The sequence below is a fragment of the Bombyx mandarina genome, chromosome 12 (assembly GCF_030267445.1).
Source record: "Bombyx mandarina strain Sakado chromosome 12, ASM3026744v2".
Taxonomy (NCBI): Eukaryota; Metazoa; Arthropoda; class Insecta; order Lepidoptera; family Bombycidae; genus Bombyx; species Bombyx mandarina.
Genome location: NC_143219.1, coordinates 11,945,965 through 12,018,053, shown reverse-complemented (window position 1 = coordinate 12,018,053; position 72,089 = coordinate 11,945,965). Strand labels below are relative to the sequence as shown.

General features: G+C 36.1%; 5 protein-coding genes across 6 annotated transcripts in view; 2 read left to right on the top strand and 3 right to left on the bottom strand.

Annotated features, from left to right (window-relative positions):
• Nucleotides 1-2,565, bottom strand: part of LOC114246131 (retinoid-inducible serine carboxypeptidase) — a 5,485-nt gene extending 2,920 nt beyond the window's left edge. Inside the window, exons 1-4 of the mRNA XM_089732016.1 lie at nucleotides 2,306-2,565; nucleotides 1,222-1,451; nucleotides 403-502; nucleotides 192-322 (exon numbers count right to left, since the gene is read on the bottom strand). Of these exons, the coding sequence (XP_089588142.1) occupies nucleotides 192-322; nucleotides 403-502; nucleotides 1,222-1,451; nucleotides 2,306-2,423 (579 nt within the window). The 5' untranslated portion in view covers nucleotides 2,424-2,565. The remainder of the gene's footprint in view (nucleotides 1-191; nucleotides 323-402; nucleotides 503-1,221; nucleotides 1,452-2,305) is intronic.
• Nucleotides 2,566-3,594: 1,029 nt separating this feature from the next.
• Nucleotides 3,595-7,777, bottom strand: LOC114246080 (retinoid-inducible serine carboxypeptidase). 2 transcript variants are annotated; one of them, XM_089732018.1, is made up of 9 exons: nucleotides 7,648-7,777; nucleotides 5,954-6,177; nucleotides 5,748-5,847; nucleotides 5,313-5,443; nucleotides 4,911-5,232; nucleotides 4,549-4,746; nucleotides 4,144-4,221; nucleotides 3,891-4,045; nucleotides 3,595-3,755 (listed from the first exon to the last, which is right to left on the bottom strand). In XM_089732018.1, exons 2-9 carry the CDS (start codon nucleotides 6,116-6,118, stop codon nucleotides 3,693-3,695), a joined length of 1,212 nt encoding a protein of 403 aa, XP_089588144.1. In that variant the 5' UTR covers nucleotides 6,119-6,177; nucleotides 7,648-7,777; the 3' UTR covers nucleotides 3,595-3,692. The 2 variants fall into 2 exon arrangements, with proteins under 2 accessions (XP_089588144.1, XP_028034257.2); XM_028178456.2 differs by lacking the exon at nucleotides 7,648-7,777 and adding an exon at nucleotides 6,928-7,068.
• Nucleotides 7,778-19,957: 12,180 nt separating this feature from the next.
• Nucleotides 19,958-48,626, top strand: LOC114246119 (facilitated trehalose transporter Tret1). Its single transcript, XM_028178515.2, has 9 exons — nucleotides 19,958-20,156; nucleotides 40,693-40,828; nucleotides 42,552-42,766; nucleotides 43,119-43,263; nucleotides 44,651-44,789; nucleotides 45,312-45,478; nucleotides 45,743-45,938; nucleotides 46,190-46,373; nucleotides 46,971-48,626. The coding sequence occupies exons 1-9, from the start codon at nucleotides 20,127-20,129 to the stop codon at nucleotides 47,151-47,153; spliced, it is 1,395 nt and encodes a 464-aa protein (XP_028034316.2). The 5' UTR covers nucleotides 19,958-20,126; the 3' UTR covers nucleotides 47,154-48,626.
• Nucleotides 48,627-54,050: 5,424 nt separating this feature from the next.
• Nucleotides 54,051-56,944, top strand: resilin. Its single transcript, XM_028178522.2, is given in 6 exon segments — nucleotides 54,051-54,833; nucleotides 54,983-55,172; nucleotides 55,991-56,005; nucleotides 56,008-56,031; nucleotides 56,453-56,507; nucleotides 56,509-56,944. Coding segments are annotated over 6 exon segments (1,452 nt in total). The 3' UTR covers nucleotides 56,894-56,944.
• Nucleotides 56,945-56,982: 38 nt separating this feature from the next.
• Nucleotides 56,983-62,166, bottom strand: LOC114246111 (uncharacterized). The gene is given in 9 exon segments (XM_028178502.2): nucleotides 56,983-57,547; nucleotides 58,174-58,281; nucleotides 58,623-58,649; nucleotides 58,651-58,874; nucleotides 58,877-58,888; nucleotides 59,440-59,575; nucleotides 60,468-60,611; nucleotides 60,613-60,677; nucleotides 61,891-62,166. Coding segments are annotated over 9 exon segments (813 nt in total). The 5' UTR covers nucleotides 61,955-62,166; the 3' UTR covers nucleotides 56,983-57,514.
• Between the last annotated feature and the right edge of the window lie 9,923 nt (nucleotides 62,167-72,089).

The window sequence follows — 72,089 nt, the reverse complement described above, 5'->3', positions numbered from 1 at the left end:
AGATGCTACATTTCCGGTACAGTGTGCTTAGTACGAGTTTTTTAACGACTTGGAATAGCGCCCCTAGCGGCAAACGTAGGGAAACGTTCCAAGTCCATACAAATTCGAGTTAACTTTTACGCTATCGAGAACGTTAAAAAACTCGCACTAAGCTCACAGAACGCAAAATGCCATTAGAATAGGCTACTTACTGAGGCAAGCCTCCTGGCGAGTGCCAACGCTATTTGCGCACCATGCCCTTCACCGAAAATATAGAGTGGGGTATCTGCGTAGTCTTCATGAAGACGGTAAAATGATTCCAAGGTAAACAACAGATGGTCAGCTGTAATAAACAATCCAAACATTGCAATATATCACTAATCTATTGATAATACATTTTCACAAGTGTTTTTCTCTACTTACTAGTCGCGTCAAGGTTCCCTGGAATCTGACTGTCGCTCTGGGCTGTACTAAATCCTGTACCAAGCGGTGCATCCACGAATAGTAAATTATAATTATTAATCTGAAATCGGTGTAAGAAAAATTAAATGCCATACATGCCAGTAACGATGTCTTGTCTATTTATGTAGCTGAATAATTGCACAAGTTTATTTTGATGATAGCGTAAACGTCAAGTAAAATTCAGGTTGTAGTATTTTCGTTCTGGGTCCACGGAGTGAGTCGTCTCGTCGGGGTGACAACTAAATTTGTAAAGTATTTGAAACGTCGCAAAGAATAAAATGATATTAATAAACGCGAGAAATCTAGTTACAATTTTGAAATTGAGATTTATTCTAAGGCGGCAACAATATTTGGACGTCGTATGAGTCCCGGTAGTAACTGGTTATCACCGAGTGAGACGTAAATACTTATCTGCATAAATTTGGATTTAGATGGAAGAAGCGATGAATCGAAAAAACCTTTCAATAAATTCTAGAATTTTAATTTTTATTATTATTTATTTCTTTATTATTAACATAGAAGTAGAAACACAATCATAATTTGCATCTGTGCTTGAACTAGGTGATAATACCTGTATCTCAAGCAGCAGTGCTCCTCGTACAAAGAATACAACAGCTTTACTTCAGATACACAAAAATAGAAAGTTAATAGACCAGAATTAAACTAAAATTCATGGATTGCATAAAAGTGACTATATGTGAGCTTAAAAATGTAAAAATTAACAAAAAAATATTGAAATTTAAATGTATTAATGAAGAATATCGTGAGAATACTGAATACCCAAGAATCGTTCCGTTGGTTCAAGTTGAAGTCGTACGGTCCGAACATGCCGAAGTTTGCCAGTAGACTAGGCGGTACACCAGTGACGCCATCCACCCACAATATAATAGGTTTTATGATTTTGACAGCAGGGAGAGTGGGATAGAACCACCAAAATATATCGCCGCTCCCCCTTATTCTCGTAAATGCTGCTGTGTATTCAATATCACCAATGCCTTCACCTTCGAGTTCTAGAAGTAAAGATTTACATTATGACGTCACTCCGGATAATGAGTTCGGAAGATCATAAAAAAAAACAAGAAACTTAAAGGAAGGAGAAGTTTTTGAAGGAGAAACGGGGAAAAGTGAAATGTTAATTTTGATTGTTACATGGGTATTTTCAGTGGCCCATTTCGTGTTCTATTCCGGCAGATATCAAGAGACAATGGAGTTATAAGTGTTAGTGAGTTAAAATATGTATGAATATGTATGTATTCACGTTTTATTCATCATAATATATTACTCATTGGTGGTGGGGCTTGTGAGCTTACACGGGTTGATATCACCGCCCTGACTATTCTCTTTCGCTATAATTGCACGGTTTAACAAGGATGTGAGTCCGTTGTTGTACTACAATTGAGACATACTTTTCATGTCTCAAGTTGGATAGCAGAATTCGGGTTGTAGTCTATTAGCTCCAATAACAACTTAACACAAGACGGGCCGTGAGTTTGTTCATTTATTCATCAGTTATACAGATATCCGTTTTCGAGTTATAGTAAAAGTATATAGGTACTTTTCAACGAAAACTAATATTCTAAAATTCGCTCTTCTACTGAATCAGTAAAAGACCTGAAAGACGATATGTGTACGAGGGGAGTGAGCGTGGAAATGGTATATGATTATGGATTATATTATATTATTATTATAGGAGTATGGAAAGAGAAAACATGTTGCGCCGACCCCGGGTGACTGGGAGAAGGGCAGGAGAATGATGATGACCGAATCAGTAAGACTTTTTAATCAAAAAACAAAATTACCTCCGACTTGGAGATGTTTCGTTTTTGAACGATAAATAAAATTACGAAATTTAAAAGTGACTCACTGATTATGGTAAATTCCTCTGTATCAGTTACCAGCCACCATATTAGAAATCCAATCACAGCTGCTGCCACAAAACCTAATATAACTGACACTATTATTATGTTAGTCTTCCTCGACATTTTGCTATTTTTTTAAAATTATACTCGTAATTACGCACGATACGCGTGCACTTTATTTATCACGAAAATATTCGATTACAATACGTTAATTTTTATTATCAATTTGAAGAAAGATTAAATATCGACAGTGAAGTACTTTATCCTAATTTCTGTGATAACAACCCTGTCTTGTGTTATCCATATATTATGTAGTTCAAATGTACCTATAATTGAATTGTTTTTCAAGGTCAAAGTATTAAAAATAAGCGGTCAAATTAAACTGAAGACTTAAAATAAAATAAAAAAACAGTAATGGACATCAATTTTGCTTATTTTTTGGGTGGATTTTCAATTAAAACGTATCAAAAAACGTATAAATTGCAAGAATTAATCTATGGCAAAAAAAAAAAAATGGCAATACTCACTACAAGAATATTCTAGTCAGTGTACAATAAAAATTTTTTTTTTAAATTGCTTTTGTAGAATTACAGAACGTGATTGTTTAATTGTAAACTTTTTTTATCTTTGATTTTAAGAAGTTTGAAAGTTCAGCTATGAATCTTGTCTAGTTGTAATATTGATAGTTTTCATAATGCAAAGTAGATAAGCATAGATAGTACTTTACCTAAATCTCGGTTTTTGTAACAGAATAAAATAAAATACACAGATAATATGTATATGTTTTTAATACTGTACTGTTTGAAGTCGTTGTGAGCGTGTGAGCGTGAGCGATTCGAATTCATTCGTGTTGAGCGATGCACCGGTGTTCGAATCTCAGGCGGGTACCAATTTTTGTAATGAAATACGTACTCAACAAATGTTCACGATTGACTTCCACAGTGAAGGAATAGCACCGTGTAATAAAATCAAACCCGCAAAATTATAATTTGCGTAATTACTGCTGGTATTACGCAAATTATAGAGGCCTCTTGAGAGTCCGCGCGGGTAGGTACCACCACCCTGCCTATTTGTGCCGTGAAGCAGTAATGCGTTTCGGTTTGAAGGGTGGGGCTGCCGTTGTAACTATACTTGAGAGCTTAGAACTTATATCTCAAGGTGGGTGGCGCATTTACGTTGTAGATGTCTATGGGCTTCATTAACCACTTAACATCAGGTGGTCTATGAGCTCATCCACCCATCTAAGCAATAAAAAAAAAAAAATGTTTCATATTTTCAAAAACAAAAAGAAGCATTAATGTATAAAATAATCATTCCTTTAATTAACAAAATTTTCAGTTACATTTGTCTTATTATTATTTAGAATGCGCATTAGCGATATGAAATGTAGTTTTAACCAAACGAAGTCATATCGCGTAGAAAAGCGTTGGTTCCTTCTGGGTTTTCCCTTGGTACCTGTGAAATCAGAGAAAATTGGTTGAGATTGTGATTTTGAAAACTTTAAACACTTTAATTAATTTAATTAAAACACTAAAGTAAGAATACTCCAAAATGTATTTTCATTAAAATTTTATTTAATTTTGAACTTACGCTATGTCCTGCCACATTGATCCAGAAGAATCTAAAATTCTCGAAGGCTTTATAATAGCCTTCTAGTTTATTGTTTTCCCAAATAGGAAGACGAGGAGCATTTTTGTAAGCTTCCGATCCAGGCCACCGAAGCCTGTCTACCCATAAAATTTGACCTAGAAAAGTTATCAGAAAAACATAAGTTTGTACAATACAAAAATCTTACTACCTTAAAATATTTTCATTTTTCATAGTCTATCAATTTAAAACGTACCAGGTGTATCACAAATCAAATCGAGATTTCCGTTATATTTGGTCAAAATAATATCTGTTTCATTCAGGAGTTTTTCGACTGTAATAAAAAAAGGTTAATTTTATTATTAATCAAACACTAATCCTGAGTTCCATAGTACTTTATAAATTTATATTACTTGTGGTAGGACCTCTTGTGAGTCCGCACGGGTAGGTACCACCATCCTGCCTATTTCAGCCGTGAAGCAGTGATACGTTTCGATTTGAAGGGCGAGGCAGCCGTTGTAGCTATACTGACACCTTAGAACTCATGTCTCAAGGTGGGTGGCGCATTTACGTTGTAGATGTCTGTGGGCTTCAGTAATCACTTAACATCAGGTGGTCTATGAGCTCGTCCACCCATCTAAGCAATAAAAAAAAAACGTACTCCCTTCTGTGACTGGTTTCATGAAATCTTCCCTCAGCATATTAAAAACATTACCAGACTGTGAGCCCCATGTCACATGGTCTGGAATGTTTAGAGCTTCCTTGACCCGAGTGTTCATTAAAGTGTTCAGGTCTAATTCATCCTGTCTCACAGGAGACATATATGGTCGATCGCGGATCAACATGTCCCGCGATAGTTCTAAAAATCCAGAAAATGTAATTAGTAGTAGGTGCAATCCAAGGCGTAGTCAAGCCACGAACTACCGCAAAGGAGAACAATTTCTCAGAGCATTCCTCTGTAGATAGATAGACATTCGAGATGATATCAGAATACAAATATGAAAATTAATTTAGTTTTTTTACCAATAGGTGATCTAGTGTCTGGGACAGAAGCGGAAACTTCCATTTTAGTGAGAATGTTGTAGAAATCCACTCTTGTAGTTCTTCTGAATACGACCTGCTGTGTGTTTGCCCACTGAGTCGTGGACTGAAGATACTGTCCTTCATTGAATAATCGCTCGGATTCCCTAGCGGCAGCTTGAATATCCTCATATCCTTCTTGGTCTACTAAGCCAGCAGCTAACAGTAGTGGACCCCAAGTGAGAGTAGAATCTACTGGAGATATCCAAGCGTTACCCATCGCTATTCCTTTTAAGTTTGAGCGTATTGTACCTGCTTTTTCGGCCTAATCCGGAAAAAAGTAAGAAGGAGGTCAGATGTGTGAAAAGTTATTTAATTGTGAAATTAGCCACATTTTTGTTTTACCTCATGCATGCGGAGACCCATATCGATAGCCATTTTACCACCGTACGACTGACCGTAAATGTAGAGAGGAACATCGTTGAACTCAGGACGTCTATTGTAGAATCCACGCATTAGCTCAACGAAATCTAGAGCTGAAAATTATATTAATTACATCAGATTTACTTTTTCTTTGTTATCCATTGGTTGGATTGGAGGATCCAAGATTGGATCAGTGGTCGACGCTGTCACGCATTTAGTGGTAAATCTTAGTACCAAACGCGATTCCTCTCTTTCAGCTGTCCATTTTTAATTTACGTAGAGGCGGAAAAATCTTTGTAGCCTTGTCCTGGTTGGTCCTACTTACGGGAAATCTGCTACACGGTGCCCTCTACTTTCAACCATTCGATCGAAATTCAAATTGTATCCCTCAAAATTTAGTTAGGTTAGCTTTCTTACCGATTTCATCATTCGTCTTAGTTAATTGCATCACATTGTCAACATAACTAAAGCCAGTGCCTACCGGATTATCAACGAACAAAACATTGAAATTCTTCACCTGCACATAAAAAAAATAATTATGCTTTAATACATTAAAAATGTATTGCAAAGATTTGAAAAATAAGCAGACCTAATAATTCATTCTTGTCTAGTTTAATTCTTACCCAACTGTGATTTCTCTCTTGTAAAGACAAGTCGAGTGCACCTAAAATTTCGAAGTTTCCAATTCCTGTGGAGGAGCCCCCAGGGCCTCCTTGTAACCAAACGATGAGTGGACGTTCAGTATATTTCTCTACTGGAGCTGTTGTGTAGAATAACCACCAAAACATGTGAGCTCCCTCTCTTACCGTCACATAGCCGAAGTCTTGTTCAAACGGACCGAATTGACCTGCACGTCAAAAGCTGATTTAAGATAAACCTACAGACTGATACATTAATTTCTCTAGTTGTAATAGACCATGAGGCTAGATGACGTATTCGAAGACACCTTTAGCAGAAAGGATTTCTCTGTAATACGTTGATACTAATTTTACTATACTCGCCTAATAGTTTACAAACTTAATCTTCTCCCTGACCCTGGTCATCGTTTGCCAACCCTAAGTCTATGACTCCCTAGCAGGGTTGATAGCAAACTGCCGGATGACTAAAATTATGTTGTGCCGACCTTACTCGGCGAAGAAACGGGAACGAGGGAATTGTTGTCCTGCCTTATTTTAATTTACCTTGAGCCTTTTAGCACAAAGAGTAGGAAAGCTATTATTCGCTATATTAAGTCAGGCGTCTGTTGTGGTATGTATCATGGGTTTCGTAAGCAATCTAACATCAGTTGAGTAGACTGGTCAGAACTAGCCCTGCTTAATTACGCTACTTAAAAACAAGGTTAATTTACATATTATTTATAACACTTAAAGAAATATCTTTTTTATTTTTGAACAGTCTTGTCAAACTATTAGAGATCTAATTTTGGGGCTCATGTATTTCAAATCCAAAGTTATGAATACTTAAATACGTATTGTTACGAATGCTGAGTAATTCTGTGGTTTCGAAATTAGATTGAAAAACATCTTTTTAGACCAATCACGTGTAACTATTAAAATGTTTTAAAAATAAATCCAAACTGATTCGTAATTTGTCTCACCTGACACACTTTTACTGAACAATACCGCTAAAAAGAAATAGAGAAGCGACATTTTTTTATGAATACTCGTCATACAACGCAGAATAACGTACTGAAAGTAATTATCTAAAGATTATTCGTTATCATCGAATTATTATCGTTAATTTTGTAAATGATTATTATTTTCATGAGACGATTGGCCTACTAGAATATGCTTAAAAGATGGAAGTGTAATGTAATGGTTAAATTTGTGTATCAAATATATATATTCAGTAGTAATAAACATAATGTGAGTCGTCTATTATCAAAGGTGGCAATCTGTGCATTTGAACGAAAAAATGTTATTGATATGTCAATACAGATTGATTTGAATATAATCGTCTCCTTCAAAGAATACGGTTCAAAACCTGCATTAAATAAAGGTTAATACTTAATCTGTTCTTTATCTAAGATGTCGTTCAGAAGAGTTTTGTGACTGCCAATGGAATACAAAGTCAATAATTCGTTTTTCTGGCTTACCAATAATTGTCCAAAAGTCACATTGCCGGCTTTGATAATAGTCGACTCATGTAGTCGTCCATAACTTGCGGCATTTGCGGTAGGCAGCGACTTGGCTCTGCCCCTGGCATTGCTAAAGTCCATGGGCGACGGTAACCACTCACCACCAGGTGGGCCGTATGCTCGTCTGCCTACAAGGGCAATAAAAAAAAAAAAACGTAATTGTTATTTATTATTTCTTACTTTTACTACATATTTCATTTAGATCAACTTCATTTCGACCCGCTCCATTTTATATGTATGCATTTAATTAATAATTGAAGGTTTTTATAGAGTCGATACCGGTAGAAATGACATCGAAGCCGTTGCCATGCTGAAAAAATAATAAAAAACTCCAGTCGTGCGTCGAAACTGCAAATTTATTTCATTTGCTTAATATGTTTATTATGATTTTATGAATACGTTCAACAAATAAATGTTGATCTTGGAATATCGATACTGTACAGTAACTGTGTCCTTATAAATTTGCGATAGTCAATTTAAGAAGCAACCAGCAAAAGGTTTCCTCAAATAAAAATTAGTACAATTAAACTTTACCATGACCTACATGATAATACTAAGCCAAAGTTTACCTGCGAAATATCGTTAATAGTATCAGTACATAGATCATTTACACACGTGATTTTTATATTTATGACATTGAAATAGACATACGTCATTGAAATAATGCACCCAGCACCATAGACCTATATAGTAACTTCAGTGCCCAGCACAGAGTGATTAGTTATTGATACCACTAGGGTTCGTGCTATGATTGCGCTCGGTAGGTCGATACTCTATATCGATTTCTTAATCAATGTTCCTTGGTCTGAGTACTCGGGTATTACTGTCCTTGTTGTCTTTCTTTTGTTTTTAATTTTTAATTATTATTAATAGTATTGTTAAATATCTATTGATATATTAATGTAATGCATGCTGTGATTGCCTCTAATTAGAGTTGCAGTTATCAATTGCTCTATACATGTCAATGTTATTTTATGTCTTACTGTAAACCCTGTCGGTAATCCTTAAATAAATAAATAAAGAAATGTGAATAATAACCTGTTTATTGAATTAGCTTTCAATTTCAATGAAATTAATAATTTTAATAATTACTAATCATAATAATTACCAAGCGCTGGATTGCAAAGAATGTCGAGACTATTTACGGGTTACTTGCCTACGATGACGACAAAAAATCACGTGCACAGACACGTTTATCGTTGCTTACTGACTTTTTGGTTTTGGTGGACATTGCTAATGTTTTGTTTTAAAATGAATTTTAATGATTTCAGCAATAAGTTTTAGTGAATTTTGCTTTTGCCATTATTTGATCCAGTCAGTTATGTGTCCACGAATGAAGTTTGTTTTCAATGAAACAAACGATCTTAGAAATCAGCTGACACAAAAAAGAAGAACATTCATAAACATAGCTTTTTAAATTTTTTACATTGTCATTCAAATATTTTAAGCGAAGCTGTCGTTCACTTTTTAACACTTAAAAAGTATAATAATTGAAATAAAATTTATGGGTAAATATCTAATTATAAATAAAATAAAATATTTAAATATAAATTAATAAGAAAATATTTTCGAACCGTTAACTGGGCCATTAGAGCTATGGAAGGTAGAGGTAAAGAGCACCATATTGGTCGCGAGTAAGCTCTAGAGCGTAGCCGTAGCCCCCGGAGAGTGGTTCCGGAAATGGCGCCTCGATATTAACCTAGCGAAAAGCATAGCAGTGGTCTTTCAAAGGCGGAACTCAACTCATATCTCCTCCCCCATTAGGCGCAGAAATCTAACACCCCTGATTACCCTCTTAAGCCAATCCATGTCTTGGGACAGGAAGGTTATGTAACTGGGAGTTATCCTGGATGCATCCATGACAATCCGTCCACACATAAAGTTTGTCCGCGACCGTACTGCGTTTATCCTCGGCAAGTTTTACCCCTTAATTTGTAAGCTTAATTTGTGTTCACGCACGCGGCTCACACGCACATAGACACCCTCGAAACCCTCTAATCACGTTTTTGCAGGTTAGCCGTCGGAGCACCGTGGTTCGTCAGGAACGTCAACTTACACGATGATCTGGGCCTTGAATCGACTGACTCCGTTTCGTGCAGTAATCGCCCTAGATATGTCCTTACGGATCCTTCCGGTCCACTAACACTATTATTAGACGCCTACAGCTCTAGCACTAGGAGTAGACTTCAGGACCTCAGTAACCGTACTCGTCGAACTCGGCAAAGAGTTCGACATGCAACCTAATCCATACATCAGCTCGCTGAGTTTCTTGCGTTTTTTTCTCAGCGGGTCGCAATTCCAACCCGGTAGTAGATTCATTCGTCAAGCAGCTACTCTTGAGTTGCCACGTCTCCTTTGGAGGCGCTCGGGTAGTTGTTAACAAATCCCACCCCTCCTGGCTGAGCCTTTGTTCGCCTACCTGTTCTGGTGAAGCTGGAAAGGCCTCCGACCCACCAGTAATCTTATTATAATAAAAAAATATGGGGTCACCGTACACTGTTTTTTTTAATTTCTTTTTTTTGCTTATGGAGTTGCTATTTTGTTCTGGACATCTGAAAAGTAATTTATATGTGGTTGGTAATAAATTATAAATTCCAATTTTGTTCTAAAAATATGAAATTCTACCATATTTTCAAATTCATTTATTTATTCATTAGTCTTTTGTTTTCTCTACATTTGTATCTTTTTCATCAATATTGACACGATAAATACACAAATAATTATGGAGTACGAGTTCCGTCGCTGTAGTAATGGCGCATAAATGGCGTACATTAATAACGTGTGCGAAGTGAACACAACAAACAAGCGAACGCACGACTCGTTATTGGCGTAAACGCTTCCGATATGGCAATTTTGATCTAAAAATGAACGCCGTGGTCGCTGGAAAGCTAATAACGACGAATTAAAGGCGATAGTCACAACACGAAGTTGACGAAACACAATCTACTTTTTTTTTATGATTGAAAGATTACTGTTGGCCCGGAGGCCTTTCCAGCTTCACCAGGACAGGTGGGCGAGCAAAGGCTCAGCCAGGAGGGGTGGGATTTGCTAACAACTGCCCGAGCGCCTCCGAAGGAGACCTAACAACTCAAAAGCAATTGCTTCGCGAATGAATCTACTACCGGATCGGAATCGCGACCCACTGAGAAGATCCGGCGAGAAACTCAGCGGGCTGATGCATGGGTTAGGCTGCACGTCGACCTCTTTGTCGAGTTCGACGAGTACGGCTACCAACTCAATCTACTGTTGAGTTAGCAGCAGCTTTCAATGTTAGCATCAAAACAATTTTGGTTCATTTGCGTCATATTAGGTAAAATATAAAAGGTAGAAATGATCGCCAGTGCGACGAACGCGTTAAGGTATGTTTGGTGTTGCTTAACAGACATAAAGACAAAGGGATTTGAGCCGCAATGTCACTTGCGATGGAAAATTGATTCTTTATTTATTTATTTTTCCTACCTAATCGTTGGTAGTTTAAGGGATTATTCCAAATATGCGCGGACAAGTAGGTGGGCTCACGGGTTCAACCTAAGTGAATTGCTAACCTAGCAAGAGCAGTGCTTCGTTGAATCTACCAGATCAGAAACGCTGAGAAGCTAACCCATTGGGTTATTTATTCTTTTTGATAATCGTAAGCGGTCATTATGTTAGTTATACTCTGGTTCAGCACCTACGTAATACGAGGGCGGCACTGAAAATTTCGGGAATTAACGAAGTGACACAACACTATTTAAAAATGTATTTATTGCTTTTCGAAGTATTCTCCGCGAAATTTGACACATTTTTCCATACGATGGAACCAATCATTGAAGCAACCATTCCATTCGGAAGTTGGGGTCTCCAAAATGGCCGTTTTGTAGGCGTCCACAGCTTCTTCAGGTGATGAAAATCTCTGTCCACGCATTTTATTCTTTATTTTAGGGAAAGTATAGAAATCATTAGGGCTTAGGTCGGGGCTGTACGGCGGATGGTCTAATAATTCTATGTTTTCTTGCTCTAAAAACTCTTTTGTTCTGTGTGCGGTGTGAGAACTCGCATTGTCGTGATGGAGGATGATGCGGCGGTTGTAGTTCTCTTTACGGAGTTCAGGAACGACCTGTGGCAAACAAATGCTAGCATACCATTCTGCATTAACCGTTCTTTGTCCCTCAAGAGGAATAGTCTTAACATGGCCGGTTTTGGAGACAAACGTGGCCACCATTTTTTTTGCAACACTCCGTGAACGAACAATTTTTGTTGGCTTTAACTCATTTTCGAACACTCAAACTCGTGACTGGTTTTTTGTTTCGGGTTCGTACGCGTATATCCAGGATTCGTCACCTGATACAATGTTGTATACAGCATTTGAGGATCCTGCATGGAATCTTTCGAGAGTTCTGACGCACCAAGTAACGCGAGCCGCTTTTTGCTCTTCACAGAACGAATGCGGTATCCATCGGGAAAACAACTTTTTTACTCCTAATTGTTCATGCAAGATTATTTGTATTTGACTCATGCCAATGTCTAAAGTTGCCTGAATTTCGCGGTATGTCACATGTCGATCTTCCTCAATCAGCTTACGCACAGCATCAACGTTTTCTTGGGTGACTGCAGTTTTTGGACGACCTTGACGGGGATCATCACTGAGCTTGACACGTCCACGTTGAAACTCAGCGATAAATTGTGGTTTTGGATGGGGCTTCATCACCAAATGTAGAAATCATCCGGTCAACACACTGTTTTTGTGTTAAACCACTTCGAAAGTCATAATAAATCATCGCTCTTGAATTTTCTCGAGTCAATTCCATTTTCTCAACGACTAAACAAGTTTGACAAAACCTCGTGACAAGACCGAGAATCTTTTTTTAAATAAATAAATGGTATTCGATTTTTAAAACCAAGGAGTTTTCAATTAAAAAGATTTTGATATGACAGGAACAGTGGAAATATTCCATTCCCGATACTTTTAGTGCAGCCTAGTATCCGAAACGAAAACTTAGTCCTATAAAGACAAGGTCACTGTTTAGTGGTCTGACGCTGGTATAATTTACCACAGCTTCTTACCAAACGACACTAGCTAACTCATTGCGTTAGTGTACTGTGAGGAACTGGACACAATGATGGAGAGCCTCGCGAATCTCCACCAAGACTTGGTTAATCGTTCGGCTCCGCTCATCCTACACGGTAACGCTTAATCTTATAGGGTGCATTAGACGTTCTTTAAGTTACAAGGGCTACGGCTGGAAGTTGTGCATCATCCACTGTAATCACCAGATCTTAAGAGACTTTATTCCTCATCTCCCAAGGTGTTGTCTATGGGCTTTGTCAACCATTTAGCACGAGAAGGATCGTTAATTATTCTTTATTAAGCTAATTAAAAAATATGTCTTTTATTTATTTTTAATTATGAATAATTTGTTAAAACAATTAGGTGAAAACATTGTATTGTATGGTTCAGTTGTTGTTGAGATTTCACATAAGTTTTCTGGCATCAATCGCAAACATAAATTTTTATTTTATTAAAATTAAAAAATATATGTATTTTTAATATAAATACTCTTTAGCTATTCATTTTGGTGAAATAATTTCGACAAGAACAAAAACAAAACTGAATTTGAAAAAATAAATACGTCACAATTTAAGTTTGTCAAGGAAAATTATCAAAAAAATCAAATTGTAAAATCGTGATCAAATTTTAAACGTGAAGTTTTACTAAAGAATGATAGATGCTCTTAACCTATACAAATTAATGGTAATAGAATGAGACAAAAAAAATGCCCCACGTATTGTGACAATCTTAACAGAGTTACAAAGCATAGCCTTGATCGGCACTGGCAAAAAGTAGTTAATTGAGAAATTCAATGCGGGCGGTTATAGCTTCCTTAGTAGGTAACTGTTTACAATTGGAATTTGCAATCAATGGTGGCCGTTTCGCTGTTTTGATGATCACATTTCCTATCGCTAGACTTTGGTTCGGAAAGTGATTCATACTATCGATACGAGTGATTGGTACTTTTCATCCATTTGGCATTAGCACAGTGCCAGAATGTTGCACGTTTGCCGTCCAAAATATTGTTTTACGTGAAGGTATTTTACGACTAAATCAGATGTCACTTGTAACACTCAAGACCTGAAGACGATTCGATATAATAAACTAATAAATTGTGTATTGTCTTAAACAGTGTTTTGAAATAAAAAATACATACGTAGAACATAAATATAATAATAATAATAAGCCTTTATTGCTGTTTTCCATACTAATTACTAACTTAATACATTACTTAATAATAAATTAAATTTAAGTGCAACTTATAATCAATATCAATTATTCCGTTGGGCATTCGGTGTGGTTTTAATAACAGCTTGTCTCTCGACAAAGGCCTCCTCTAAAGAACATAAATATAGTATAAATCAAATGTATAAATCAAATTATACTTAAGTTCTCATAGTCGCAGTGATTTTCACGGCAAAATTGATTTTGGTCTAGATTTTTGTCTCTATTGTAACCGTGCTATTATCATTTATTATCAGCTGATAGTGTGGCTTCAAGATGCGTCACCAGGTCTAGTGATTAGTGACGAGCGTCGTATATCTCCGCCAAAAATCCGTTCGAATTGAGAATTGTCTACAAAATAGTGGTATTTATTATACATATTATACATTTTTATATAAGTCACGAAATTGGTAATATGAAATTTTTGGATGCTTTTCCGATAGAGGTTTTTCGAAAATCTCATACAAGACTAAAACAAAAATATGATGACGTGATTGAAGACGTCAAACAGAATATGTTAATATATTATTCATATTTTAACATGCACGATGTTTATTGCTTTAGAGTGATAGCTGTATTATCCAAGGGCGGATCCAGCTTTGGCGCCAGGAGGGGGTCACATACTCGTGGGCAAGTTAAGAACTTATAATTTAATTTTGATAACAATAGATAATAAATAAATCATGATGTTCTTCAATTAGTCCAAGTTAGTTTAAGTCCTGGAACTACCTCAGGGGGGGGGGGGTCATGACCCCCATGACCCCCCCCTGGATCCGCCGTTGGTATTATCGTGGATTTAGTCGTATTCACTAGTAGTGCGGGTTTACAATACGGTTTACAACCTGTAATTACTGGCGGTAGAGCTTCTGCTGCAAAGTAATAATGCTTGCCGATTTGAAGGGTAGGGCAGCTGTTGTACTGTATAACTGAAACTTAGAACATGTCTCATGTCTCTAGGTAGATGGTGGCATTTATAATAATACATTGTTGATGTATATGGTGTTTCTTTTTACTGTATGTTCTTAATCCTTCATTGTGGAAGTTTGTTATTATGTTATTCATCAGCGGTAGGCATCAGCTTGGCATGATTCCGGCAGAAATAAGCAGGGTGCCTCAATTCCTGAGAGATGGCAAAATGAAAAAAATACCGTCCTAGGAATAAGGGACAGATCTCTTTGGCACTGACAGTACAGTGTCATCTGAAATTCAGTTAAATATTTTGCAAAAATATTTGCATGGAATTCATCATCACTATTCTCCTGCCCTTCTCCCAGTCACCTGGGGTCGGTGTAACATGTTTTCTCTATCCATACTCCTCTATCATATAACATTTCTTAGCTCACTCCCCTCTTACAAATATCGTCTTTCACGCAATGCATAGATACGGAATAGTTACATCGAATTATTTACTAAAATAAATTTGCATCCTTTTAGGTTATGGTCAAAGTTCCCAATCCAGTAATGAAGCATCAACCATCGAACCAGTTTTTATTAAAATTTTCCTGCATCATTTGTGTACGAGCTTAGACGTAATGTAAATAATATACCAATTTATTATCTGTTCACGTGATAATTAACATCACTCCGGGCACGTGTTTCGGATTTGAACGTTAAAGTGTCCATTTTATTAGAGCAACCGTGCGAATGGGCGTAAAGTTGCATATGACTGTAGATTTTAAAGTTGTTTGTTTGCTTTATTTATTTGGTACGATATTTGAAAAAATATATGTTTTTCGTGAAAAGTATCGGAACGAGCTTTTTACGCTTTATATTAGCCAGATGTTTATCTATATAATGGAATCTTTCAAATGGAATTTAAACAACTTCTAGAAATACGATTAATTTTAAAATTTTGCAAGCTTATCATGATTACACAATCATTTCATTATTTACATCTAATATATTGATCATGACAGTTAGAGTAAAATTTTAATTAATTTTACTTTTAAACTGATTTTTTTGAATAAATTAAAATGTTAAATCTGTGATTCATTTGTCCCTTGATTTTCTTATTCGGTACATTAGTTAATAGCTATGTACTTTGTTTAATAATTATCATTACTAATCAGCGCATTAATAGTTACATCTTTGCTCAGCTTTAAGCTTCGCTGGGTACACACTGGTGTACAATACGTCTTTGCTGGTGGTAGGAACTCTTGAGTCCGCACGCGTAGGTACCACCACCCCGCCTATTTCTGCCATGAAGCAGTAATGCGTTTCGGTTTGGAGGCTGGGGCAGCCGTTCTAACTATACTGAGACCTTAGAACTTATATATCAAGGTGGGTGGCGCATTTACGTTGTAGATGTCTATGGGCTCCAGAAAGCACTTATAACCTATGCAATAAAAAAACAAGAGGGATTTCATGAAATTGACGACATTTGAAATATGTTTTGCATTTTCAAATCAGGACACGAATGTTTGGAAAATGAAATGAGGATGTTACCACTGCAAACGGATGAGGGGGAATGTATAGGCCGGACAGAGCCCAATCACGTAAGAACTGCTCTGACCATTACGTTCTTTGAGAGTTCGTGTCTAGTTAACTGATTTATCGAAAAGAATAAACAAATCAGAACGATTCACCGTCCGCTGAATTATAATAAACCTACAATAACAGTGCTAAAAAGAAACTTCCTACAACTTTTAATGGAAACAATAATAATACTTGTTTCAAATAGAAAAACGTCTACCGCAGAAATAAATTTAAATAATAATACTGCATTTATGAATAATATTCAAAACGAGAAGTTAATTTATTTAGATTTTTCAATGTTTTTTTTTGTATGATCACCGTCCAGCTTGGAACATGAGTAATTAAATTTATTTATTATTTTACTGAGTCTAATAATGGTTATTACTTATTATATTAATTACTGCGTGCATATTACCATCTGTAGTGGTGGCAATGGTCACAAAGCGTTTGAAAACGTTTTGATACCAACCCGAAATAATAATGAAGGTAATATTGCGCTAAAATAATAAAACGAATATGTTGTATTAGGCGATACGTGAACAAATTTATAAATTAATGTGAAATCTTGAAGTTTGCGAAAGTTACGTTAAAATAATATTTTATATAAATATATACTATATCTATACTAATATACAAATCTACAGTGGTTTTTACGGATGTTCCGTTATAACTACTGAACCATGCATCCGATTGACTTGAAACTTGGTATCCATGTAGAAAATACACGTACTTAATGGATAGGCTAATATTTATATGAGTGTTGGGACTCCCTAATAATAATGACAATAAATAATAATGTTAATTTTAAATATCCAGCGAAGCGGCCGAGTATGGCTAGTGATATATAATAATACAGGTCAAACTAATAGAAGATTTAAAAATATATATATATCGACTGACTTTTTTGAGTAAAACTGAAATGAAACAAATTGTACAAAACAAAAAAAACTGAAATTAAATTATGTTGTTAGACCATCGAACCATCGTTATTAAGCGGATGTGGTGTAAACAGACCACTCTAAAACTCGTTCAGATTTTTTTGTAGAAATTTTTTGAACACTTAAATCGAATAAATAATTCATAGCTGTAGTTGAGTAGAGCAACATTTCGATAGCCTTGAACAAATTCGAGATTGTACTACGTATTTTGTCCTTCATGCAAAATTTAAATAACGCGTATTATTTGATCCAGGTCGATTGTTATTGCAAGTTTTAAAAAAATCGATTGACGCCTTTGACGTCATTACAAAAAATACATATTCTAAAATTTAAATTAGTTGTCCGCGATAATTTGCGAAATTTATAAAACGTGTTAAACATGTTATATACGAATTTGATTCGAAATCTTTTGTGCATATTATAAATTTTATTTGTCATGATTTATTTGTCAATATTTGTAGGTATAATTTTTTTTTTTTTTTAAGGTTGAAAGATTACTGGTGGCCCGGAGGCCTTTCCAGCTTCACCAGGACAGGTGGGCGAGCAAAGGCTCAGCCAGGAGGGGTGGGATTTGCTAACAACTGCCCGAGCGCCTCCGAAGGAGACCTAACAACTCAAGAGCAATTGCTTCGCGAATGAATCTACTAAGGTATCATTTACAATAGCCTAGCGTCAGTATATTAAATTAGTTCGTTACATTGTATGTGCATGAAGGTATACAAATATGGATTATAATATATTTATAGCTTAGATGGGTGGACGAGCTCACGGCCCATCTGGTATTAAGTGGTTAGGAGCTCAGATACATCTACCACGTAAATGCCGCCACCTTGAGATATAAGTTCCAAAATGTCCGATTTTACAGTAAGTACAATAGCTGCCCTATCCTTCAAACTGAATTACATTACTAGTTCACCGTGGAAGTCTATTGTGAACATGTGTTAAGTACATATTTCATTAGAAAAATTGGGACCCGCCTGCGTGATTCGAACACTGGTACAGTCGCATCGCTAGATACGAATGCACCGGACGTCTTATCCTTTAGGCCGCGACGACTTCAAACGAATGTTTTGTTTTGAAGTTGGTTTTGAAGAAAGTTTGATTAGTTTTGAAGTATTTTTGCCCTAAAGAATAAAATGGTCGGTGTGCACTTATTGAACGATACGATAGTGTCGGCATTCAAATTAGGCAGGCACGTACTAATTTTTCGGTCAAACCAAAACAAAAGCCGCTATGGATTTTAGTCATCACCAACATGTTCGGTCTACCGCTGTCAACGCGAAGCCGGAAGTACAAGCTCAGTTTCCTCCTTAACAAAAAAAACAACAATTCAAAATCTAATATATAGAAGAAAAGTAAAGGTTGTACAGTTGGACGAGCTCATGACCTAGTGTTAACTATCGACGACCATGGACATCACAACGTGAATGCAATTACCCTTGAGACATTAAGTTTTTTATTAGTGGTAGTACATACATCTTGTGAGTCCGCGCGGGTAGGTAGCACCACCGTGCCTATTTCCGCCGTGAAGCAGTAATGCGTTTCGGTTTGAAAGATAGAGAAACCGCTGTGCTATAAAAATTGAGACTTAGAACTCAGGTCTCAAGGTGGATGGTGGAATTTACGTTGTTGATGCCTATGGGATCCTGTAACCACTTATCACCAGATGGGCCGTGAGCTCGTCCATCCACCTAAGCAATAAAAAAGGCCGAAGTCTTAATTGTATGATATAACATCGTGCAACCCGTCAAACCGTAATTCATGACTGCGTCGCGGTAGAAATGGGCAGGGTTGTGGTATCTACCCGTGCGGGCTCAGAAGACGCTCTACCATCAATAATTACGCGTAATAGAATTTTTAATTTTGCAGGCTTTATTTTTACTACGCGATGGCTTAGCTCCATCGTGGGAGTTTTTTGCGAAATCCTGTTAAGTATGGATTTTCTTAGAAAAAATGATTTGAAACGGGATTTGTACACCGGAATAATCGCCGGCAGTACACACAAATAAGTACACCGCGTGACTTTTTCTTTAGGCCACTATGACTTCTTTGACGATAGTACAGTAATGCAGCAGCGTAGCAAGCGGGTAGTTCTGCGAGAGCTTGTTCAATGATAAATTATGGAATAGTTCTAGGAGCTTTGGAACGAGCGATTTTTAATACGCTTTTATTAGCTTCAGACATATGTATGTAACGGAATTTTTGAACATGATTTCGACCCCCTTCAAAACGTCGGATTAACTCGAAATTTGGACTTGGACTAACTTATTAAGGACCGATGACGCTTTTTTACAATAAAATCATTTTTTCTTACACTATTTTTTATTTCAAATTTATTAAAATTTATTTTCTATTTTTTAGTTGGGTTTTCTATAAAAGCGTATTTTGTTAGTTTTTTTAAATATTTTTTTTTGTGCAAAGTTTACTAGACCTATCAGCGTAAGCATCACTTAACGTACACATTATAGTTATAAGGACGAAAAAACAAAAGATAAAAAATCTAATAATGTCTTACCGGGTTGCATATAAATTTTTACCTACCCCCAAGTGTAAATTAATACCGTTTGTGACTTGTTAATAGTTCTTGAACGTAAATTAATAAAATCAGCAGTATTTAGTTAACATTTTCGACAATGTGTTGCTCAAATAGAATTAAATGAGTATAAAAATCTACAAAGCAATGTTTGTTGACACGGTTAATCTGCGAGCGTTATTCATTATCGAGTTATCGTCTCCTAGTGCGCTAGCCCGGTATAGGCTTAGCTCACATGACTGCGCTGACAATGCCTCGCTTCCATCACTCAATAACAAATATCTTCCTCAAAACAGATGTTTGGGAGCTGATCGTGAGGCAGTCAGTCTCGGCGGCCAGTACGAACGGTCGCACAGAAGATAATATTATTTAATATCGCGTGATTGTTGAACGCGTAAAGTACTAAGTGACACTTATAGATCAGTACTGCAAATAAATTTGCAATATTCATATTGTCATCATGAAATTGCCACCGGCTTTACTGAAACAGGTTAGTTTTGTTTTATGTGAGTTTTTTTTTTTTTAATTCAATTTCAAAAACAATCTTCGAAAGGTTTTTCATCATAGGTCATCAGGAGTTATTTGAAAATAGATAACGATATTAGCTACTGATGCTGGTCACTTAACTGTATTTAACTTATTGATTAATCAGTGTAGGGTCACAAAGGCTCTATTAAATAAATTTATACTAAATGCGAAGTAAAACTTATTTTCGTTAAAATGTTTTAAGCTGTTTTGGCCTAGAGTATAAAACGCCCGATATACTCGCGTAGGAGCTATGTGACAGTGCCGGTGGTGAAATCCCGCAGACAAGCACAACATTTTTTTCTATTTAAGTTCCTAATCGATGCATGTACATATCGAATGACTTTCACTAAGGACTAATGTGGTGAAATCAAAATCAAACTTGCAAAAATTTCGATTTGCATATTTACTGATATGTAGAGCGTCTTGTGAACCCGCATAGGGACCACCGCTCTGCCGGCGGATTCTCGCCGGATCTTCTCAGCGGGTCGCGATTCCGATCCGGTAGTAGATTCATTCGCGAAGCAACTGCGCTTGAGTTGTTAGGTCTCCTTCGGAGGCGCTCGGGCAGCTGTTAACAAATCCCACCCCTCCTTGCTGAGCCTTTGCCCGCCCACCTGTCCTGGTGAAACTGGAAAAGCCTCAAGGCCGCCAGTAATCCTTCAATAAAAAAAAAACGTGTTGTGCTTTGAACGGGGTGGGAATAGCCATCATAAATAAAATTACTTATCGTTAGAGTTCATATCTCAAAGTGGCGTTTTTGTGTCTATGGGCTCCGGTAACCACTTACACCAGGTGGGCCGTGAGCCCGATCAATCTTCTAAGTAACAAAAAATATATAAATAAATATATAGAAAGTAATATATAATTTCATCAATCTCATCATTTTGTAGGCAGCGGCTTGGCTCTTCCCCTGGCATTGCTGAAGTCCATGGGCGACGGTAACCACTCACCATCAGGTGGGCCGTATGCCTGTCTGCCTACAAAGGCAATAAAAAAAAAAAAATTATAGCCATGGTAGGGCTAACATTTTTCTGCTGCGCTGCAACAACTTGTACAAGCAAGAAATGCTGTGGTCGTAAATCTTCTTACACATAAATATATAATACAAATGGAGGGGTGAAAGCCTATTTGGCTTAAGCGAAATTTTTGCAACTTTACAAGAGAGTCATTTAAAATTTAAAATTTGGCAAAAATATAATAACAAAAAACTGCTTCATCTATTTCAATGGGGTAAACTTAATTGAAGTTCAATTGAAAACATTGAATTGTTGATGGTAATACCAAATAAAGCGGACCTTTAATTACAAAGATAAATGTCGCGTTTTAAAACTGAAATAACCACCCTCGAACTACGATGCTTTTATACAAATAATAAATTCATAGCTAATTTTGTATTTGATACAACTAACAAAAAACTTTAATGAAATACGAATACTACAAATATACAAATGAATTTTCTTCGGTTTACGCGAGTCGTAGACTTATTTAAAGTTACTGTTATGGTTTTAATCTCGTGTTTTAATCATCATTATCTATACTATAATAATAATAATAATATTATTAGAGGCGACTCCCTCTTAAGTCAAAGTCGATGGGCGGAGCCATTGACGACGAGCACTCACGTGGACTCGTGACGTCATCTGGAGGGGCAACCGACCGACCAGCGGGGACATCACGCCACCTCGGATCACTTTTGCTGGAAGCGCGCGCAGCGTTCACTTGTCTTAGATTTAATATTCTGTGTCGATCGTTCCTACCCACTTTTGTATTTTTTTTATTTATTTAAATTATTAAGCCGTTGCTAAAATCAGAAGTGGGATAGGGCTTGTGCCCTATCCGCTTTTGGGTTATCCTGGCGTACAGTTTATTTTTAAAATTTGCATTAAATTAACAAAGTAATGACCGATATACGTGTAACTGGAAGCAGGGTAGGAGGACGCTCGCATTCGCCGAATGTTCGAGACCAATATTGGAGAATAATATTGGCGCGTTTAATTGCTTAAAACTCAAATGTGAACGTTGCGCGTGAGTCGAGCCCGCTAGGGTCGCAGATAGAAGACGCACGTCCCTCGACCGCGGACGGTGGTGGCGCCGGACCCGTGGTGGCGTTGGGAATCACATCACCGCCGCCGTCAGAGTCCCGCGCGTACGACGCTACAGACAGGATCATCGGAGCATTAAGTGCACTGTCCAAAGTAAGGTCGAACCATTTTTATATTTCTAATTTTGACCCCAGCATTAATGATATCGATCCTTGGTGCGAAGTAGATTTTTTTGTCGGATACCCTCTTATGAAATGTAATAAATCACCAAGTAACTAGCTCAACGACTTTATCACAACCGACCTTACGGTCTATTTTTATTGACGCGATAGAACATGCTCGAGACTGAATGCTCAGTTTCGGTGGGTGGAAATAGCATTCGAAGGGTTCAAAATGTTACTAGTCGGCAAACTCCATCAATACGTCAATTAGACAACAGTCCGACTGTCCAGGTCGGTGATCATGCAAACGGGACGCCGTGTTGTTCCATCGCCGTGTCGATTGTACCCGCGTTTGAGAATAGATGTAAAATAGTTCCACCACGCGTTGTGACAATAAAAAGGCAACTACCACATCAGCACGGAAGTTAACCGAATCCATTAGATTCGTAAATTCAGATCGAGCTCATGGTTACCTTATTTCTAAGTTTTACCCTGCCGTGCAATACATAGACACAATGTGTAAGGAAGTAGAATGGGCTAGATCCTTAACTGGGAAGGCACTGAGTATTTGTCACGAGTTTTGGGCTGTCTTAAGAGTGATGAGCGTACTTGGTTACACGTGTGATTGTCTAGTGACCGGACGTGGGGTAACTTCGTAAAAGACTTTAAGCCGTTGTGTCCGCGAAAGTTAGAGTATGCCAATATTCTTTATAATGCTATGCAATTAGCATCAGATTGCTTTGCCTCATACGTCGAGTGCGCCAGGAGATCGTTGCTCTGTCTTAAGATGGTCAGAGTTCTGACTGACAAACTCGGAACTTTAATAATGATACGGGGCATAATGGGCCCTCTGGTTGACTCGCGAACGCTAGTCTACAGATTCACGATTTGATTTAATTTTTGGTGGAGGTCAGGTTAGGCCGAGCCCTCGTAGGGTTCAGGCACTAGTTGAGTCACCAGTGACGCGTAATGTCAAACATTCTTGGGGTTGACTGCATGCTTCCAGAGATTTACGTGGTAACATAGTTCATGTAGATGTTGTAACGTGGTAACATAGTTCACGCAGAGATTTACGTGGTAACATAGTTCACGTAGATGTTGTAACGTGGTAACATAGTTCACGCAGAGATTTACGTGGTAACATAGTTCACGTAGATGTTGTAACGTGGTAACATAGTTCACGCAGAGATTTACGTGGTAACATAGTTCACGTAGATGTTGTAACGTGGTAACATAGTTCACGCAGAGATTTACGTGGTAACATAGTTCACGTAGATGTTGTAACGTGGTAACATAGTTCACGCAGAGATTTACGTGGTAACATAGTTCACGTAGATGTTGTAACGTGGTAACATAGTTCACGCAGAGATTTACGTGGTAACATAGTTCACGTAGATGTTGTAACGTGGTAACATAGTTCACGCAGAGATTTACGTGGTAACATAGTTCACGTAGATGTTGTACCGTGGTAACATAGTTCACGTATATGTTGTGACGTGGTAACAAAGTTCACGTAAAGGTGTGACGTGGTAACGCAGTTCACGTTACGAGTATATTAGCTTGACATGTTAACTTGGCCATGTCAACCAGACTTTACTCTCACAGTATATTATACACCCGATATGGTAACAGTGCCGTGTCGTCAGTACATCTAACGTAACTCAACAAGAGCCTACTATACATGAACACACTGAAATGTGATGTAAAATGCTCACAAAAACTACTAACTTTTACTAATGGTTCATGGTACCAAAATCATGATTGTAATGCAAACAATCTATTTCTATGACGATATCATAGAACACCCCGATAGCAACGCTGTGCACAGAGTGAGTCCTGCATCGTCAGAGATTGAAGACGGTCATGACATCGAGGTGAACGTGGACGTCCACCAGTCAGGAGAGGCCGTATTAGAGGCGACTCCCTCTTAAGTCAAAGTCGATGGGCGGAGCCATTGACGACGAGCACTCACGTGGACTCGTGACGTCATCTGGAGGGGCAACCGACCGACCAGCGGGGACATCACGCCACCTCGGATCACTTTTGCTGGAAGCGCGCGCAGCGTTCACTTGTCTTAGATTTAATATTCTGTGTCGATCGTTCCTACCCACTTTTGTATTTTTTTTATTTATTTAAATTATTAAGCCGTTGCTAAAAATATAATAATAATATTATAAAGAGGAAAGATTTGTTTGTTTGTTTGTTTGTTTCGAATAGGCTTCCAAACTACTGAACCGATTTGAAAAATTCTTTCACTGTTTAGGAGCTACAGTATTTCCGAGTGACATAAGCTGTATTCTTTTTTTTTAAATTAGGGATCCTTACTAAAACTCCAATAATGTAACCCAAGGTGTAAAAAAATCACCTAAAATATTCTTTACATCGCATGCCTTGCGAAAACTATTGACGATAGAGTAAAGTAATCTATACTTCTATACTAATATTATAAAGAGGAATGATTTGTTTGTTTGTTTGTTTTTTTTGAATAGGCTTTGAAACTACTGAACCGATTTGAAAAATTCTTTCACTGTTTAGGAGCTACAGTATTTCCGAAGCGAAGCGAGGACGGGTCGCTAGTATTATTATATTTTCGAAGTTTCAGAATAATTCACAGTTTTCTTTGTCACGAACGATGACGAATTTTAATGAAATCCAAAAGGACCTTTCTTTATATATTAGGGGGAGTAAATGGTATTTTGTAGAATGCGACGTTACAACATCAAACTCACTAAGGTTTCCAACTTCGCACAACATTTCGATCACAAATTTGATATGGTTTTTGAGCCTCTTAATTGCCTGCTTGTTGCTAATGAAATCTCCGTCACCATGGACCAAAAACTTTAAATAAAAAAATGTGTGGTGTCGTGGGACATCGGATAGGAACGAAGTTCCTTATTATAAAAATATTAATTTTAAGTTCTAATCGAGGTATAAAGAAAATAATTATTCGGGTATACATTTTTCATTATGATTTTTTTATTGATAAAAAAAATACTTTACAAAGTTATCAACTTTATTTTATTCACAATTATTTATAAAAAATATATAATAATAATATACAAAGAAACATCTATTTATATGAATAATAATAACCATCATCACGTAGACTATACATTAGACACTATCTAGCCATTATACTAAGACTACAGATAAATAGTAAAAATCTTACGTTACGGACGTTTTTTCCCGGTTAGGGCACCCCTCCGCATCGTCCCATAAGGAACTTCGTTCCAAAACCTTAACGCAACTGAAGTGACATTTTGCGTAACCATACTTTTGTTTTACATACAAGTGCGTTTTTGTACAATTTAAAGTATATAATGTCGTTATTGATAAGACCAACTTGCAATTTCACGTCTCAAAAACATGTCAAATTGCGAATTGGCACTATTAATTATTGAAAATAAGTGTAGGTATGTAGTTTGCAGCCCTATTATAATTTATGACGCGCGGTATTGTGTTTACAAAGATAATGTTAGTTACGAAACAAGAATCAATTGTAATAAGCAGAAAGAGATAATTTACAAGAATCAATTGTAATAAGCAGAAAGAGATAATTTATGTAACTGTAACAAAAATTACTACTCTTGGATTTATTTTTAGAGGTATTTACTTGTAATTTCACTACGTGTATATTTTGTAAACACGCCATGTAACGCAAAGGCAGCGAACGCTTCCCGCGTTCCATTGACCCCAAGTGTCAGTAAATTTTTAATGCAACTGTATTATAGTCGGGAACAATTCAAAGACACCATGCATTATATATAATATACGTAAGTGATAATTAAATTTTTTTATACTGCGTACTGTTTTGAACGGTAGGTTAATATTTTTCCAGTGTAAGTTTGGCTGAGTGTAGGTGTTACGGCGAGCGATGATATTTATGCTGTGATAACAGCTTCTGGATCTTTAATAACGTGTATGTACGATTCAATTTTTTTCTCGAAATGTAGCGCCAATTATTATGGTAAAGAAGAAATCAGGAAAATACATAAATCGCGCTAACGACATTTACATGCTAGATTTGCATAAGTAGAGGCTCGATGTAATATCACTCGCTCATTCCCGATCCTGCGGACAGAATGGAAAGCAGTCGACGTCGCCCCAAACACGTCATTTCGGATCCTCCCGATCCACTAACGGTGCTTTTAGGTACTCCAAGCACCGGTCATCGTTCTCGTCGAACCCGTCGCTTACGACGAAGGGTAAATTAGCCTTCAGACACAGCCCACTGAGTTTCTCGCCGGATCATCTCAGTGGGTCGTGGTAGATTCTGCGAAGCACGGCTCTTGCTAGGGTTCGTGTTAGCAACGTCGTCAGGTTTGAGCCCCGTGAGCTCACCTACTAGTTAAGGTTACGCTGAAATAGCCTCTCAAGGCTATCAGCTTAGGTAGGAACAAAAAAAAATATCACTCGGCGGAAGGTCCTTTGTCTTTGTCGACACCTGCAGCACCCAGAAGATTTTTAAAATTTGATAGTAATCAGTAGAATAAAAAAAATGTAGTGAACGATAAAAAAATGACTGAATTTCGATGATTGATTACGATTTTTCAGAGATTGCGTTTTACTGATAACGTAACGTTTGAGGAAGATCATAATATTTAGGGAAGACGTCAGTGCGTTTTGTTATAATCTAATATACTCGTAATATGACAAAGTAAAATTTAATGAACAGGTATCCTTTAACAAAATAATATAATATGTGTGTATACTTTTAATACGATAACCGTGGCAATGGCTGCCATTATGAAGGTTACCATAGTGACGTCTATCATTGTGACCTACAGTGTTGCAACTATTGCTTAGCGTAGCTGTAGGTGACTGTGAATAGGTTGGATGTGAAATGTTATATTGATGGGTGTGAATTATATAAATAATAGGAATAAAAGGATTAATTAGGATTAGGATTTCTGACGTGAAGCAGTAATGCGTTTCGGTTCGAAGGGTGGGGTAGCCGTTGTAACTATACTGATACCTTAGAACTTATATCTCGAGGTGGGTGGCGCATTTACGTTGTAGATGTCTATGGGTTCCAGTAACCACTTAACATCAGGTGGGCCGTGAGCTCGTCCATCCGTCTAAGCTATAAAAAAAAAAAGAAGGATAATTTAACTTGTTTTTTTTTAAGTTTTGAAAGTTCATTTCCTATATATCGCTTGCGTACTCGCTATAAAATGTATTTAAGTTTGACTGTGTCGATTATTTTTAATGAAAGGTGTGGGCTTAACATTCAAATTTTAATGATCTTTAAGTTATATTAATTATCATAATGTGACGTCATATTGAACCATTGAAATAAGTTATAATATGATATTATGGAGAATTGACTTGTATTAAAGAGTAGTAGGAATATCTTGCTGTTTTATCGAAAGTTACCGTACCGACGAGGCGATGACGTCACACGTGCGCAACATTTTTTTTATTTCACAACTACTCCCACTAAGAAATTTAAAACATTCCACATAGAAACAGGGAGACTACGACATGGAGCTCACTGAGTTTCTCGCCGGATCTTCTCAGTGGGTCGCGTTTCCGATCCGGTGGTAGATTCTGTGAAGCACTGCTCTTGCTAGGGCCAGTGTTAGCAACACTCCCGGCTTGAGCCCCGTGAGCTCACCTACTCGACCGGTTACGCTGATATAGCCTCTCAACGTTATCAGTATAGTAAGGAAAAAAAAAGAAAAAAAAAGACATGGTGTCCTCATTACCAAATACACAACCTAACACAGATAGGTTAATGAAATAGACTCGCTTGTTTTTATTTATAACGAGAAAGACACGAGATCTTACAAACCCATATACTTTGTGAAATGAATTTATTCTATTGTATGGTTTTTGAAGTCTGCTTTGGCATATTAGCTGACAATTCGACGTTCACATACTATTAATGTCAAACGTATTGTTCACAGACTGTCAAACTTTGACAACAGGTTTAACATGATTTTAAATAACAAGCCAGAATCTTTCAGATTCCAAAGTCACGTGCTTAGGGAAGATTAATTCATTTCTCATTAGTCTACTTTTTTTATGGCCCTTGTATGCAGACGAGCATACGGCCCACCTGATAGTGAGTAGTTACCGTCGCCCATGGACTTCAGCAATGCCAGGGGCAAAGCCCAGCCGCTGCCTACCGCTTTATATTCTCTCCATAGTCTCCTTCGTTCTTTAATAAACTTTGCTGTAACCGCCGCCAATGATGGCTTACATTGTATTGCTCTTCGTATTGTAACATTATTAAATAACATTCGCGTCGTATTGTAACTTAGAATGATACCGCGATTTCTTCTTTTGGTTTTGTATAAAACGACTTATAGAGTTATCGGAGTAGGAGTGACAGCATTATATTATCATGTTATTCTACAAATATTTCGATCGCTGTTTACAATTCAAACTTCAACCTCATGGGTGGGTCTTAAGATACATATCTAATGCCAAAATTTAATTTAAAATAAAAAAAATGAAACCGGTCAGGAACCGATAAAAATCGATTTCGTTCGATAAAATTATTAATGAAAAAAAAAATGGCGTTTACGATAATTTATAATCAATCATCCATTTCAAAAAAAATAGTTTACGTGAATATAAAAAAAAAACCAAAACTGCGGTGATTTGAAATATAATATTTTATAATTAAATTAGCGACATTGACATTGAATTAGCATCTTAACTTCACAGGCACCTAATGTAGTAAACCTAATTGACATACAAATTCAGTCATCGTTGATGAGATAGAGCAATGTTTTTATTTCCTTAAACTCGTTTCACCTATTGTGTTTTGACGAGGTCGCCGTGAGGTATCCATGCGTAAAGTATTTTATACGACTCAGATGCGCTCAATTAGCTATGCTCTGATATCTACTTAATTCTTAATACGCCGCGCGGGTAGAGCGTTTTTTAAATTTCGAATTCACTTGGGTAGTCATCATATCATCATATATGTGTACTAGCGACCCGCCCTCTCTACGATTCGGAAACATTAAATTTTATTATTAATATCTGAGTCCCGCGATGTTACTTTTATTGTCGTATCGCGGGTGTAACCGTTGGGCGAAGCTACTCTAAAAGAGTAGCTTAAGTTACTCCTTACATCATCAGCTACTTATCAGTGAAAGTCTCGTCAAAATCGGTCCAGCCGTTCCAGAGATTAGCTGGAACAAACAGACAGACAAAAATTGTAAAAAATGTTATTTTGGTGTTGTACCGTATATTTATTCATATGCATGTAGTAAAAAGCGGCTATTTCAATGTTAGAAACAGACACACCAATTTTATTTCTATGCATAGATATATTAGATAGTATCACAATTCTGCTTATTTCGTGATATGTGATATCGCAATGCTAAGACTCTAAGACGTCTTCAAATGCCAGTTGTGTTGAGATAAAAATAATCTACTTGCTGACCAAAAAGTCCAGTAAGTTCATTATGTTAAAAATCAACATTTATCTAAATCCAGACGGTCTTATTAAAAAAAAAAACAGATAACATTGTAGTGTTCGTTATCTTTCAAGTTTTGATAACGTTATTGATAGGTGAAAGTGGATCTATTATATCATCTGGAGTGTTAGTCTTCTTCAATCAAATGAAGTTATGCGATACGTACATAGATTAACCTTGAACCGGATAACGAATTTTATATAGTTGGTTTAGAGATGAAATAAGAATTAATCTGAATTGAAATTAATATTTGCGAAAATATAATAAACAAAATTCCTCAAAAGCCTCCATGATCTTCAGTGTAGACGTGAAACTTGTCATAGAATTTAAAATTGATCTCTACCAATCAAATTTGTTAAAAAATGTTAAGTAAATTGTAGACCTAAGCTGCCGACCAACTACTACTAATTTAATGTTAATGGAATGTATTATTCATTTACTAACTATTTAGAAGTTTTATATGTTTTTTTTATTGCTTAGATATGTGGATGAGCTCACAGCCCACCTGGTGTTAAGTGGTTACTGGAGCCCATAGACATCTACAACGTAAATGCGCCACACACCTTGAGATATAGTTCTAAGGTCTCAGTAGAAGTATTTGATGTCTAGCCAGTTCAAATTTCGTGAAACACCAACATAGGGCGGTGATTACTGAGACGCTATTACGCTCCTAACGCTCCCTCAAGACCGTACATTCCACGCGTCCTTTAACTACTCTTCTAGATCAGTGACTCCAACTGGATCTTTGTTTCCGAAACGAAATTCCTCCATAACATCCTGCATCTTCCCGTGCTTGATATACCTCGAGTCAATTAAGATCAGCTTTCACTGCAACATACCGGTATTTGCTTATTATCTATTAATATATTTATAACGACCCCGCACCCGGGTGTTTGCGCAACTATGATTTTCTAATGATCCCCTCTTCATGGTGTTTTTGTCTTGGCGAGCCTACCCCGCATTTTGTCGCGCTAATTGTAATGTAAGTCTCACCCCTATAAGTATTTTTTAACAAAAACAAGATCGTTTAGGTTTACTCAGGAATAATCAGCTCTCCTGTCTATCTTCGTTTACGGGAACTGTGAGAGCATACTGTTTATTCTTAAAATCAATAACAAAGCATATGCCTTCATACCAATGCCGTCGGTAGCGTGTTTTTTTTTATGAAGCAAGCATCACTGCTGGCCCGGAAGCCTTTCCAGTTTCACCAGGGCAGGCGAGCACGGGCTCATTCTGGATGGATAGGATTTGCTAACAGCTGCTCGAGTGCCTCCAATGGAGACCTAACAGCTCAAGGGCAGCTACTTCACGAATACACCTACTTCCGTGGCTTTAATCTTTTTAAGTAACAATTGTCATTGAATTACTTGAAACAACGTTGAGGTCAATATTGTTATTTCGAGTAACAACAATCTTAAATTTAAAAAGCGTGTTCTCGAAGGAGGAAAACGTACTAAATCAGTAAAATAAATAAATAAAGTGACATTTCCGTTCGAAAGTTATCCAGCAGTTTTTGTGTAATTTTAAAGTTAAACATTTTTACACAAGATAAAAAGTCGTTTGATGTATAATATTAGGTAAATATCAATGAGTGTGAATCTGTGTAACTACATACATATAAAATAGCACATGATCAGTGTAAAAACCTCTATTATTTTCCTCCATTGAATAGAGATGGGACTGAATAAATTCATCAAATTGCGTCCGTCGGTTACGACTTTAATCTGCTTTTTTTGAATATATTTTTTATTTAATTTAATTAGCAAACCAGCCGCAGAATTGCGTTTGTCTTATAAACGTGCCTTTAAAAAACGTGTTTCTAGACGAGGAAAAGAGATAATTAAAAAAAAAAGTGACGTTCGTTTCGTTGCCAAAAGCAGTCGACGGACGTTTTGTATTTTATTAAAAACTTTTATGGTTTTTAGTGACGCACATGGGCTAACGAGGTCGCACTGAATTAAGCGGTTTCGAATATTTGAATCCTCTTTATGGCTTAAGACTGGCCGTAGAAATATTCATAGTAGTTTTGATGTTTTGTCTTAGGTATTTTTTTTTTGTATTGTATTAAATTTCTCCAAGAGATAAATATTTAATGGTGACTAATCTTTAGAAAAAAATCAGTTTACGACAGTTTTATATCCTGTCTACTTATTAGTCGAAAAGTTTTAATAAAATTTCAAAGTAGTTTAGTTTAAAATATCAGAACTTAATTTAATGTTTTCATTTTATTTCTTCATTAAATTAATTGGTTAATTGTGAATTTCATTTGATTGTAATTTTTTTATTAATTTTTGGATAATAAAGTAGTAAAAAAAAATACTAATATACAAATTTGTCCGTTGTGAGGCTAAAAAACACTTTATGGAAGTAAAACAAATTAAACAAGCAATTATTCGATAAAACTTTTACTTTTTTAATTGCTTCAAAAATAGTACGAAATATTTTTAGAAGTTCTGCACACCACATGAAAACTAGCATCGGGTCTTTACTCTTACTCTGACTTATTCACTCTCATTTACGATTTCGAAGCCTTTGAACTTGTTGTGGCCTCATGGATAAGAGGCGTGGGGTGCGCGTATCGGGCGAAGTGTCTGTGCCAAAGTTCGAATCCCGCAGGTAGCTACCAATTTTTTTAATTAAACACAGAAATCACGCTCACCAGTCATTTCCACGATGAAGGAATAGCATCGTATAATAACAATGAAACTACCAAAAAAATAATTTGCATAACTACCACACGATTGAGATATAATCCTCAATTGCCTGAAGGTGGGGGGCGTGATTCACATTGTTATGTCCTTGAGCTCAGGTAACCACGTAACACCAGTTAAGCAGCGAGCTCGTTTACCTGTCTAAGCAACAAAAACTAGAGGTCATAGTCGCCATTCCATAATTTTAATTCTAATCTTCAAACCATGTTTTTTTTTTTTTTAAATATTTACTGACAATCACGCCACGTTAACCGGCCCCGTGATAAGTTCGTAAAGAACTTGTGTTACAGGTACCAGATAACGGATATAAATGTAAGATTTTTATTATACACATACATATATTTAATATACATCCATAACCCTGGAAAAGACATTTATATTTATCAAACAAATATCTTCCCTTGGCGGGATTCGAACCCGCGACCCCCTTGTGTAGTGACCATGTCACTTACCACTACACCAGACGGAATTATGATTGATTCGCGGCAGAAATTGGCACGATAGTGTTTAGAAGGGGCGCACCAGTACCTTCTTCTTTTTTCTACCTAAGCTGGTCGCCAACGAGTAGGTGAGCTTACGGGGCTCTACCCTGAGGACGTTGCTAACACTAGCCCTAGCAGAGCAGTGCTTCGCAGAATCTACTCTGAGCCTTTGCTCGTCCTGGTGAAACTGGAAAGGTCTCCGGGCCACCAGTAATCCTACAATCACAAAAAAAAAAGAATCTACCACCGGATCGGAAACGCGACCCACTGAGAGGATTCGGCGAGAAACTCAGTGAGCTGTGTCTGTGAGTTAATTTACTCGCAAACCAATAGCTTTTCATGATTGAAACTAGTTACAAAAAACTTCTCAATTCAACAAACATTCTCAATACTACTATTACGGAAAGTGATATGGAAGTAGTGTAGTAATCGTAGTACGAGATGTCTGATTCTTTTGTCTGTATCTTTTGAGTGATAGCTGCACAGACTACGATCCTTTGGCCTTGTTGCATATCTTTTTGCGTCTGTCACCCAATTTTTAATATCGATACAATAATAATAAAACAGATAAACAGTACAGATATAATAGAAAGCAAAATTTAGGTACTAGGAACGAAATATATTATCATGATTTGTAAATAAATAATTATGTATTATTATTATATATAAGAAAGTGATGGTAATTGTTGTTTTTGTAACATCGGTGGACTAAAACATTACCCGGCGATGTGATCTATTACTGGTGGTAGGACCTCTTGTGAGTCCGCACGGGTAGGTACCACCACCCCGCCTATTTCTGCCGTGAAGCAGTAATGCGTTTCGGTTTGAAGGGTGGGGTAGCCGTTGTAACTATACTGAGGCCTTAGAACTTATATCTCAAGGTGGGTGGCACATTTATGTTGTAGATGTCTATGGGCTCCAGTAACCACTTAACACCAAGTGGGTTGTGAGCTCGTCCACCCATCTAAGCAATAAAAAAACAAAAACAAATGATTTTGCCGGTGTTGGAATCCTGTAGGCGCATTTATTTAATAAAAATATGTCGGAATACGCCCATAGGCACAGTCCACTGAGTTTCTCGCCGGATCTTCTCAGTGGGTCGCGATTCCGATCCCGTGGTAGATTCTGTGAAGCACCGCATCTTCTAGGGCTAGTGTTAGGAAATTATTGCAGGTGAGCCCGTGAGCTCCCCTACCCGTTCGCGAGAAGGTGGATCTATCTACTTATTCGTCGGTAGCCTAAGAGGCTTCCGGTGAATAGGTAGGAAAAAATTAATTAAACACATTTTCATGAAAAACTTTACGTTGTGATGTCTAAGAACTCCAGTAACTATTTACCACCAGTTGGGCCGTGAATTGGTCTACTCATTTAAGCAATAAAAAAGACTTCCACGATGAACAAAGAGAAAAGTGTAATAAAAAAGTGTAATAAGAGAAAAGTAAAAAGTGTAAAAAAAATTGCGCAAATACTGGTAGTAGGACGTCTTCTGAGCCCGCACGGGTACATACCACCACCCTGCCTATTTATACCACGAAACAATAGCCGTTTTACTGTAAAGTTACACAATTGAGATTTAGACCTCATGTCCCAAGGTGTGCGGTGGGATTCGGAAACCACTTAAAATGAGGTGGGCCGTGACCTCGTTCACCTGTTTCTGAAATAAATAAATAAAAAACAAGCGACAAAAATTATATTTTCAATTTTTATCTTGTTAACATAATCTAATATATAAAATGAACGTCGGTTGATTTGTTTATTTACATTTATTACATTTTTAAATAGATACCAGCGGTCCATAGATATCGCAACGGGATTGCCGATACCGACCATGAGACACAAGGTCGAAATTTCAATTTTCATATTTAAATTATGTATATCCCAGCTTTCGGATCGAAAACCATGGTTGCTTCATAACAGAGACAGGTAGTAGGTGCCTATTAGCGTGAACCCAGAGATTTCTCTACAAGTATTAGTATAGTATGTATTTATTTTTGTGTACATATATTTGTTGGTATATTTAATTTATATTTAATTGCATATTATATTATGTACTCTGCACTACCTTTGGTTGAGTAATATAGAATGGCTTATAAATACACGAAATGTTAATAAATAATAATATGTTTTTGCTTTCAATCGCGGACGTAGTTTACCTGACTTATCATAGTTGGTTGTGGCACTTCCGTTAAAGTTTCTGGCAATTACAACACATAATATTAGGCTATAATACCATTGAAGTCGGATTTCGTTAATAAGAAACAAAATCTTATTATTTCTTTTTTATTAATTTGTTTGTTTTCGGACGATTCACGATAATCAAAAGGTACGGCCCAAAATTACGGTAATTTTGACAGAGCCATATAAATGTTGCTATAATATATCGTTTAGATTTCTGTAGTTTAACCTTACGACAAGGCCGGCGGTACTATGTATCTTTGCTTATCTAAAATAGCAGCTGTCGTGACGATTCAATTTTCAATGTTTATAAGGTAAAATTGTTTTGCGAATGTCGCATTACTGAATTTGTATACTGTTCATGCGCTAAGGTAACCATGAAACTTAATATATTTTTTTAAATGCCATTTTACAAAGACATATTTTTTCAAATCAGTACTCCAAATATCTCCTGTTCGGTAATGGGGAGAACAGATCTCCGCGTTAATTGCAATAGGATGAATTTTCCCCTCACATCCCAAAGCTAGTGGAATTTCTAGTGGCATTCCTATACGATGTTTTTTTGTTTATTGTTTAGATGGGTGGACGAGCTCACAGCCCACCTGGTGTTAAGTGGTTACTGGAACCCATAGACATCTACGACGTAAATGCGCCACCCACCTTGAGATATCAGCTCTAAGATCTCAGTATAGTTACAACGGCTGCCCCGCCCTTCAAACCGAAACGCATTACTGGTTCACGACAGAAATAGGCAGGGTGGTGGTACCTACCCGCGCGGACTCACAAGAGGTCTATAAGCCCATGTAACCACTTGACAGATGGGCTATAGTACGATTGTTTACAAATCGACGCCACAGACAAAAAAATCGAGGCTCCACTCAAAGGAATTGACAATAATGGACTCTATGCAGATCTGTAATAAGGAAATATTAACATTAGATAGGTGATATACGACGTTTAATATCCCATGAAACATAGGTTCCATTCAAACGATTTGACGATAGTGGATTGTATGCAGAGCTGTAATAAGGAAGCATTAATATTAGACAAGAGATATACGACATTTAGTATCCCTTGAAACATTTTAGTAAAGTTACAGGAAATCCGAGATTCCCTATCGAGGAAAACTGTTTGTATTCCGTGCACAGCGGGCTTGCCATAAACGTTGTAATTACATTTTTTTCTCAAAGTGCCCACTTATTTTGCGGTGCCATTGGATCAAGTTGCAAAGGTCGCCCAGATGATTCTCACTGACTTACTTTGTTTTAATGGAGCATTGAGGCTAACAACATTGTAGTCGTTATGTTTACGGCGAATTTTTAGGAAATACTTGTCTTAAATTTAAAGCGATTATCTTTATACTATTTATAGACCACTCATGTATGTAATATAAAATATTAAATCATATTAATAAAATTTTCAGAAAATATTTCTGCATAAATAGTGTAGATATTAATTTATTTTAAATAATGTATTTTTATTTCTTTAAGGTCCTTTAAGGTTTGGTTATTTTATAGATCACTTTGAAATTATTGAAATGCTACATTCAAACATACCTGCCGTATAATTTTCAGAATTTCCCTATACGAAAACGATTGTCTGAAAAAGATCGCCTTTAGCGATAAGACCACCTATTGTACAAATTATACCTGCCTGTGGACTGACTTCAATGTTTTTCTCACTCTTTTTGTAGATAAAATATGTTCATATTGTTGACTTGGCTTAGAAAAAAGAAAGTTAATAACCTTGAATGAATTAGAATATATAATATATTATGGTATGGTATGTATATTATAGTATGGTATGGTGTATTAAGAAACCTCGCATGGGTAGGCACTGGAAGGTTCAGGTGCAGCCGTTGATTTAGCCTCTGTAGATATACCTATAATAGGTGCCATAGTGCTATATGTAGACCTCACATTTCAAGTAAGGATACCTTAAATTCACATTGTCATGCCGAGGGTTCCGGTAAACATTTAAAATCCGGTTGGCCGAGAGTTCTTTAGCCCGTCTACCCAATCTATATCTAGACTTAATATATTACGCTAGTAAATAATAAATAAATACAAAATTAGTTTAAGATATGTTAATCGACTGGATAATGTAAAGCAATGAGGCAACACTAAAACGGGACACGCTTAACTTTTTGTATAATACTGTTTGTTCATGATACAAAACGTTTTCAATTCAAAAAGATATTTCACTAACTTCGCCGCACATATTTCTAGTCTTAACAAATCATCCATTATTATTTTAATAGTTGTCGGAACAATTAGTCATGCATTCATAAATGTTTAACATACTATAATACACCTGGAAGCGTATTGTCTGACTTTTAAATCGACACAAATCTCCTGCAAAATTCATTTATTGGATAATTACTTGGGTACTTTCGCTATAACGGCAGATGACCGATTTCGCTTATGAAAATTTGCTAATGCTATTCAAAAATTTAGTTTTTAGGGAAAGTAAACACAAGTCAAGTAAGATTAGGGAAATCAGAATAAAAAAATGATGAATATCATTGTCAAAATGTAATAATGTAATAACGAAACATAAGACAAAACATAACAATGTCTGTTATGAATGTTATGATATTAAAAAAGGTATGCTAATTCTGAGTATTTCTGAGCGTTCTTATGAAGACATTAGATTTGAGTCTTCATGAATATCTAAGATCAGATATTCTCCGATGAGAGACGTCTTAAATCCACTAACGGTTAGTCTGAATTAATTTTGAGGCATAGTCTTATATACCGACTGTCTTTTACATACAGTGTCGCTGGAGATAATACATAAAAGTCTCTCGGGAACAATAATTTTAGCTGTACCTCTTTTCATTGTTTTTGTAAAATGTCATGTCACTGGTTAAGATGTAAGAAGCGGAACAAATACTCTTAGTTTCACATATATACAATTACGAGCGTTGATTGGAGATGCAATTACGGTCATAAGTAATATCTACAATATTGTATTTTTGATTTAAATAGACATTGACTTGAATAGTTAAGAAAACATTTTGATAAGACTTTGTTAACTAGTAGTTTTCTAGATCAGTTTCTTTGTTATTAGCAGGCACCGCTTACGAATTTCATTCAATTGATTTAAAAATATTGAATTTGATGTGTCATTTGACTGTCGCCCACAGCGTGTACACCTTGATATCTCAACGGAAGACAGCTATCATATGCTCCGTCTTACAGGATACGACAACTAAATTGACTTTTTAACAATAGTCCTCGACAATATGAATTCATAGCTATTTCTGTACCACTCACGAGAAAATTGGAATATTTCGCACGATTGACATTCATTTTTATGTGCATGATCTCGTGATTGTTAAATAGATAATCATTTTGTAGTCATTGGATAAGCCATCAAGCAAATTGGTATTTGAACCTATGAAGTGTCCTTGAGCTGACATTGGAATAGGATTTGATTATATGAGAAAAGTAGTTCGTTGAAAAGTATTATGAATGTTTGTAATGAGTAAGATTTTGTGTAATATACTTTGAAATATGTTTTATAATATCATATGAAACATCTTCCAGTTATAGCCTTTGCTAGTAAATATAATATTATAATTTAGGTTTTTTTAAATACGGAGCTCACTCAAAGTGATGCCCATTTTCTTTAATCCAGAGTTTAAGCTTTATGGCTAGGTACCGACAGAAAAATGCACTTTTTCCATGCGAAAATTCAGTACAGCCAATCTTCTGGAATGGTTTAGGGTCTCTAAACAATCATGCATTTTAGATCATGTTGTTCTCTACAATTTCCCATGAAGATCAATAACGCGGGCGTTATTCTGTTTTCAGTCTTATGAAGCCAGAAACGTTCGAATAAGTTCCGTTGGTAAAAACCGTTCTTGATTATGGAACTTATTCATTTTAAAGGACTTAACCATATTTCCATAGATCGTACCTTGGTACATCTAGAATGATGTTTTTGCACCTTTTTCACACTAGTCTTATGGCTTGTGAAATTCATTCGCCCCGAAGTCTCGGTTCGCGCTATGTTTTGATTTCATTTATTCATTCAGTATTGTTTTCATTCGCCCGAGATCTTGCGTTTCATTTCAATTTCAAAACAATGTAAATATTTACCGAAACAGAGCAAAGGTTAAGGAATGGCAGCGTCTGCTTATTGTGTATATATAAAAAAAAAATCTAATTATTTTTTTGTGGACGATAGTGCCGCCAGCTTAATAAAAGAAATTTGGTTCAATTGTCAATCTGCGTGATCTTTCGAATACCTCGCACAAATCAAGCGCACTGAATTAAAACTTGAAGCCTAAGCTAATAGTTCTGATCATAGATAGGTATTAATACGTGAAGCAAAAACTTTGTATCCGTTTTTACGAAAATTGCACGGACGGAGGAATATGAAATTTTGAACACTTATAGAGAATATAGAGAAGAAGTGCACAATGCTAACATTTTTTAAAATAATGCATAAAAGATACATTAAATCAATAAAGAAAACATTACACACACTACATACCCTGTATTTGATGCACACACGCATGCATACTATTTAGGTATTGTCAAACTTTTGTTCTTGACATCTGTGGTCAAATTGAGAATAGATTAAATATTGTTTGTCTGTATTAATATTTTTTTATAGTGTAGCCTTGGCGAAATTTGTGATTATAGAAGTATAAAATACAATCATAATAGTGTACAAACTTACAATTCCAATTAATTATAGTGGAATTTCGACTACTGCGGGACCTCTAGTTTTTATGTAAATCATGATTTATTTTGAATTCAGTCAAGCTTTGCCTACGGGCTTGGTAGGTTATGAACCAGCGCGGAGTATGTCGGAGTACATGCTGGAGGCGGTTTCTGGGCGGGCTTCAGAAAGCCCGTCAGCCCATCAAGGTTTGGTGGTCATGGCATCACGGCGCCTGTTGCTATATGACAAGGCGGCGCCGACGATTTCCTCCTGAATCAAATAAAGTCTTGCCACCAGACGCAGCGTGAATTTTTTAAACGTTAATTTGTAATTGTGACATTCAAAATAATTTTGAAGTCGTCGTGGCCTAAAGGATAAGACGTCCGGTGCATTCGTATCGAGCGATGCACCGGTGTTCGAATCTCGCTGGCGGGTACCAATTTTTCTAATGAAATACGTACTCAACAAATGTTCACGATTGACTTCCACGGTGAAGGAATAACATCGTGCAGTAAAAATCAAACCCGCTAAATTATAATTTGCGTAATTACTGGTGGTAGGACCTCTTGTGAGTCCGCACGGGTAGGTACCACCGCCCCGCCTATTTCTGCCGTGAAGCAGTAATGCGTTTCGGTTTGAAGGGTGGGGCAGCCGTTGTGACTATACTGAGACCTTAGAACTATATCTCAAGGTGTGTGGCGCATTTACGTTGTAGATGTATATGGGCTCCAGTAACCACTTAACACCAGGTGGGCTGTGAGCTCGTCCACACATCTAAGCAATAAAAAAAAAAAAAAAATACATTTTGTTCCAGCTATGGCTGACTTTGGGTGCGTCACTATCTTTCCTTATAATCGGCCTGGTGCGAGGATACTCTGCATCAGCCATACCCTCAATAGAAAGCGAGGACTCACATATCATACAGAGTAGCGAGCAGAAATCATGGATCGGTAATTAATTTGATTTGATTAAGGTGCTTTTCCAGAGATCTTTTTTGCCACGCACTATAGAGCTTTGGAATGAATTTCCCTCTACGGTATTTTTTGAGTTCTATAACATGTCTTTCTTCAAACAAGGTTTGCAGATACGATTCAGCAGTAGGCAGTGACTTGGCTATTAGCGATCGGGTAGGCCATATCTTATCATAGACCAAAAACTTATCAACCGGATCACGAAAGGAATGAAATTCGTTGCGTAAATTTCTACGAAGCGATTAGAATACGTATGAATGTCTGTGACGTCGTAAAATTCGCAGCTAATGACGTATATTTTAAGCTAGCCTATTCATACTGTGAAGCATTTGCGCATTCCCTTTCCCTCCCTCCCAAGCGCGAGACAACAATTATTAAATTCAACCTCAAATCTCACGGTAATTGGCGGTATTGTTATCTACGGACTCCGGTAAACCCTTGACGGTAGATAAACTGTCCGTCCGTCTGCTCATTTGTGGTGATAAATAAATTAGAAAATTCTAGGCCGTTAATGACCCGAGTATTACGTGACTATTGATTAGATGAACATTCATAAACACGGTAAAATTTGAACAGTTCTAGGTACAAAAAGAACGAATAAGCACCTTTTCTTTACTTTAAGGCATATTATTTAGATGTTTTCGTCAAAAACAATATGTGTTTTGCTTCAAAAGAAAACTTTGTGTACATGCTAATGATGGCGAAAAACGAATTAGCGATGCCTGTACTTATTTTTCATGTTTTATCAATCGTTAGCATGTTCAGTGTCAACGACACCATTTTTTTAATAATTATTTATTAGAGGCTACTGCCCAGTTGAGTTACTACAAAATGTGAACGATCCACGAAAGCACGGTGCACAAACAAGTCCGTTAAATTTAGAACTGCTGTTCAAATTTTATTTATTTTATTTATGTACACATAAAAAAGAAGACATAGTACAGAGTAATAGGAAAATTATGTACAAAGGCACTGCTTATTTCTTTAAGAAATCTCTTCCAGCAGACCTGCGTAAGGATTATGAGAATAATAATTAAAAGTGATGACTGTGTGCAGAACAGCTAAAATAACAAATACAACATGAGAATTATAGTAATGCACATACACATAGCAAATATTGTTAAATTTTAGTTCATGTTCATCGAATTATTTGCGATAATTTAATGGTTGATTTTCGTTCCATTAGTCATTTTTATAATGTTTCTCTGTCTAGTATTATTATTGCTTTCAGAAATATAAAGAAATTACTTTTTTAATTATATACTACGATTGTACTTTTGTTTGGTCACAGATACGTGTATCGATATCAATTCAGCATATTAATTAATGAGAAACTTTATTGAATAGAATAGAAATACAAGCGGTCATTACTGACTTAATGTTTTGAAAACATGTTTTACTGTCCATCTTGATACCCATTTGTTTCGGATTTCAAATACCGAATGAATTATTAAGCGGAAAAAAATCGTTTGATTAAAATAAAAGTTCCTAATGATTTTTAATCTATATTATGTATATTTATCAGGCACTGGTGGTAGGACCTTTTGCGAGTCCGCACGAGTAGGTACCACCACCCTGCCTATTTCTGCCGAGAAGCAGTAATGCGGTTCGGTTTGAAGGTAACCCAGTAACCACTTAACACCAGGTGGGCTGTGAGCTCGTCCATCCATCTAAGCAATAAAAAAAAAATTGTTGTTTTCAGGTGCGATTCCTCCACTAGGAGCATTTGTTGGGAGCTTGTTATCTGGGGTCTTAATGCAGAGGGTCGGTCGTCGGCGGACTCTTCAACTCACTGCACCTCTTTGGGTTGCGGGCTGGTTAATTCTCGGTCTGGCCAAATACTTCCCCTTGATACTGCTGGGAAGAATGATCTCCGGTTTATGCGTCGGATTCGCTCTTGCTCCTGCTCAAGTTTATGTAAATACTAAATTTTGTTGATTCGTTTTATAGCCATACTAGCTGTACCCATCCGCTTCGCTGGGTATTTAAAATTAACATTATTATTTCTCACCCCCACAAAGGGAGGTGTAGGGAGTCCAACACTCATATAAATATTCGCCTATCCATTAAGTACACGTATTTTCTACATGGGTATCATCGGATGCATACAATCGGATGCATGGTTCAGTAGTTATAACGGAACATCCACAAAAATCACTGTAGATTTATATATTAGTATAGATATGGTTTTGGATTTACGGAATATTCCGTTGGGAATGGTGAGAAGGATCACGATACTTCTGACTGACGGCTTATTTTTTTATTACAGGTGAGCGAATGCTGTGACCCTGAGATCCGTGGCCGATTGGGTTCTCTACCGACTCTATCCATGTCTTTGGGCATTTTGCTATCCTACGTTGCTGGAAACTGGCTTTATTGGAGATATCTAGCTTTCTTCTCAGCGCTCTTTTGTGGTAAGATATTTTCATCTTGGTTCAAAAATGCTTTTTAATTTACAAATTAACTAACGTGACTTTACGTGTTATAATAGTAAGATAACAAGTGCGTGCAGTGTGAGTCAAGAAATTGTATTTTTTTTTTTATTAGGCTCACAATACACATCACAAGCTAAAGATACATAAAAAACACAAATAAAAAGAAACAAAATCTGGCTTGCAACATAAGTTATGTGCGCACGACACAACAAGACATATAGTGCTGAATTTGTATAACAATGTTCCTTACAATTATGACAAAACAACACAATAACAAAACTAATCTAACGAATAATGTAAGGAAAAAAAAAATATTCACAATATAATACATTAAACAATTACATTATAACCTACCTATTAATAAAGTGGAGGATGCCCTTGAACATTTTTCTAAACGTAACCAACCTACAAGTAAAAATATCTAACTCAGGTGACGACCTTGCCAGTTCGTTATAGATACGACACATTCGGGTAATGGGATTATAGTAAGATATATTGTTTTTGTAAATTAGCAATGCAAACAAATTGTTTTGGTTGACCCTCCGAGCACTAAATTTAATGTTTAGTGAAATCTGAGATAACAGTTCAGGCGAATCCAACAGAGAGTGAATTATCTTATATAAGTATATCAGATCAGTGCACGTACGTCGATCTTCTAGTGACTGCATGTTATAGTTTAATAGTCTTTGCTTGTATTTAAGCTCAGAGCGGCCTGGTTGTATACGATAACTTAATAATCTTAAACACTTCATTTGCACACGCTCAATAGTGTTAATGTGCACTCTGTAATTAGGGGACCATATTGGACTGCCGTATTCCAATACACTTCTCACTAAACTGAAGTACAGATACAAAACACTCCGAGGATTCTTAAAATCTTTTGATGATCTCAATACAAACCGCAATAACTTATTTGCCCTAGAAGTAATCTGTTGGTAGTGTTCCCTAAATGAAAGTTTTTCATCGAAGTAGATACCCAAATCTTTAACTATGAATATTCTTTTTAATTAAAATATCTTAATCCTTGTTACAATCTTAAAAACGTAATCGCATTTTATTTCTCAATTATACGGCTTAAGGAGCATTTTATTGCTTACTTTATTTAGATTTTAGTCTCTAAACTTTTATTGAAAATAGAAGAAAATTACGGAAGAAGTGTTAGAGTTCATCACGTCTTCTTTTTTTCTATTTCGCCATCTACTAGAATAAATGAGCGTTTTAAGTGAGGACATTTTTTTCCACGCACCTCCCTTCCAAATATGGACTTTTTTATCGATGCCACGTACTAATTTGGCTGTGATTTGTTTTCGTCGTAATACCGTAACCATTTCATATTTTAATAATAGCTATATATTGATCATTTCAGTGGCCCTTTTCCTGGCATTATTTTCTCTACCGGAATCTCCGGTATGGCTGGAGGCGCAAGGTCAAGATCCCGCTCCTGCTATCAAATGGCTGCATCTTTCTGCTCGCGCTACCGCAGCTGTTGAAGATGATACACCCGAGTAAGTTTTTTATTACTTTAGATTACGGCCCATGGTATCTCCAGTGTACCAGAGTACCACCATACTTAATTAGCGAAGCAGTAGCTCTTGAATTGTAGGTTTTCTTTAGAGGCGTTCGGGCAGCTGATAACAAACCCCATCCCATCCTGGCTGAGCCCACCTGTCCTGTTGAAACTGCAAATGTCTCCGGGTCACCAGTAATTCTTCATTAAAAAAAAAAGACACAAAAAACACTTATGAAATTACCTCGATAACCGGATTGCATAGAGATTACAGTTATTTTAACCTTATTAAGTATTTTTGGTATTATTGAGTTATTCTGGCTGCTATGCATGGTCGCTTTACGACAGAATAAAGTTGCATGATGAACTCATCATCCAGCTTTCTCATACCAGAAATCAAATTAAGAGTCAGGAGAAGGCTGATTAAAAAGATAGATGATGAAGGTGAGAATAAAATATTGTGAGACAATCAGTGTGCTTATAAATTATTGATCTGAGCGGAAATTGCTTTAATTACCAGAAAATCTGAAGATCTGAATGAAAAGCCAAGTCTGTTCACTCGCAAAGTGTTCTTCTCTTCGGTGGTGATTAAACCACTCATCATTGGATTTGCGCTGCTCTTCTTCCAACAATTCAGTGGTATCGATGCTGTCATTTTCTTTACTGTGGAAATCTTCGAAAGTGCTGGTGAGTAAAATTGTACCAATTTAAAAAAAAAACTTGATTATTCCTCCTAATTCCGAAATGGCTTTACCAATTTTGATGGATACTTACTCATATTTGGATATTATTTTTTAAGATATCGTTTTCGATTTGTGTCATTGGTAATTTTCTTCTCTACCCACATTTTGCATTTCCATATATACATAGGTATTCTCATAAAGTATGTCTAGGCAGAGAAAAGTATTTGTTTTTTTATGATTATCCTCAAAAGAGTTTCTCTGTTCCCAGGTAGCAAATTAGATGCAATGACAGCGACGATTATCATTGGCTTGGTTCAGTTGGTGTGTAACGGTGTAAGCACGCTATTAGTCGACCGTGCGGGCAGAAGGCCTTTGCTGCTCGTCTCTGCGGCAATCATGTCGATGTCCATGGGCTCTATGGGAGCAGCATTCTATTTCGAGTTCGAAAATTCTTCATTCTTGGGGTAAGTGTATCATTCTAATGTTAAAACTATTTACAAGTAGAATTAAAACTATCATTAAAACCTACTGGTCATTTTAGTCAGGTTTTTCCCCCCTACGTAATCATTGGTAGTCTATGAGACTATTCCAAATACGCGTGGACGGGTAGGTTATTTAGTGATCATCATATATATATTATTAATTAAAACTGTATTAAATATTATTGTAAAAAAGTAATTAAAATATTTAAATGTTCAATATTTTTTACTTTCAGATACCTACCCGTAATAAGTCTGGTGGTGTTCATGGTGGGGTTCTCGTTAGGGTTTGGTGGTCTCCCGTTCCTGTTGCTCGGAGAGTTGTTCCCGGCGCACCACAGGTCCCAGCTCTCGGCCATGGCCAGCGCGGTCAATCTCCTGTCCATGTTCACCGTCATCAAGTCTTATCATGCTCTTGAAGTGAGTTCTATCTTAACAGTTGACAATGTTATTGTGTATAGGATAGATACCGGACAGCGGTAGGCAGCGGCTTGGCTCTGTCTCTGGCATTGCTGAAGTCTATGGGCGACGGTAACAACACACAATCAGGTGGGCCGTATGCTCGTCTGCCTAAAAGGGCAATAAAAAAAGAAAGAAAAAAATCACCTGAGTTTACTTTTGCTAAGATGAAACATATTTTTTTTAAATGCAATTGGTATTTTATTTATCTTAAGGAAGACTCAAATCTCTTTCTTAAGTTTTTCTATTTCAATATGACGAATTAAAAAAAAATAATCGATGTGTAATAATTATACTGACACAATTTAAAGTTGAAAGTATTATATAATAACATAACAGTGTGTTTTAAAACGAGAGAATTTTGAACAGACAGTTTGGAAAGTACTAAATAAAATGAAATTTGCAAAATTATTGTAAATTAATTTTCGTAAATTGTTAATCAATTTGAAGCGAAGAAAAAATATGGTATTTCGTTTTATTGATACGATTTAATAAATAAATATAATAATCGCATAAAGCAATGTAATCAGAGTTAAGAAAATAACTGTGTTCTTTCAGAGGGTATTGACGTCAGCCGGAACGTTCTGGATGTATTCGTGTTTCTGCGCCATCGCGTTCTTCTTCGTTCTGTTCCTAGTCCCGGAGACCAAAGGCAAGTCGTTGGCCGAGATCGAACAACACTTCCGCGGCAAGAAATCCAAAGAGCGAGTGCAAATGCAGACTGTCGCAACTGTGTTTTAAATTTAACAGTATTATTTTTGAGAATTTCCTATATACGTTTTATGATTTGACTAGTATAAAATCCGGTCGTAGCTTTGAAGAAGTTAAATTTCACACACCTCGTAGCATTAGTTTTTTTTTTAAATCCGTCTGCCTTATACCGTATATGTATACGGTAACATTTTTCGAGTGTAAATAATATGGGTGTCTAGGTTTCTTAGTGCGCTCTGTATCTCAGCGGTCATACATTTTGCTATTCAGGGAGCACTGGAACTGCTTCCGAAAACAAATATAAAAGGCAGTGTTGGTTCTAAACCTCTGCGTTTTAAAAAAATAGAACCGAATAATAGTCTATTTAAAAAAAAAGTAATAGCTCCGTTACTATTTTCTTATTAACTTCATAAAGGTCCGATGTTCCGAGTAAGTAAATTTTAATTATATCTGTTTTCTGTAGGTACCGTTGACAAGAAAATCACAATTGTAAATAAAACTTTGAAATTGTATGCGTACCCGTTTTTAGTCAGTTTATCTCGTAGTCAATTTGTAGGTAATCCTTAGAGCATCACGAGTGAATGAGTGAGGTGAGTTTTATGAGCTTTAAGCGGTGCATATTTGCTTGTACATATATGTAGGTTGTTATAGTTTGGCGTGATGGTTCTCATAGAAGGAAACAGTAAAGATTAAATATCAACTGTAGTAGTAGTAGTAGTAGTAGTAGTAGTAGTAATCCGAGAAAATGACAGATTCGAATTTAGAACATTAGCTGTGACGTATGACGTGTAGTACTACTTATGTACAATATATTATATATTATTATAATATAGCAGAATTTAAAGAATTAGTTGTGTTAGTGAATTAACGTTAATATTGTTGATTTGTTATTTTTGTATATTTGAAGCAGTATTAAATAAAATAAGGTTGTTGTGTGATGATATTATATGTTTATGAATGTTTACTGAAGCGATTGATTAATAACGTTAAATAATATTAAATTAAAGTAATTTTACATGTATCACGTTTGATTGATTCGTAGAAAATTTTAATATTATATTTAGCTAATACCATTATCGAAGACGCATACGTCGTTTAATCTGATTAAAATAAGAAATTATTGATTAAATTGAGAATTTTTTAATAGTATAATTTTATAAAATAACTAAATTATAATAATATAATGTACAAATATTCTTCTACTTTTCGATCTATCATCTATCTCGAATAATTTAGTCTATGTAATGCCACAGTACCCTTTATTGCCCTGTTGTGTTAAATATTTATTACTATTCAGGATAACCGGTCACACTGTATTGAAACAATAGCTTATTTGTTAAAAAAATCGATTTATATTATTAAAATAGATTCGATCTGATGAATTATTTTTTGTTCTGCCATGAACAATCACAAACAAGTTTATGAATGCACTATTAGCGACCACCAATAAACACATTTTGTTACATATTTCTAAGAAATTAAACGTTAAAATTATATTTAATTATATTTTAGTAAAATTATATTTTATTTGTAATATATAATTATATTTTAGTAAAATTATATTTAATTTGTAATATATAATTATATTTTAGTAAAATTATATTTTATTTATAATATATAATTATATTTTAGTAAAATTATATTTTATACCATGCTGAATGAATGTTTTCTCTGTAAAATTTGTATATATGCTTAATATTTCTTAAATTCGAAATATATCCATTATTCATGTGTAATGCCATATAACTTTGTAGCTCTTCAAAATTTATAAGTTTTAATGATTGTAACAGTGAACTTTGTGAAAGTGAACACAAAACAGAAATTACTTTAATTTAGTTATTAAATTTCACTACTGCGATAAGTATTTTATTTTAATTGTTGTAAAACGTCTATTTATTTTATATGAAAATAAATAAATAAAAACCACAAAAAATACGAAACTTTTATTTATTATTAATCAATTTAATAAATAACATACTAAAAGCGTGCCTAAACTTAAAAAAAAAAATTTTTTTTATTGCTTAGTTGGGTGGACGAGCTTATGACTCACCTGATTTTAAATGGTTACCGGAGCCCATAGACATCTACAAAGTAAATGCCGCCACCTACCTTGAGATATGAGTTCTGAGGTGTCAGTTTTTACAGTACAACGGCTGCCCCACCCTTAAAACCGAAACGCATTACTGCTTCACGGCAGAAATAGTCAGGGTGGTGGTACCTACCCGTGCGGACTCACAAGAGGTCCTACCACCAGTAATTTTGCGTCGTTATGACTAGAAATCCGATGACAGCTGAAAAGCGACACAAAAAAGAGACAAATATACATATATCTATAGCATATAACCGGTGAGAAAACGATTATTCAGCTATTTTCCCGAAAAAAACAATACTCGGAAGGCAGTACAAAATGCTTTTGAAGAGTTATCCCGTCTAGGTGACTTCTTCAAGACAATCTTCGATAAATAGCCACTGCGCTGAAAAAATATATATAAAAATAAAAAGGTGAATACGGTGAGCAATGGAAATTTAAAAAAAAATTCAAAATTTTTTTCTCTCATACAAAACTGCAATTTTATCAATGAAAACAGTAATTCAGATTAGTGAGTGCGTATTATATATATCGCACATGTGCGAAAAATAAAGCGATTTTAAGTAAACCAAAACTGTTGTTCAGTATTAGTGCGATACTGGTCTTTGGAGAGAGAATTGGCAGTGCAATATCAAACAGTTGTTCTAGTCTGATCAGTCAAAGGGATGGAGCGAACCAAAACCACCGTCCTGTTTTCATTAGGAAGCCAATCAAACGATATGACGTGCAGACGTATGCACATAGTATAAGGTATTTGACTTTCACTGAGCAATCGTTTGATCAAAGCTACTCAATGTTCAGACAAACGTTTATTAAAGTTTCAATATTAATAATTTCTATGGTCTCTGATAATCACTTAATACCAGGTGGGCTGTGAGCTCATCCACCCATCTATGCAATAAATAAATAAAAGTCGATCTGGGGCCATAACCACTCACTATTAGACTGGCTGTATAGTCAATTATCACGGAGAGCAATTAAATTCACAGTATCAATTTTTTTCTTCTTCTATTTCTATTATTAAGGCCACGAAAACTTTTTTTATTTTATTGCTTTGATGGGTGGACGAGCTCACAGCCCACCTGGTGTTAAGTGGTTACTGGAGCCCATAGACACCTACAACGTAAATGCGCCACCCACCTTGAGATATAAGTTCTAAGGTCTCAAGCGGCTGCCCCACCCTTTAAATCGAAACGTATTACTGCGTCACGGCAGAAATAGGCGGGGTGGCGGTACCTACTCGCGCGGACTTACAAGAGGTCCTACCACCAGTAATTACGCAAATTATAATTTTGCGGGTTTGATTTATATTACACGATGTTATTCCTTCACCGTGGAGGTCAATCGCGAACATTTGTTAAGTACATATTTCATTAGAAAAAATGGTACCCGCCTGCGGAATTCGAACACCGATGCATCGCTACATATGCACCGGACGTCTTATTCTTTAGGCCAATCGCTGTGATTGCATTACACAAAGTAGGTATGGAGCCAAATGCAATTTTTAAAACTCTCCATACGCTTGGTATTCGTAAAATGTTTGTGTACCGGGCTATTAATAGGTGCAATGAGACCTCCTCTGTTTGTGACAGAAAAAGACCTGGCCGTCCACGTAATGTTCGTACGAAAAAGGTGGTCAAAGCAGTAAGGGAAAGGATTCGAAGAAATCCTGTCCGATAGCAAAATATTTTATCTAGGGGGATGAAGATAGCACCTAGAACCATGTCGCGTATTTTAAAAGATGACTTAAGACTTGCAGCCTATAAGAGACGTACTGGTCATTTCAAAACTGATAATTTAAAAGAGAATAGGGTGGTAAAATCGAAACAACTACTGAAGCGGTACGCAAAGGGAGGTCATAGAAAAATTTTGTTTACGGATGAGAAAATTTTTACAATTGAGCAACATTTCAACAAACAAAATGACCGTATTTATGCTCAAAGCTCTAAGGAAGCTTCCCAATTAGTCGACAGAGTGCAACGTGGGCACTATCCGACTTCAGTGATGGTTTGGTGGGGTATTAACTATGAAGGAGTGACTGAGCCATACTTTTGTGAAAAAGGTTTCAAAACATCGGCACAATTGTATCAAGATACCATTCTTGGGAATGTTGTGAAGCCCCTTAACAACACCATGTTCAATAATCAAGAATGTTTCTTCCAGCAAGACTCGGCGCCAGGTCATAAAGCTCGGTCTACGCAGTGTTGGTTGGAAACGAACGTTTCGGACTTCATCAGAGCTGAAGACTGGCCGTCGTCTAGTCCCGATCTTAATCCGCTGAACTATGATTTATGGTCAGTTTTAGAGAGTACGGCTTGCTCTAAACGCCATGATAATTTGGAGTCCCTAAAACAATCCGTACGATTGGCAGTGAAAAAAATTCCCATGGAAAGAGTGCGTGCTTCTATTGATAACTGGCCTCAACGTTTAAAAGACTGTATTGCAGCCAATGGAGACCGCTTCGAATAAGCTTTTTATACTTTAAATTGTTTTATATTTATGTATTAAACTAACACACTGTAAAAGTAATAAATGTTATTTGCAATATAATTTTTTTTCCTTTGTCTCAGTATTTATGGCAAGACTAGGTGGGTATTGTGAAGAGTTTTTCGAAATATTCTAACTAGAGCACCTTGTGGACAATCTACACAAGATTTGTATGCAAAAAATTAGAATATTAGTCATTGGATTTGGTTTGTAATTACTAAGGGAGCGAACAAAAGGAGTGTCCTATTTTAAATTCTTGCATGAATAGCAAGTGCATGAGTAATAATGATGACGTGCGAAAATTGCATGTCACTATATTGTTATTACTGATTCTCCGTCGCTTCATTCATATGCATGGTTCCAATATTCCTGAATCGATTTAGACCTGTAAATAAATTATGTAGACTCCTGAATATAACGTAATATGAAACTCAAATTTTCTTCATTTGTTATCCTAAAATGCGTTACCTTAATTTAAAGTTTTTTTTATTTTGTGTATTAAAAAATACTTTATCTAAGAAAACGAACAGTACCGATTTTTTTTATTAAACGAATATTAAAACTCATCAATGGATACAAAAAAAACTAAGTTAACAAACAAAGCTTACCGTGGTACTTAACTTGTTTACCCTGATGAGGACGAGAAAGTTTAAATAAAGTGCTTACACCAAGCTTGTCAATAGACATTAAATAAGAAATAAAAATCTTCTTTTGTTGACTACAGAGAAAAATATGTTATATAACTGTTTTTGTCTTTCCCTGTTTATGTATATAGATTATGACCCGGATCATTAAAAGCGTCTTCGTTAGAGCTGTGTGATTGTGCCGCTGTTGCGTGATGGTATCACACGTCGGCACGACTCGCGTTAACTGGCGGAAGGCACCGATTACTTCATCACGGATTCGTACGATTTACAAAATGTAGACGTTCTGATTTATATGTTGGCTATAAAGCTCTATACATTGACTAGTGAAAGCTCTCGACTTCGTTCGAGGGAAGCCGAAGAATTAATCTCACATAAAACATTAAGCTCTCAATCTTTCGAAATATGTATATTGTATTAACTCGATAATAAAATCATAACTTTTTTGCTTAAAAAAAATTACACAATCAGATGCGAATTCGGATACTATTTAATTTTTTTGTTTGAAGTAAACGAACTTAAACTTTTTTGTCTTACGTGCGAATATTGTTTTCTTGGCACCAAATATGTTCGTAGATAAATCTCAGGTCGTGAACCAATATTGTATTGTGTACATCCGTAAATGTGCTCTCAATAAATCTGTATAAAATATCTGATATATTATTATGGTGATAGCAGTACTACACAGATTGCCTTCGAGAAATATATTAAAGTTTGCAGTTTTCGAGTGAACATAAATTTACTGGTGGTAGGACCACTTGTGAGTCCGCGCGGATAGGTACCACCGCCCTGCCTATTTCTGCCGCGAAGCAGTAATGCGTTTCGGTTTGAAGGGTGGGGCAGCCGTTGTAACTATACTGAGACCTTAGAACTTGTATCTCAAGGTGGGTGGCGCATTTACGTTGTAGATGTCTATGGGCTCCAGTAACCACTTAACACCAATAAGCAATAAAAAAAAAAACACTTTTGGAAACTATAAACAGAAAAACTAACGAACTATCTCTTCGAATTAACTTTTTTTTTTTTTTGTATATCTCTTGATATACAATTTTTTTTAAATTGTTGTTGTATTATCTTCAATACAACAACAATAGGTGAATTAAATGAAAATGCTGGTAACTATTTCAATGTAATTTTAAATTAAAGATTATGTTAAAAATTTGTTACATATTTGAAAGGTGCACTTGTTAAGGTAAATACAGATTTAGAAGATTTTTAAGATTTTTTTTAATTTAGTTTCGCGAATCTGTATTCTTCAATATCTGTAGTTTTCATAAGCCCGAAATATTTTCTCACACAATGGCGCTTTGTTTATATTCGAATATTTCAATAAATGAGCAGGATGCTAGCAAAAATAGGTATTAAATAGAGCTCATTAAAATTGAATTTCGTTTGCAAATGTTTTTGAGAGCTTCTTTGCAGATGCACGATACTCGACCAAGCCACGACGACATGCGTGTTACATTACCATTGATATCACGCTCACCCGTTCCATCCCGACTATATAAGCACGGACTAGTGAACCTTAATGTATTCCAAACTCAAAGTTCAGTGACAAACATCCACACCAGGATTTATTTTGTTAAATACCATATTGAGTTTCATGAGATCTCTTCAAATATGATTGTAGTGAGTGAAAATTGTTTTGATACTTTAGTCAAGAATTGATAATTTATAGTTTATAAATTTTAATAATGTTTACGTTTAATGTTGCAGCCAACTTTCTTTATTAGTATATTGGCTTGGTCAGCAATCCGTTGTGAACCACCAGTAAACAGTTACCTACCTCCTTCAAATAGTGCAAGCGGAAGGCCGTCTTCTCAGTATGGACCTCCCGGTTCAGGAGGTGCTCCTGCACATAATCAACAAGGTTCAGGAGCTCAATTTAGTCCCAGTAACCAACCCCAGAGCTCTTATCTGCCTCCTGGTCGTTCTGGTCAATCCAGTGTAGACACACAATATGGCCCACCTTCTTCCGGAGGCTTTGGTTCGGGGTCATCTTCTCAAGGCCAACAGCTACGCCAGGGTTCCGGACAAGCAAAGCCAGACTCACAATATGGAACTCCAAATCAAAATGGAAGATTCTCTTCGGGATTGACCGGTGGACATTCCCAACCTGGTGCCAGTAGTAATAGTCATCCGACAAGCAATTCTCAAGGCAGACAATCTTTTGGAAATGGCGGATCTTCTAATGGCGGTAGCTTTGGACCAGATAATCAGAGTTTTGATCAGAAGCCTGGTAGTTCTTATAATCCTTCTACTACTGGATTCCGGTCTTCCAACTCGGATTCAAATTCCAATGGAAACTTCGGTAGTCATGCCGGTGGAGCTCGTTTGACCGATGGTTCTCAGAGTAGTTTTAGTGGAACACCATCCTCTTCGTATGGAACGCCTGGATTCGGAGGTAACGGTGCTAGTCATGGTAATGGCGGCGGCAGTGGTTCAGGTTTTGGAGGAGGAAATGGAGGCTTTGGAGGAGATGACATTAATGTAAGAGTTTTAGATCTTTGACTTTCTTAAACCCTTTATCAATATTTAAGTAAAGATGAAACCAAATGACATAGAACCAAACTATTTTGAATAAAATCAATATTAAGAGTATTTTCAATTTAATGATGTATCATACTTGAAAATTTCAGGAACCAGCAAAATACCAGTTTAGTTATGACGTGGACGATGAACAGACAGGTACTAAATTTGGTCATTCAGAACAGCGAGATGGCGATCTCGCCACTGGGGAGTATAACGTAGTGTTGCCAGATGGCAGGAAGCAGGTTGTTGAGTACGAGGCTGGCCTGGAAGGATACAAGCCTCAGATTCGATATGAGGGTTTGTTTATTTTTGCTCAGCCTTAATGCTGAGTTTTCTCTTATATCTGAAGTCCATTAAAATTATTCAACGCTTCCAGGGTGTTGGTTCATTTAAATGAACATTGTCTATTTTTATCGCAAGAGTTGATCACAGCTGTGAAATAGTAGTATGTGTATGTTTAGAGTACACTATTTATAATTATTATTTCGTAGAATTGTGTATATTGTGTATGGTACTATTGCGCAACTGTTTTTAAATGGCTTCGATAAGCAGTCGAATATTTAGACTTATCTATCTCATGCTTAGTGCTTACCGATACTCTTACTTACTACCACCATTGATCTTGGTGCATTATACCAAAGTCTCAGCTGCATTTCATTCACTCTTCATTCTTGCATTGCAGTAAAGAATCTGTGGTTCTGTCCAATTTGTACCGTGTGATTATTTTGCGTTAGAGTTAGGCAGGATAGTATCATCTATCCGAGTGGTGGTCATAAGTGAATCGTAGCGAAGGTTGCAGCAGAAAAGTACTAGTTATGGTAATTCTATATCGGACAAATGATGAGGAAGTCACAGTAGTAGCTTCAGAACAATTATAGTTTATCTCAGATAATTTTTTTCCATTCGAACACTTATGGATTCGTCAATAGGTTTAGGTATCTCTGGTAATTCTTAGCTTTATTTGTAAGCGTTTATAACAAATATTTGGATGGCTTTATGTCAACTTCTCTTGTTTACTTTTTATTTAATTTTTTAAATATCAGAAACAAGTACGGTCCAAAGAGATAAAAAACTCAGCAAATTAATAAGGCCTTTTATCTTTTCGTCTTTATTAGGTACTGGAAATGGGGGTCAAGGCAAGGATCTGGATCGGGTGGTATGTGTACTTTTTTTCGTTTAATAGTTGATTGAACTTGAAAGCTTATTTCTTCTTTGTTTTTTCTATTAATTGAAACGAATGTTTCACTCTGAAGGTGTTAATTTAAGGATTCTTCCTATGAAGGGGGTACCAAAAACATACAAGTGTAGAGATAAGGAAATCTAGATTCCAAATAATAATAAAAAAACTTATTCAGTAGCATCGAATCACGGAGACTAACGAAGAAAATAAATTGAAATAGTTTTTTTCATTCAGCGCCCTTTATTATCATTGTAATCTTATTTTATAAATTTTGAGTAACATATTTTTTGGTGGAGATTTGGAATGACCGATTCAGAGACCAACTGGTATTAAATGCTGCTACCCGGAATTGTAGTAGTTCTATACTTACGAAATTAATCAAGCCTTTACTCTACAGGTTTCGGTGAATCGCAAAGATTGAGTCAAGGATACACTGAAAATGGTCCAATGAAGGAGGTTTGAGAGCAACAACGTTGATAGTTTTGGAGGATCAGGGGAACAGACATTTGGTCAATTCCGAGGCTCTAATGCTCAAGCCGGTAATGGATATCCCAGTGGTAGACAGAATGGCCAAAATCAAGGATACCCAAATGGAGGTTCCGGACAAAACGGGAATCAAGGCTTTTCATCGGGTAATAACGGTGCAAATAGACTTAATGGAGGAAGCCAGGGTTATCCAAGTGGTGGACCACGAGGAAATGGTCGAGGGTCTGCCGATGACCCAGGTAACTTTTCTAATGCCAGCGGAAGAGGAAGCTCTCGAAACTCAGGTGGTACTTCTGGAAGTGATGGTTACCCAAGTGGTGGACCTAATGGGCTTAGAGGCTCTGGATATTAAATGAAGTAAAACACTATTGATTTCGATAATTAAAAAACGACTGTGCAATTTTCTGTATAAATAAAGTTTTTATTCTCAAAATGTGACTATTATTCAATTTTACTTGATGACAGTATTTTTTTACATGCTAATTCTATAAAGGCTTTAAAATAAAAATAGTTATTACTATTATAATATGTTTCTAAATTATTAAAAAAAATTGTCGCAATTTCATTGCAGTACCGATTTATTAGTAAACGTGCTGATAATAATATAAGATAAGAAGAAGAATAAGAATTAAACTACATAAATTAAATACATAAAATTATAATTCAGTACGAAAGTTAGTACGTAAATGCAACGAAAAGCATCTTGGACCCCAGGGAATACGAGTATCTTAAATTTTTTACACATTTCTCACTAGGTCCTGTTTCTCGGATTACATAAAGTCAAAATTATTCACGCATGCTTAAGGTCCTCCAAAGTAAATTTGCAACGTCTAGACAAAACGGTAATTAGAGCTCCGTAAAATTGACGTAACACTATACATGTAGACTAAATTCATTTTCCACGAAGCGGTGTACAAGGTGTTTCAACGGACCCATATTTATATCCTTAAAAATAAAACGGACAATAGTACAGTTAAGATAGAACAATTCGTCTTGATGGCGTGATCTGTAAAGAAAAGAACATGATTATCTTTAAGTAAAACATAAAACTATTTTTGATATTTATTAAGCTCTAATGTTCGTTTCACATAATATTAAATATTGAAAGAGAGAGACAACATACTTTATTGCACACCAAAACGCAATTAACATCAGAAAACAGTCAACAAGCAGATATAACTATATTATGAAAATACAGAAGCCTATCAGTGGCATTTTTCTTTGAAAATTGATCGGGAGACTAGTTTGTGTCTACCTGGTGGTAATTTGGAAGTGGTTACTTACGCATCATCCATCGAAATGCCACAATTCAATTTCGAAATATCAATTGTTAAATGACTGTCTCATTCTTCAAATCAGAACGAATTACTTCAATACACATTGTGTCGGTACTTATCCGTATTCCATCATAACATTATTATGATCAAATAAATATTGATCATCCCGAATATTAGATCAAATAGATCGAGTATCTAAATTTTCAAACTCAACATTAATTTTAAATTGGAGACAATGAGACGCTATAAAAAATAAACAGGTCAAGACAGATTCTGCTGATAGATCCAAAAAATTGTTTTCAAGCGAATAGTCATAAACCCATGATGTCGAAATTTGTACACAATATAAATTTACCTGTACTTGGGGAGGAACCGGTGATGGTGTTTCTAGGCTGAGTGGCAGATCTATATAATGAGTGGATGTTGTTTCTTGCTGATAGAGTGGTGCTATTGTCGATTGACACTGAAATAATAATAGGAACAGAGCTATTAGCATCGAATTTCGATTGCCTTTATGAACAACTGAGCAAATGTTATGGCAACGAAAATAATTTCTTTAAAATCACAATCATAGAGAGATATTTATTCGAGCATTCAATTTCGGAAGAATTCGTCATTCCATGAAAGGTTACGTAATAAAGTTAGAAACGAAATACGAACATTTTAAACATGTGCTACCAAAAGTTTCAAACTGAAATTACAAATGAGATAAAATTACGAACATTATAATATTTCGTTTGAATTCAAAGTTTTGTGACTAGATAATAAATGGGTTTGCTTTAAATAATAGGAAATAAAACTTACAGTTAATTTCATGGCGCCATCGACAAAAATCTGACGGTGTCACTGTGAATCTTAATTGCAATGTAGTTTCTATGGCATCGGGGCGGTCCGCTGAAACTCTGTACCAGGGTCCGCGAAGGAACCTCTTTAGAACCGGCTTATCATTGATTAACCACTTCAAATGGGCTTCTGGTGTTGAGGGGGCTGTAGTGCAGTTCGATACTACCAGATCATCGAGAAAATATTTGTCTTTTAAACCCGTCAGCTTTGGTCCGTATCGGGTATTACTGAAATGAAAAAATCTAATCAGTATTAAGCTAACATCGTGTAATAAAAATCAAGCTCGCCAAATCATAATTTGCGTAATTACTGGTGGTAGGACCTCTTGTGTGTTCGCAAGGTACCACCACCCGCCTATTTCTGCCCTGAAGCAGTAATGTGTTTCGGATTGAAGGGTGGAGCAGCCGTTGTAACTATACTGAGACCTTAAAACTCGTATCTCGAGGTGGGTGGCGGCATTTACGTTGTAGATGTCTATGGCCTCCGATAACCACTTACCACCAGGTGGGCTGTGAGCTCGTCCACCCATCTATGCAATAAAAATGAAGCATTTCTGTAAAATTTATTTTGTGGTTTAAGCAATTTTTTATCGATTTCAATTTGACATTCAGTGAATCGATATTAAAGAAAAAGTTTGTGCACTATGTGACGCTTCTTATATAAGATTTTTTAAGGGTTTTTAAGTTATTTTTAGACCAATATAGCATAAATTTCAGTAATATAAGCGACGTTCCATTATATCAATTATATACCCTAATGTATTAGTATTTATACTCACAGTGGACTGTAATATATTTCTCACTACGAGCCGTCATAAAACTAGGAGCTTCTCCTGAAACCTCACAGGCGTACAGTCCTGCAGATTCTCGAGTTAAATTTTCGAGAGCCACAACAGTAGTCGAGGATCGGGATTCCTGGGTGGATAAAAAATTAAAGCAGTGTTTTGATTTCTTCTATGGGTGAACCGAGCTCTCGGCCCCTCAATCTTATTGAGTACCGAATCCCGTTGATATTAGCAACGTTAACGTCATCACCCGCCTTACGACATGAGGTCTAAGTGTCGATTCTTGTGGGTTTGAGTTTTATTACACTCTGTTATTCCTTCATCGTCGAAGTCGTGAAGATATGGTAAATACGTTTCATAAAAAATTTTGGTACCTCCCTGCGGGATTTGAACACCGGCACAGCCGCATCGCTCGATACGAATACACCGAATGTCTTATCCTTTAAGCCACGACACTATAAATCTTAATTCGCAATTAAATACGAGGTAATTCTTTACATAACATACAATTACATAAGGCTTTCAAAAAATAAAGTTTTTTTTTTATTGCCCTATATGTAGACGAGCATACAGCCCACCTGATGGTGAGTGGTTACCGTCGCTCATGGACGTCAGCAATGCCAGAGGCAGAGCCAAGCCGCTGCCTACCGTTTTTTTTATTGAATTGATTTTATTGAATTTGATTTTATTGAACTATTGATACTGTGACCTTATCCATAAAGGTCATTTGTATTGTACTGAAATACTAATTAATTCCTTCATTCGTACACATTCATGGCCTAAATTTAAAGGTTTTAAGGTCGCAAATAGAAAAGCACGTTAAATAAAATTATTAGTTGACATGGTATACTTATATCGTTACTTCAGTGTTTATTTTTATTTTTGTTATTGCCCTTGTACGCAGACGAGCATACGGCCCACCTGATGGTGAGTGATAACCGTCGCCCTATGGACTTCAGCAATGCCAGGGGCAGAGCCAAGCCGCTGCCTACCGAAAGCGTGTACATTGAAAGAAAACTTACATTAACATGAACACCGGGCAGCTTAAAATGTTTCATGGGCGTTTGAATTCTCGGTGCGTATTTGAAGAACTCTTTGCCGTCTTTATACCACTTCACTGCGTACAAGGTATCCCCTTCCAGGTCGTACTGGCAGCCGAGCAACGCGGGAGCCTCCTTCCCGCTCATGGGTCGGAACTCTGAGCTCCACGAGTCGCACAGACCTCACGATATCTGCAAAACATCTTTTTTTCGCTTACCTAATCGCTGGAAGCCTAAAAGGCTATTCTAGAATTCCCGGACGGGTAGGTGAGTTCACGTGTTCAACCTAACACTAGTCCTAGCAAGAGCAGTGCTTCACAGAATCTACCATGGGATCGCAATCGCGATCCGCTGAGAAGATTCGGCGAGAAACTAAGTGGGCTGTGTCTATTGGAGTTGTAGACATAATTAAAACTAGTTTAATGGTATATAACATTGCACGTTTTATTTTCATTTATTCTTTTCGACATTTTCAAATGCGTTTTTTTTAAGTTTTTCTGCTTAGGAACGACTGAGAATTAAGTCGTAAAAGCCGGTTTTGATTTTTATGAAAGATGATCAAATTCAGTGACCATTTGTCGGAAGTATAATTTATATCGCTTTAATAGTTGTGCTTGTTTATTGTAAGTTGATAAAGGATATTTTGTTCCAAGATACCTTTAATTCATTGTGTACGGTTTACGTTAAAAAGAAAATAATAATTGGGCTACTTCGGTAAAAAAAACATACTGGAGATAAGGCGTGTTTTTTTTTATGAGAGGGATAACAAATAAATTTGATAACATAGTTGGTTTCATATATACGTTACTAATTCTTACTTGCGTAATTATGTGTAAACTAACATTTAAATTCGTTTAGTTTACGTAGATTAACAATCGACAGCTATTTCAATGTGTTTAAATGATAATAGTGACAATGTCGGGTTAAAAAAAAAGGTGAGCGACTTGTGACATTTTTTTAAATCACCGTCCTCGTGTGTAAATTAATTTATTTCTAAACATGGTTGCATTGACGGAATAAGCAATAAGACAAGTATAAGTTAACCTATTCTAATCATTGAGTATTTCTTGCTTCAATTTTAAGATTACAATTTACTGTCTTATCTACGAATTTAATAACACTCTAAGAAAACGAAAAGATGATACAAAAGTATGTATATTCAAAAAATCTACTTGGATCAGTGTTTTTTCTCCTCACTAAATATAATTATAGAAATGACAACTTCTTTGAAAAGCTTAACCGGTATTTCAATTAGTACATTCGCAGTTAAATCTAGTGGGGTTTTTCAAATATATTTTAGAGTTCCACATATCACGTCGGTCCGAATTCTTTATTTTGCGGTCACGGGCAAACTCTTGACCTAAGCAAAAACTGTACCAATTCGTCGCGTTACCGATAAATTTACCTTGTTTTACCAACAAAATTATCAGTATTGTAATGCCATACATTTTCACAGTTTTATCACTCATACTATTTACACTTCACTTCACAATAGTTTAATAGTAATTTTCTCGAATCAGAATCATAATCTTTACATAATTTTAAAGTACGATTTGCTTTAATTTTTAATCTAAATTACGTACTGTTTGTGTAAAACCCGTTTGTGTCTCTATTGAAATAGGACGGCAGAATTATGTCCAGCCGCATTTCTAAATTTAAATCCGTCGCGTTTGGCCAACGCATGCGCGCTACAATGCTGCCAATGTCAAAAACAAAAGTACGCCAGTTAATATTATCATTTATGCATTTTCATAACAGTCCTCTACTCATGAATATGACTAATTTTATGGTTCCGTATTTATTTATAATGATAATTTAGTTGTCCGAGATAATATGTATGTGATTTAAACTATTATTATCCCTGCGTACTGTCCAACAGACGTCGGTGATGATTACGAAAACCTTAAACATTAAAAGCAGTTTTACTAATGTTTGCGACACGCGAAAACCGAAGAAAATACTAAAATAAGGACGTCTATTGATGAAAAGATGCGGTGGAGATAAAATTTAATGTGAATAAGTTGGGTAGGGTTGATTACAACTTTGTATGAAAGTTATTTAATAAAAGAATTCTAAAATAAATGAAGCTATTTAGAAAATACCTGGATATTTCTATAAGAGTCTCTACCGACAATTTTATAGATAGTTTTTATTACGGTCAAAAGTATCCCAAAATGTGCATAATGAAACATGTCGGTTTTTTTAGAAAGAGATTGAAAGATTAAACAACGTTCAGCTTGGGGTAAAATTTTGATGAATAATTGGATAACAATTTCCCCTATAACAATCATGAGTCACGGTTGACATGTGCGTAGAATTTGTGGATATTTTTTTATGATTGTAGACGGTTCGACAAGCTCCAATCGTTCTGCTGGTGTTCAAAGATTGGCCCGAATCCATAAAACATAACAAGTTTCACTTAGTTTCTTTAATGAGGCTAAGAACTTCATTTTCATTTCACTGTTAAACAATAAGACAATCAAGCTTGAACGATATGATTAGTTGACCACTTATTCTGCAGCCCATGTCCGTAAGGATATGTATATCTCCGATTACATGAGGGCAATATTTTAATAGTATTGTTATATTGATTTTATTATCCTTGTTTTAAAAAAAGACCGATCGAATGATTCGCGCTAGAAATAGAAGGGAGTTTGGCCTATCTTTGTCTAATCTATCTTCGCGAGCTTGCAAAAGACATAACCATTAGCAATGCGCAAAATATAAAGTCCCATATTCGATTTTATTAAAAAATATTATTTCTTCATGATGGCTGCTGATGTTCGTGATAACACAATACGTAGATTATTGCTAATTAAATGTATGTATGACTATTCAACACGTCGTATGATCATGTGATTAATTCTATGTTCCGACGGAAATCCTACGAGCAAATAATGAAAATGTCCCATATTGAAAGGCCTTAAGTTATGAATTTCCGTGGTATGGCCACGGACAAGCCCTACTACTAATTGTACAAGCGTAGACCGATTTGCATTACCAAATAACTTTAATAAAGATTGTTGTTGCATCGAAATACTTAATACCAAATATCTTAACAAAGTATTGCTTTGGATTTTCTCGAGATGTAGACCTAATTAAAACTATTCTTAAGGTTTAATATCGCGTTTTTTATTGTTATCACATTATTTCCGACGTTTCAAATACTATACAGTTTCCTGGTCACGACGACACGGCTTGAGAGATTCGTGAAAAAACTCAAGAACAGTAAAAAGTATTTATGATTATACATTAACGTTCGTGCTATATCAAAATACCGAAATATGTAATATCAAATACAAAAATTGATTGCGATTCCCGAACAAGGAATCGTGGTACGGTAGCCAGTCTAATCAATAAATTAATGAAGTCTGCTTTTGTCACTATGTTGATTCCAGTGCAGTTATTGAAGTCGTCGTGGCCTAAAAGATAAGACGTCCGGTGCATTTGTGTTGAGCGATGCACCGGTGTTCGAATCTCAGGTGACTACCAATTTTTCTAATGAAATACGTACTCAACAAATGTTCACGATTGACTTCCACGGTGAAGGAATAACATCGTGTAATAAAAATCAAACCCGGAAAATTATAATTTGCGTTATTACTGATGGTAGGACCTCTTCTGAGTCCGAACGGGTAGATACCACCGCCCCGCCTGATTCTGCCGTGAAGCAGTAATGCGTTTCGGTTTAAAGAGTGGGGTAGCCGTTTTAACTATACTTGAGACCTTAGAACTTATATCTCAAGGTGGGTGGCGCATTACGTTGTAGATGTCTATGGGCTCCAGTAACCACTTAACACCAGGTGGGCTGTGAGATCGTCCACCAATCTAAGCAATAAAAAAAATTACAAATAAATTGACCATATATTCAAGTAATGCTATAGTTAAGCAATATATCTAAGCAATACAATAAAATAAAAGTTAAGGCAGTGATTATATACTCTTCCTGGTTGTATATTGACAAATGAAAGTTATTGTTGTTGTATACAATATATTACATTGGCTAATTAGCACCATGTGGATAGCAAGCTCTTCTACCAATATATTAGCGAATTCATACAGCGCTTTCAGTTGTGGTGTCAATTTACTGAATTAATTTCCAAGCGAGGGCTTTTACTTTTGCGTTAGTTTGAATACACGTCGCTAGATGCCGCTCTTTGGAAAACATGTATTAGGTATCAATGGAATATTTTTTAACCCTTGTGAAATCACGATTTTACACAAAAGTAAACGTATGGTCATGGGCTCTTGATACGTGAACCAATTTTAGATCGGTAAGATGATTTGGTGAAAATTACGTTGAAATATCTCGTTAAATAAATGAATTTTCTAATAAATTCAACAGGTCAATTGTACATAGTCCCTTATATGTATATCGTTACGTTTCTCATATCTCAGCCTACACTGTCTACTGCTGAACAGAGGCCTCTCCAAGTGATATTTTCATGAAGGTATTTAGCCTACTGTACCACGCTGGCTAGACGGGTTGGTACAGGGTTTAATTTCGAGTTTTCCTTCTCTTGCACTGATGTCTTGTGCATATTCCCTTAGTCGGTTCTTACAACTCCCTGGGATAGTATAGGGGTGGTGACATATTGTATTCTTACTCCGTCACCACACGTTACGTTTCTAATATATTGAAAATATTAATGGCGCATTATTATAAATTTGGCTTTAAGCTGCTTGCTCGTCTGCTAGCGTAGCTAATATTGGTTGTGCAAGCTAAAACTGCCGTTTTGCCCGTAAATATATAATATGCCAGTAAGTATTTACTATGTGGCGACTTGAAACTTACATTATAACCCGACGGGCAGTGTCGTTCGCCTTGTAGTTAAGTGTCATTTACGAGCAATTGCGCTTAAAAACTACAAGAACTAAAATATCTTAGTCCACTTAGACCATACAAATGCCATCTTTTCTTTGGCCTAATAGTTTTAACAGAAAATAAATTAACAAAATTTGCGTGGTCTTTTATTCTCGAATTTTAACGTATTCAAAGACACGGTAGCATATTTCTAATTTCAATGCTCCTAAGCTAGCTATGTTCTTTGCAGTCTTATTTGACTCTATATTTATAGCATCTAGCATGATTTATTCAACGCGACTGCTCAATAAGAAATGTGTATATTTCTCTACATTATAGTATAATCTCAAAACTTGCCTGACAATTCGTTTTGTTTAATACAAAGGAAAGCAACATAATTACAGTGGTGACATATGGACAAGTATTTCGTAGCGTTTGATATTAGCTTCGGGCTGCATTAATTAACTCGGGGGCGGTCTATGCGTCGAGGGTCCATTCTACAAATCCATTTTAACATATGATATCTTACTTCACTCCGAAATATTTAATAAAATAACTTCAGGCGTTTTGAGATTTGATTTTGTGAAATTTACAATTGAATAGTATACGGGAATATAATCGTTTTAAAACAATTTGGTGTGTAAGGCAAACGTTCGCAACTTTCACATTAGAGAGCAATAGCTAAAATAAATACATAATTAGTAGTAAGTTATTTTTTCAGGGACTCTTAATTCTGTACATATTAAAGTATTTTTTTGCAAATAAATCAACATTTTGTATTCCATTGCGTTCGCCTGAAAACCTGAATAGATTTCCGTCAGTAAAATATTTAAAAATTCGGTGCCAAGCTAGTTTAGCTTTACTTATTATTTAGCTTATATGTATAAATAGCTTTGATCCTGCATATAAGGAGACTGTAAAAAAAATTTGCAAAATATCGAAAACAGATCTTGTCGCGGCGGCCGATATAGATCGTATGGAATTTTCCGTGGATTGAAATCCGTGAAATAAAAATTATTATTTTTACCACTTAATTATACCAATCACCGCTAACGATAAAAAGTGGGTGTACCATGGTTATTAAAGGTCACTGGATGTGTAATGGAACATACGGAATGTCAGATAGAACGTGGCGGTAATGGCGGAAAGAAAGCTCTTAATTTTTGTTAGTAGCCCGCACGCTCTTAAATTCTCGGAACACAACATCATTAAGTGTGACGTCATTCGGGTCAGAACAAGGGACAACTTAACAATAGATTATACTTTTAATATAGACCGATTTTTAGCCAAATACATACCTATATACATCAGGTATGTGATTATGATTTTTACTGGTTGTAGGACCTTTTGTGAGTCCGCACGGGTAGGTACCACCACCCTGTCTATTTCTGCTGTGAAGCAGTAATGCGTTTCGAATTGAAGGGTGGGGCAGCTGTTGTAACTATACTTAAACGGTGGGTGGCGGCACTTAGTTTGTAGATGTCTATGGGCCCCGGTAACCACTTAACAACAGGTGGGCTGTGAGCTCGTGAACTCATCTATGCAATAAAAAAAAGTTGCCGAGAACAATGAACAAAATTTTAAAAACATCTTAGATTTTAATTATAACATAATTTGACAAGCAGTGGCTTGACTTGTGACCTTGGTATTGCTGTCGTCCTTGAGCGACGATGATTGGATTAGTCCTTATATTTAACTAGCATTGCTTCGTATATCGTTTTTTCTGTTCATAGTTCCCGGATGGCAGATTTTGGAAACGTCAATGAATTAATAGACGCCGCTTTTTTTTGTTACCATTTTTGCCATTGTAGGTAGACGAGCATACGGTCCACCTGATGGGGAGTGGGTACCGTCGCTCATGGACGCCAGCAACGTCAGGGGTACAGCTGAACTTCTTTGACTTATTTATAAAGAGTGGTTATTTACGCTACCAAGAGACTACGAAATGCCTTTAGCGATTTCGCTGAAAGTTTCAGGAAAAGCTTTAAATTCATATCATCTATCAAAAGGTCCTGGGACCCTTACTCGCCAGCGAAGTTCACGTTGTTATGGTTCTTATAAACCTCTTAAAACCAGCTGGGTATTGAATGCGATATGTGATATGTATGTACAATAAAAATATAACTAACCTAGATACCGCGTCGATTATTTTCAATATAAACATTAGTACGATTGCATATTATGTTTCCCGCCCTGCGATATACATATCCTTCCGTTACAAAATTATCCGGCTGCGGTTTACAAAATAATATTCAGGGAAATCATTAAATACGATTCCCGAATCGAGTTTTGTAATTCGATTCTGTTGTAATGGATTTGTCCGGAACACCCTCGAGACCTGGATCTACCCTGAAACACATAGCATGTTCAAATTAATATTTCATTATAAATTAAAGAAGTAGCTTTCTTTGTAACCTTTCATTAAGGAAACGCTTTAGGGCTAATGTGCGCGAGTTCAATAAGAAAATAGGTTCATCTGAGCAAATATGTATTCTAAATAGGACCATTTCGAGAAAATTCTATTATATAGTTATATCCTCTTCTGGATTTACGAAAATAGCTTAGCTTTCTGTGCACATGTTCCTTGTGTGGAGTCCTGAAAATCAACTCAGGTGAAGATATCATCTTTGTATGTATTTCAGAGGGTTTCATGTGGTTCAACTACATACAATAACAATAATAATAATAATAAGGTTTTCTTGATTCTGCTTTGCCTTATTACCACCATTCCTCATGACGAGAACCTAGTAAAGGGAGAAAAGGACAAATTAATAAAACAGACCTTGCCCACGAGACTACCGCCATGTGGCATGTTGATTCAACCATCATTGTTCCAATAGTTGTCTCGGTATACGGTTTGATAGCGAAAACCTTAAGAACTTTCGTTATCCAGCTGGGTTAGGGACGTGATACAGAAGGCAGTTATCCTCAATACTGCCCTGGTTTCTCACTCTGGAGTCCTAACCACGGTTGGCTTGTGTCGTAGACACCGCCATCAGCAGAGGCAATCTATTTTTATATACTGTTTTTTTTAATTGTAATTTCAATATCTTTTCTTAAAAAATATTGTATAATTAATAAGATTTTAGATTAATATAGTAGAAAAACAATATAATAAGAAATATTTATAAAAAATATATCTTATTTACCTTTTTTCAGTCCTATCTAAATCATGTAAGTTTTACCAAGTCTTTTCTCGCAGTCTTGGAGCAACATACCGATGTCAAAAGATCATAGAAAAATAAATCATTTTTATCGCGCCCTTTCAGTGTAGCGACCCATTAAATCCTTAATAATTATGTCAGAATTTAAATGAACCTACATAGTACTTTGATTGATTAAATCCAGGTGCGAACAGTGGTATCCGGCGGTGTTCCCCATTAACATTTAGTTGGCATAATAAAACAAATGTAACAAACGTTCTGTTGATTGATTATGGTCATTTTACGTGGGGCGTGAAAAGGTGTCGGCATTATAGAATTAATTTCAATGTTTTAAGTTTTTTTTTTTTTATATTTCTAACAATTCATGTAGAGTCTTCAAATGATACATGGATAGAAAATGTTATTGTATTATTAATTATCGTAGGAGGAGTATTAGTCTGCTGGATAATCTAGCGTAATGCAATTAAAAAAAAGAATGTGATTATTCCTTAATTTATTATTGGGTATGTGACTAATATCAAGTTACGCAATTTAACATAAATCTGGACGGGTAGGTACGGTGCTTAAATCTGAAGTAATTGTGTTTCGGAAGGACGGTGTAGACGTTGTACTACAAAAACTACACTTAGAACTCAAGGTCTCTCACTCAGGTATACTGTGAGCCTGTCTACTTAAGCAATGAAAAAATCGTTGAAACATGAGACCGAAGTTAAAGCTGCCGTGTTCCCTTCAAACCAGAACGCAAGATTGTTTTTTTTTTGGGCCATAAGAATGATTTTAATTTGTAGATTTACGAGTTGTATGGTCGCTACTTAAGACAGAACAGTTAAGGGATTTTTGAAATGACACTTCTTTAGAATCGTTGTGATTTCAAACTCGATGAAACGAAACGAAAAAATAAGTGTGCCATTGTGGAATGGTTGACCCTTACGATTATTCTTATTTTTTATAAGTTTCACTTTTACCGTGTGTGACCGGCACGCACACACACACACACATTATTTTGTTTAGTAAGAGAGAAGTAGAAATAGCAAAAAACAAAAGCGAAGGTCGCATATATCTGTAATAACGTTTATAAAAAAAAAAAAAAATCTGCGCTAACGAAAAATCTATTTCTTTAAATCGAACACAAAACGAATATTTTAATATAGCTGACATATCAGTAATGTTCACGGGAATAATGCGAGTCATTTGATCAGCTGCCTTCGTAAAATACTATTAGAAACTAAATAATTTCCATCCTATGACACCGCAGATTATTATTTATACGTCTTTCTTGTCCCATAAAACAGTACAATAACATAATGCTAATGCAGAAACAGTTCAAATAAACATAAAAGAAAAGCTATTACACGTTTCCCCCGGGGTGCACCACACTAACCGATAAAAGGACACATAAATCTCAATAAGACCACCTCACGATGCTCTCTCGGATGAATGATTAAAACGAGCCGCTTCTTCATTTGTTTTCACTTTAGCTCGGACAATAGTCTAGCCTCAGTAAGGGAAAATTACATCACCCGTGGGAACTCGCACGAGTAAATCATCATTAGAGAAACGGGTCGCGGGACACGGGATGTCTTTATAAAAGATTCAAGCTAATACAAACAAGACGGTGCGAGTTCGAGTAATGGCCGGTGTGCTTTGGGCCTCCGGTCGTGTGTATCGGGCCTCCATTAATAGGCAATACGTCGTTATTCATTAACGAGAAAATTAACGTGCGATTGTCAGTTTCGGTGCGAGCTAAGAATTCGGTTCTTGTATTTACTTTTTACCAGATGATGACCGAGCTTTGCTCGTTTTTTTTTTTAATTTTTTATATCGCCATCTTGTTGTGTCTTTAAAGCGGTTAGTTGCCCTCAATTAAGAAAAATATTTATATTATTCGCCAATAGATTGAAAACACGAATAAAACAACATTTTCTGAAAATAAATCGTAGCTAGATCGATTTATCGCCCCCGAAATCCCCTGTATACTAAATTTTATGAAAATCGTTGGAGTCGTTTCCGAGATTCAGATTATATATATATTGATATACAAGAATTACTCGTTTAAAGGTATAAGATTAATTGGTTTCAAAATATAAAAAGTATTTTAAAGGCACCACAGCAAATTTGTTTCAAGGATTGGTATTGGGCAAACAAGCGACATTAGAAATTGCTCATAAAAATATACCGAAAAAGGCGAGTCTAACTCATATGTGGGTTTTCTTCCAGCAAATAAAATTCAAAGTGAAACAGACTGGGAAAAGTTTTTTGATTTGTTATACCCTAGACGACTAGACTTTTATTGCTGAGTTTTAAATGACTCTAGCGAACTTCGACTTTGATTTTTGCTAGTTAAACCTACCTCTCAAATAGCAATGAATGCTTTAAAACTGTCGAAAATTATATGTAGTGAAGCTTGAATTCATTTTCGGGAACAAGACTAGTTAGGTACCCGATCGTAATAAAGCGGGAATTGGAGGTGAACTTATGAATCCTTTAAACTGGTCTGCAAACCAGGCAACAGCTTAGTTAAGATCTTTTTACAATTTTATATCAATTTTTCACAAGTATGTAGTGATATCTATTTAGTTTTCTTCACGTTAATTTTCATTTACTGTAAGTGTAATTGCGATTTGGTCGCGCAGTTTTTTTTTTTGCCTTTGTAGTATATGGCTCATCTGATGGTAAACTATCTTTGTTACTCTTTACCATTACCAATACCAGGCGTTAAGTCTCTGCCTAAAAACCATTTTTACATTGTTTTATTTTGCCTCTAAGATATCCTTTTTTTATTGCTTATATGGGTGGACGAGCTCACAGCCCACCTGGTGTTAAGTGGTTACTGGAGCTAGACATCTACAACGTAAATGCGCCACCCGCCTTGAGATATATGTTCTAAAGATCTTAAGTACAGTTACACCGGCTGCCCCACCCTTCAAACCGAAACGCATTACTGCTTCACGGTAGAAAAATACGCAGGGCGGTGGTACCTACCCGCGCGGACTCACAAGAGTTCCTACCACCAGTATCTCTTATGATTATACTTTTTCCTCGATATTAGAAGACAATGGAACCATCAAACCAATAGAAGATATACGTAAGCTGATTCCGGACTCTGTAGGTAAAACTTTAAATACATTTCGTTTATGAAACAGTCCGAAAACTTTTGTTAATCAGAACAGTGGCTCGGAGGCGGGTCAAACTAGTTATATTTTCACCTCAGTTATCCCTTGACGTTTGCTGGGACGCGAATATTTTAGAATTAATTTTAATTTGCATAGGTTAATTGACCGCTTATTCTGCGAATGTACGTTTTGGTAGCGATAGCGACAGAATTCTATTAAGATAATTTATATCTTTCGTAATATTAAAGGAATTAACGGTAAACGTATTTTTATGGATGTAATAAAATTATTATTATTACTAGAGGTCCCGCAGTAGGCGAAATTCGACTATAATTGGAATTGTAAGATTATACCCTATTATGATTGTATATACTTCTATAATCACAAATTTCGCCAAGACTACACTATAAAAAATATTAACAAAGACAAACAATATTTAATCTCAATTTGACAACAGACGTCAAGAACAAAAGTTTGACAATAAATATTATGCATGCGCGCGTGCGTCAAATACATGGTATGT

Coding starts and splice junctions, on each gene's coding strand:
- LOC114246080 (XM_028178456.2), bottom strand. CDS start 7,000: ATGACGAGTATTCATAAAAAAATGTCGCTTCTCTATTTCTTTTTAGCG. Junction 5,848..5,953: donor AAGAGAGAAATCACAGTTGG/GTAAGAATTAAA, acceptor TTTTATGTGCAG/GTGAAGAATTTCAATGTTTT. Junction 4,046..4,143: donor TTTGATTTGTGATACACCTG/GTACGTTTTAAA, acceptor TAACTTTTCTAG/GTCAAATTTTATGGGTAGAC.
- LOC114246119 (XM_028178515.2), top strand. CDS start 20,127: ATGAAATTGCCACCGGCTTTACTGAAACAG. Junction 40,829..42,551: donor CGAGCAGAAATCATGGATCG/GTAATTAATTTG, acceptor TGTTGTTTTCAG/GTGCGATTCCTCCACTAGGA. Junction 44,790..45,311: donor GTTGAAGATGATACACCCGA/GTAAGTTTTTTA, acceptor TTTAATTACCAG/AAAATCTGAAGATCTGAATG.